Source organism: Bufo bufo, chromosome 2 (assembly GCF_905171765.1).
Source record: "Bufo bufo chromosome 2, aBufBuf1.1, whole genome shotgun sequence".
Classification (NCBI taxonomy): Eukaryota; Metazoa; Chordata; class Amphibia; order Anura; family Bufonidae; genus Bufo; species Bufo bufo.
This window is the reverse complement of record NC_053390.1, coordinates 463,390,978-463,463,066: the sequence shown is the minus strand read 5'-3', so window position 1 is coordinate 463,463,066 and position 72,089 is coordinate 463,390,978. Positions and strand designations below refer to the sequence as shown.

The 72,089-nt window shown below is 42.3% G+C and overlaps 1 protein-coding gene across 1 annotated transcript; it reads left to right on the top strand.

Moving 5' to 3' along the window:
* The first annotated feature begins 32,196 nt into the window (after positions 1–32,196).
* On the top strand, positions 32,197–34,014 carry LINGO3 (leucine rich repeat and Ig domain containing 3). Its single transcript, XM_040420420.1, has one exon. The coding sequence runs from the start codon at positions 32,197–32,199 to the stop codon at positions 34,012–34,014; it is 1,818 nt and encodes a 605-aa protein (XP_040276354.1).
* The last annotated feature ends 38,075 nt before the right edge of the window (positions 34,015–72,089 follow it).

The following is a 72,089-nucleotide window of genomic DNA, read 5'->3' as shown; positions in this document are numbered from 1 at the left end:
AGGTCGTGATAAACTATGTATGCTGCGCCTGTAGTCGTGATAGGACTTGTCGTGTTAGAAGACATGACAGACTTCGTAAACTGCGCCTTATTACTGTACCTCCTACTGTAAGATGGACCGATACCCAGGACTTAGGCCGGACACCAACACCCTCAGCCCGAGTTTGTAGACTGCTTATAAAGAAAACAATGAAAACCCAACAACCTAGAAAATAAAAGTCAGGGAAAACAATAACGTGAGTGAGACTCTAATGGCACAAGTCACACGTGCGAGCCACCACAAGAAAATTGTATTGCGAGCCACAGATGACCGAGCCATGCGAGCGGGTCTGAAGGCAGAAAAAGACATGGAACTTACTTGTTGTGGGACCACGCAGCCGGCCTCGACTGGCATTGTTGTGTGTAAAATTTAAACGGAGAAGCCATACGCGAGAGACTCTAATGGCGGAGCCATGCGTAAGAGACTCTAATGGCAGAGACATGTGTAAAACTAAAAGGGAGAAGCCATGCGGGAGAGACTAATGGCGGAGTCATATGTGTAAAACTAAAACGGAGAAGCCATGCGAGAGAGACTAATGGCGGAGTCATATGTAACACTAAAAGGGGTAAGCCATACGTGAGAGACTCTAATGGCGGAGCCATGCGTGAGAGACTCTAATGGCGGAGCCATGCGTGAGAGACTCTAATGGCGGAGTCATATGTGTAACACTAAAAGGGAGAAGCCATACGTGAGAGACTAATGGCGGAGTCATATGTGCAACACTAAAACGGAGAAGCCATGCATGAGAGACTAATGGCGGAGTCATACGTGTAATACTAAAACGGAGAAGCCATGCGTGAGAGACTCTAATGGCAAAGCCATGCGTGAGAGACTCTAATGGCGGAGTCATATGTAACATTAAAAGGGGTAAGCCATACGTGAGAGACTCTAATGGCGGAGCCATGCGTGAGAGACTCTAATGGCGGAGTCATATGTGTAACACTAAAAGGGAGAAGCCATACGTGAGAGACTCTAATGGCTAAGCCATGCGTGAGAGACTCTAATGGCGGAGTCATATGTGACACTAAAAGGGAGAAGCCATACGTGAGAGACTCTAATGGCGGAGCCATGCGTGAGAGACTCTAATGGCGGAGTCATGTGACAGTAAAAGGGAGAAGCCATGCGTGAGAGACTCTAATGGCAAAGCCATGCGTGAGGGACTCTAATGGCGGAGTCATATGTAACACTAAAAGGGGTAAGCCATACGTGAGAGACTCTAATGGCGGAGCCATGCGTAAAGACTCTAATGGCGGAGTCATATGTGTAACACTAAAAGGGAGAAGCCATACGTGAGAGACTCTAATGGCTAAGCCATGCGTGAGAGACTCTAATGGCTAAGCCATGCGTGAGAGACTCTAATGGCTAAGCCATGCGTGAGAGACTCTAATGGCTAAGCCATGCGTGAGAGACTCTAATGGCAGAGTCATATGTAACACTAAAAGGGAGAAGCCATACGTGAGAGACTCTAATGGCTAAGCCATGCGTGAGAGACTCAAATGGCGGAGTCATATGTAACACTAAAAGGGGTAAGCCATACGTGAGAGACTCTAATGGCGGAGCCATGCGTGAGAGACTCTAATGGTGGAGTCATATGTGTAACACTAAAACAGAGAAGCCGTGCGTGAGAGACTAATGGCGGAGTCATATGTGTACAACTAAAACAGAGAAGCCATGCGTGAGAGACTAATGGCGGAGTCATATGTGTAAACCGAAAAACGGAGAAGCCATGCGTGAGAGACTCTAATGGCGGAGCCATGCGTGAGAGGCTCTAATGGCGGAGTCATGTGTGTAAAACTAAAATGGAGAAGTCATACGTGAGAGACTAATGCCGGAGTCATGTGTGTAAAACTAAAACGGAGAAGCCATGCGTGAGAGACTCTAATGGCGGAGCCATGCGTGAGAGGCTCTAATGGCGGAGTCATGTGTGTAAAACTAAAACGGAGAAGCCATACGTGAGAGACTAATGCCGGAGTCATGTGTGTGAAACTAAAACGGAGAAGCCATGCGTGAGAGACTCTAATGGCGGAGTCATGTGTGTAAAACTAAAACGGAGAAGCCATGCGTGAGAGACTCTAATGGCGGAGCCATATGTGTAAAACTAAAACGGAGAAGCCATGCGTGAGAGACTCTAATGGCGGATTTTTTTATTTTATTTTTATTTATTTATTTATAAACCACTTATGCAGCACCAGTATGACTCGCATAACCATGACCCTCTCCGACAATAAACCTAGGACGCTAGAACAACATGAAAAACGGTCATCGGGCCCCCGAAGCCATGAGGCCCCCTGAAGCCAAGAGATTGACCTGGATGACCTTACAGTGACGATAAGTAATTAAAATGTGAGCCAGACCTAATGGCAAATGCATAGACATTAGTGATCCGAACCACTTGAATGAATGAAACATTAACTAACCGCAAAATTGAAACAGATGGGAGAAAAACAAGAGCCAGAGGCATTGCAGTTCGCTAAGAAAAGACCCTTGTCGTGACAAACGAATGAACAACTGTGAAAACATAGTAGGAACTTACTCCTATTGGCCCACTGTCCGCTAGGGAGCTATTTGGTTAACTGGGGCGGGAGATCAATCTGTGTGAATGCGGACCAGAAGTAAAAGGAGACCAGTCTGAGTGAAGTAAACAGAAAAAGGTAGGCCTAAGGAATGTAACAAACCACCGAGGAAAGAAACGTAAGCCTGAAAAGAAAGCAGCTATGTTTATCGGAAGAGCAGTATCAGAGCGGTGTGCTGATAGCCCTAGTACGAATACTGAGTAACCATTATGTAGCAATGAAAAGAAATGCAGCTTTAAGTGGAAGCAGAGTATAACACATGATGTAAGAACAAGTGAGTAAATGCAGCTCTGGATTTGAGTGGTGCCTAAAACATGGTATGGGCACAGCTCTGAGTATGAGCATGAAGAGCATGGTATAAAGCAGCTGTATGAATGCAATCTGAAAGTGAGCAGAGTATTAATGTAATGCAACAGCGAACGCTGCTCTAGTAGTGAATGGCGTATAGGACAAAATGTAAATGCAGACACACGGATGTAGCTTTGAAGGTAACTATCCTAACCACGATCATTTGACCATGGAGCCCAACCCCCTTCGCCCCAGAGCGCTACAAGTCACGGACCGTGTAACCAAGTCCGATCCTACCGTGAATGCAAGCACTCGCTTGGCACCTTCTGCCATTGCCCAGGCGCAACCGAACCTCCACATGATGCTGCAGGAGTTTTTTTTTTCTTTGTTTTTTTTTCTTTTAATCTACCATTGATCCACATTTACCATCACTTAAACCCAGCACGCGTAGCTCGAGCCAACTGCAGACACGCGTCCCGCATGTAAACCAGGTATCAGAAAACATACCACCATGCCCACTCTAAGCACATGCTACCCCAATAACTGTATGCAATGGCCCCACCAGGCCTCTGAATAGCCAAACAAACAATACAAACAACCATGGTTCGACCATTAGTGCCCAAACTCTGCTTCATCCCAGAGCGCTACATGTCGCGGACCGCAGCGTGGGTCCCGTACAAACAACTCCGATCCTACCATGAATACCAGCGCCCTCCTGAGACATTCTGCCGTCGCCCAGCCATAAGGAGCCTCCACACCATGCTGCTGTATCCTAGAGCTGACTCAGAGGTAGTGAAATCAGCTGAATCATCGTCAGCATGGGCCCACAGGTGCCTATAAATAGCCTAGTAATCAGCCAGCCTGGGCCCACAGGTGCGTATAATCAGCTTAGTAATCAGCCAGCCTGGGCCCACAGGTGCGTGTAATTAGCCTTGTAATCAGCCTCCCCTCCCACAAATGCAGCAATATATTTGCTTAATACTTGTCTTTGTGTGGTGCAGTTATATGTTCTAAAACATTTTTTGGCTTGTATTAGTGGGAAAAAATGGCCTTATTAGCCGTTGTGTGGTGAAGTGCTAAAATGACAGCCCTTTTTGTCATGTATTAGTGGCAAAAGTAAAATATATTTGCCGCTCAGCGGTGCAGTTATATGTTCTAAAACCTTTTTGTGGTGTGTATTAGTGGAAAAAGAAAAATATATTTGCCGTTTAGCGGTGCAGTTATATGTTCTAAAGCCTTTTATGGCGTTTATTAGTGGAAAAAGAAAAAATATATTTGCCATTCAGCGGTGCAGTTATATGCTCTAAAGCCTTTTGTGGCGTGTATTAGTGGAAAAAGAAAAAATATATTTGCCGTTCAGCGGTGCAGTTATATGTTCTAAAGCCTTTTGTGGCATGTATTAGTGGCAAAAGAAAAAAATATTTGCCGTTCAGTGGTGCAGTTATATGATCTAAAGCCTTTTGTGGCGTGTAATACTGGAAAAAAAATATATATATTTGCCGTTCAGCGGTGCAGTTATATGTTATAAAAGCCCATTGTGTTGTTTATTAGCAGAAAAATATATATATATATTTGCCGTTAAGCGGTGCAGTTATATGTTCTAAAGCCTCTTTCTGTCGTGTAATAGTGGCAAAATAAAAATATATTTGCCGTTCAGCAGTGCAGTTATATGTTGTAAAGCCCTTTTTTGCATGTATTAGTGGCACAAAAAAGTATTTGCCGTTCAGCAGTGCAGGTATATGTTCTAAAGCCTTTTTGGCGTGTATTAGTGGGGGAAAAGAAAAAGGGCTCATTAGCCGTTGTGTGGTGAATTGAGAAAATGACAGCCCTTTGTGGTGTGTATTAGTGGCAAAAAAAAATATTTGCCGTTCAGTGGTGAAGTTTCATTGTACTACAGCCATTTACAGGGTGTATTAATAGGATAGATACGTACGTCCTATTAGCCGTTATGTGGTGAATTGTGATTGCTGTATTATTTTTTTTGGGGTGTGTTAATTGGAGAAAGAATACGGGAAAATTGATGGGTGATTGTAGACTTCTTTTTGCTGTATGGACCGAATTATGTTGATTAGCCATTCAGTTGTGACATATTTTTGCAATACAGCCTTTTTTGGGAAAATTGATGGGTGATTGTAGACTGCTTTTTGCTGTACAGACCGAATTATGTTGATTAGCCATTCAGTGGTGAAATTTGTTTGTGATACACCCTTTATTAGGAAAATTGATGGGTGATTGTAGACTTCCTTTTGCTGTATTGACCGAATTACGTCGATTAGCCATTCAGTGGTGAAATTTGTTTGTGATACAGCCTTTTTGGAGAAAATTGATGGGTGATTGTAGACTTCGTTTTGCTGTACGGACCGAAATGCGTCGATTAGCCATTCAGTGGTGAAATGTGGTTCCTGGCCAGCCACACCAGCAACTTGGCCAGGTGACAGCGCTTCCGCCTCCACATTCTCACGCTGTTTGTCCTGCGACAATGTCTGCCTCCTCATCCTCCACCGTGTACTCAGCCTCCACTGCAGGGACAATTCTCAGTGTCCCTCTAGCATACCACATGTGCAGGGCATGGCAGTGTCAGGCTTTTCTACATCTCGTTTGCCTGGGCGAATGGAGTAACACAGGGGAGGAACTGCTCCGTGTCCTTCATCAAGAAATCAAATACTGGCTTTCTCTGCGACAACACAAAATTAGAACCATGGTGACCAACAATGGGAAGAACATGGTGTCAGCGCTGCGTCAAGGAGGGCTGAGCCATGCGCTCTGCATGGCACACGTGTTCAATATGGTTGTCAATCGGTTCCTGAAGTCTTCCACCCATCTTTAAAAATGGCCAGGAAACTTTGCATGCACTTCAGCCACTTGTAAACCGCCAAACACATGCTCCTTGAGCTGCAGCCGCAGAACAGCATCTCCCAACAAAGGCTGATATGCAACGTTTCCACCCGTTGGAATTCCACCCTCTATATGTTGGACCAACTATAAAAACAGAGAAAGGCCATAAACAATTTCTTGATGATCCAAGCAGACAGGAGTACTCCCCTGTGTAACTTTGATGTCAGCCAGTGGCAGCTCATGCGTGACACCTGCCATTTGCTCAGGCCCTTTGAGAAGACTACGTTATTTGTCAGTCGCCAGGACTACGGGATGAACAATGTCATTCCACTTCTTCATGTCATGGAACAGATGCTGGTAAATCTGGCTGGTCAGGGGACTGGAGACGTGGCTCCAAGATCTCACAGCCACATGAGCCCTGTGGGGGCTGAACTAGAGGAGGAGGAGCACATTGGAGCACAAGCAATGTGTAGCGAAATGGGTGACTTTTACACACAGGTGACAAGAGAGGAGGAGCAGGAGCAGCCAGAGGAGCTACAGGATGATGAAAAGGAGGTAGAGGACCCAGACACACCATGGCAGTATGCAGTGGAGATGGAGGGAGTCTCTCCGAGTCACTTGCACAAATGGCCCGATGCATGCTCACTTGCTTGCGTAGTGGCAGCTGAATTGTCACCATTCAGCAGAGGGATGACTTCTGGCTCTCCATCTTGTTGGACCCTTACTACCAATCCAAAATGGGGGCCTTTTTTACACCCGCTAAGAGGGAGGACAAATTGAACTACTATAGACACATCCTATGTAGTCAGCTGCCTATCTGCGCCATTTGCCATCCTCTCGCAGGTCGGACCAGGGGGGCCCTCTGCGCTTACGTACCACTGCCATTGCTGCTGGGGTGGGTTGGCAGGAGCAGCACCAGCTCTATCAACAGCGGCCTGAGTCTAGAGTAGCTGATGAGAAGCTTTCTTCACCTGCCTCGTGAATAAACTACTCACCAGCAGCATCCTGACCTGGAGCAGAATCTGAACCAGCAGGTGGTGGCATACTTGGACAGCACCCAGCCAGCCGACATTGAAGATCCGCTGGACTACTGGGCAGACAAACTGGATTTGTGGCCGCAACTGGCAGAGTTTGCCATGGAAAAGCTGTCCTGCCTGGCCAGTAGTGTGGCATCAGAGTGGGTGTTTAGTGCGGCGGGGGCCATAGTTACCCCAAGGAGACTGACCTTTGTCAAGATGAATCAGGCTTGGATCAGCCAGGATTTCCACCCACCAATTCCTGATGCATCAGATTAGATTATCCATGCTTCCTCACCCAAACCTTGACAAAAGAGACCGGTTTCTTCTGGCTACCTGCCTCAGCTACTATTTTGATGCTGCCACCCGCCTGATGCCACACATCTAATGCCAAGTGCTCCTTCTTTCACCCACCATCTTCAGCTGGTACTGGTATTTCCACCCACCTCCACACTGTCATCTTGCCACTCTGTGGCCTCCTCATGCTGCTGCAACCTTCACACGATGTCACCTTTCCACTCTGTGGTCTCTTGATGCTGCAGTCACCTCCACACTATGTCACCTTGCCACTCTGTGGCCTCCTCATTCTGTAGCCACCTCCACACTGTCATTGTGCCACTCTGTGGCCTCCTGATGCTGCTGCTGCCACCTCCACACTGTCATTGTGCCACTCTGTGGCCTCTTTATGTTGCTTCCACCTCACCACTATGTCATATGGCCACTCTGTGGACTTCTCATGCTGTTCCCACCCTCCCCACTTTATGACTGGGCTGCTATTTTGCCTTACGGTCTGGCTGACATCATCATTTATTTGACCCTTACTCTAATCTGTCAAAAGGAAGGAAAAATTAGACACACTACGGATCCTGTCTGTATAGCAGCTGTAAGGCCTGTATGCTCCCATCAGAATTGGCTCGTGATTTCGTAGCCAAAACAGGAGTGGGTACAAAACACAGAAGACATGCAAATATTCCAATCACGTTTCATCTCTGTTTTGTATACACTCCTGTTTTTTGTTTTTTTTGCATTAGCAATGCTGATTGATAGATTACTGACCAAATGCTGACCGAGTAAAGGCTCAACAGACAGGATACGTTTTTCAGTTTTTGGGAGTTATTGTTCGGACGGATCAGAGGAAGGGCAAAATAATCAGTGACATCAATACAAACTTACTGCTGATACCCTCTCCACTCTATCGAGGGGCTCTACTTGTATAAGCTTTTAATAGAACAGGTTCTGTAGGCATCTACAGTCAGGTCCATAAATATTGGGACATCAACACAATTCTAACATTTTTGGCTCTATACACCACCACAATGGATTTGAAATGAAACAAACAAGATGTGCTTTAACTGCAGACTGTCAGCTTTAATATGAGGGTATTTACATCCAAATCAGGTGAATGGTGCAGGAAGTACAACAGTTTGCATATGTGCCTCCCACTTGTTAAGGGACCAAAAATAATGGGACAATTTGCTTCTCAGCTGTTCCATGGCCAGGTGTGTGTTATTCCCTCATTATCCCAATTACAATGAGCAGATAAAAGGTCCAGAGTTCATTTCAAGTGTGCTATTTGCATTTGGAATCTGTTGCTGTCAACTATCAAGATGAGATCCAAAGAGCTGTCACTATCAGTGAAGCAAGCCATCATTAGGCTGAAAAAACAAAACAAACCCATCAGAGAGATAGCAAAATTATTAGGCGTGGCCAAAACAACTGTTTGGAACATTTTTAAAAAGAAGGAACGCACTGGTGAGCTCAGCAACACCAAAAGACCCGGAAGACCACGGAAAACAACTGTGGTGAATGACCGAATAATTATTTTCCTGGTGAAGAAAACACCCTTCACAACAGTTGGCCAGATCAAGAACACTCTCCAGGAGGTAGGTGTATGTGTGTCAAAGTCAACAATCAAGAGAAGACTTCACCAGAGAATACAGAGGGTTTACCACAAGATGTAAACCATTGGTAAGCCTTCAAAAACAGGAAGGCCAGATTAGAGTTTACCAAACGACATCTAAAAAAGCCTTCACAGTTCTGGAACAACATCCTATGGACAGATGAGACCAAGATCAACTTGTACCAGAGTGATGGGAAGAGAAGAGTATAGATAAAGAAAGGAACTGCCCATGATCCTAAGCATACCACCTCATCAGTGAAGCATGGTGGTGGTAGTGTCATAGCCTGGCATCTTGTATTTATTGATTATGTGACTGCTGACAAAAGCAGCAGGATGAATTCTTAAGTGTTTCGGGCAATATTATCTGCTCATATTCAGCCAAATACTTCAGAACTCATTGGACAGGGCTTCACAGTGCAGATGGACAATGACCCAAAGCATACTGCAAAAGCAACCAAAGAGTTTTTTAAGGGAAAGAAGTGGAATGTTATGCAATGGCCAAGTCAATCACCTGACCTGAATCCGATTGAGCATGCATTTCACTTGCTGAAGACAAAACTGAAGGGAAAATGCCCCAAGAACAAGCAGGAACTGAAGACAGTTGCAGTAGAGGCCTGGCAGAGCATCACCAGGGATGAAACCCAGCGTCTGGTGATGTCTATGCGTTCCAGACTTCATGCTGTAATTGACTGCAAAGGATTTGCAACCAAGTATTAAAAAGTGAAAGTTTGATTTATGATTAGTATTGTGTCCCATTACTTTTGGTCCCTTAACAAGTGGGAGGCACATATGCAAACTGTTGTAATTCCTACACCGTTCACCTGATTTGTATATAAATACCCTCAAATTAAAGCTGACAGTCTGCAGGTAAAGCACATCTTGTTTGTTTCATTTGAAATCTATTGTGGTGGTGTATAGAGCCAAAAATGTTAGAATTGTGTCGATGTCCCAATATTTATGGACCTGACTTTATGTGGAATCAGCTGATGACGGTGTAAAATAAGTGCGCTTCTTCTTGACGCTAACATCGACCTGTAAGGCTGAGTTCATAGTAATTTGGTCAGTTTTGGCCCCATGACTACCCAAATAAGTGAAGTGTGCAATGATGCTAAGAGTGACGCCTGTCATCTGCATGTCATACTGACTCACACTATTATTTCACTACCACAGCAGACTCCCTATGTGTGTTACTGCAAGGCACAGTGTTCTACACAACTATAAAGTGTCTCTGCAGCCAGGAAATAGCAGTTTTTTAACGCTATACGGCGCAAATAAATTTGGATCTAACCAATTTTTTTTTGAAAATTCAGCGAACCGGCCGAATCTAATTTTAAAAAAATTCGCTCATCTCTAATGACAACTCTCCCAGCACAGCCATGAAGAAAATCTAAGGCTACTTTCACACCTGTGTTTAGGTGCGGATCCGTCTGGTATCTGCACAGACGGATCCGCACCTATAATGCAAACGTTTGTATCCGTTCACATTACCATGCAAACGGATCCGTTTTGACTTACATTGAAAGTCAATCAGAGGCGGATCCGTTTTCAATTGCACCATATTGTGTCAGTAAAAATGGATCCGTCCCCATTGCCGTTTGGCTCAGTTTCGTCAGACGGACATAAAAACGCTGCAAGCAGCGTTTTGGTGTGCGCCTCCAGAGCGGAATGGAGGCTGAACGGAGCCAAACTGATGCATTCTGAGTGGATCCTTATCCATTCAGAATGCATTGGGGCTGAACTGATCCGTTTTGGGCCGCTTGTGAGAGCCTTGAAACGGATCTCACAGGCGGACCCAGAAACGGCAGTGTGAAAGTAGCCTTAGCTGGTTAAGCTCCTGATAGCTATCCTGCAAATAGGTCATCAATATCTGGAGCCCGGACAACCCTTTTAAGACACTGGAAATGTATTTTATAGGATTTTTTACTGTCATTATTCAGAAATGTATTGTGTAGAAAGTCAAAGAATATCATGGAATATAATCCAGTGGCTGCATATATGCCATTTAAGATGGAAGGGAGTTTCACTGGAAACATCATGACTTGAAGCTCTTTTAGACTTTCCTTTCAAAGGCTACTGAATGCATATCATCATATCATCATATCATTCTGCAACCTTTCATTTAATTCCTTAGTAGGACAACGTAGCGTGTACCTTAGATTATCTGCACAGATTCACTTGCCAACAGTAATGATGCATATCGTGCAGCGTATTACGTAACACTGAAATGTATCCACAACCATATTACGCTAATATTACTAATATATGGATCAACTTTATGGTTCAACTAGACCTTATTCTGTAGCAGTCTCTTAGTGACTGGTATAACTCTTTCATCTAGGTTACGCAATCTCCATCCCCCTTAAATCCATTTGTGCATCATGATATTGCATATTCTAATGCATAATAAATCCTGCTGTACTTTGTAGGATTTAGTTGTGGGTAATACTAGAAGCCAAAGGCATGAAGCAAATAAACTGTCATTTTATAATCCTTTACTGAAAGACTGGGAAATGTTATCTTGGCAGCAGCAGCATCGTGGAATGCAATCATTTATGGTGAGATTATAATTCATATTCAAGATCAAGAAGTCACATGTGCATGATGTGATTTTATGCGGCACATGTAATTTTCCCTGTGATTATGTTATCTCTATATTATCTTAGAACATTATTTAGCATTCCAATGTACAGAGCTGTGCATAATGGTTTGGTTTGCTCTTTAACCCCTTAAGGCCCTATTTCACCTTAAGGACCAGGCCATTTTTTGCAAATCTCACCAGTGTCACTTTAAGTGCTGATAACTTTAAAACGCTTTGACTTATCCAGGCCATTCTGAGATAGTTTTTTCGTCACATATTGTACTTCATGACACTGGTAAAATGAAGTAAAAAAAATTCATTTTTCTTTATAAAAAAAAATACAAAATTTACCAAAAATTTATAAAAAATTGCAAATTTCCAAGTTTCAATTTCTCTACTTCTATAATACATAGTAATATCTCCAAAAATAGTTATTACTTTACATTCCCCATATGTCTACTTCATGTTTGGATCATTTTGGGAATGATATTTTATTTTTTGGGGATGTTACAAGGCTTAGAAGTTTAGAAGCAAATCTTGAAATATTTCAGAAATTTTCAAAAAAACAATTCTTAGGGACCAGTTCAGGTCTGAAGTCACTTTGCGAGGCTTACATAATAGTAACCACCCAAAAATGACCCCATTCTATAAACTACACCACTCAAGGTATTTAAAACTGATTTTACAAACTTTGTTAACCCTTTAGGTGTTCCACAAGAATTAATGGGAAATAGAGATACAATTTCAAAATTTCGCTTTTTTGGCAGATTTTCCATTTTAATAATTTTTTCCAGTTACAAAGCAAGGGTTAACAGCCAAACCAAACTCAATATTTATGGCCCTAATTCTGTAGTTTACAGAAACACTCCATATGTGGTCGTAAACCGCTGTACGGGCACACGGCAGGGCGCAGAAGGAAAGGAATGCCATACAGTTTTTGGAAGGCAGATTTTGCTGGACTGTTTTTTTTTTGACACCATGTCCCATTTGAAGCCCCCTGATGCACCCCTAGAGTAGAAACTCCATAAAAGTGACCCCACTTTTTGTTTCCGTTTCTGTTCCGTTTTTCCGTTCCGTTTTTCCGTATGGCATATACAGTATACAGTAATTACATAGATAAAATTGGGCTGGGCATAACATTTTCAATAGATGGTTCAGCAAAAAACGGAACGGAAACGGAAGACATACAGTTGCATTTCCGTATGTGTTCCGTTTTTTTTGCGGACCCATTGACTTGAATGGAGCCACGGACCATGATTTGCGGGCAATAATAGGACATGTTCTATGTTAAAACGGAACGGAAAAACGGAAATACGGAAACAGAATGCATACAGAGTACATTCCGTTTTTTTGGCGGAACCATTGAAATGAATGGTTCCGTATACGGACCGTACACGAAACGCAAAAAACGGCCAGTAAACGGGGGGAAAAAAGGCCGTGTGCAGGAGGCCTTATTTACACAATAATATAATTTTTGAAAATAATCATGTTTTAGTGTCTCCATATTCTGAGAGCCATAGTTTTTTCAGTTTTTGGGCGATTATCTTAGGTAGGGTCTAATTTTTTGCAGGATGAGGTGATGGTTTGATTGACACTATTTTGGGGTGCATATGACTTTTTGATCGCTTGCTATTACACTTTTTGTGATGTAAGGTGACAAAAAATGGTTTATTTATCACAGTTTTTATTTTTTACGGTGTTCATCTGAGAGGTTAGGTCATGTGATATTTTTATAGAGCCGGTCGATACGAACGTGGCGATACCAAATATGTATACTTTTTTTTATTTATGTAAGTTTTACACAATAACAGCTTTTTTCTAACAAAAAAAATGATGTTTTAGTGTCTCCATATTCTGAGCCATAGTTTTTTTTTTTTTTTTGGGCGATTGTCTCAGGTAGGGGCTCATTTTTTTGCGGGATGAGGTGACGGTTAGATTGCTACTATTTTGGTGGGCAAACGCCTTTTTGATCGCTTGCTGTTGTACTTTTTGTGGTGTAAGGTGACAAAAAAATAGTTTATTTAGCACAGTTTTTATTTTTTATTTTTTACGGTGTTCATCTGAGGGGTTAGGTCATGTGATATGTTTATAGAGCCGGTCGATACGGACGCGGCGATACCTAATATGTATACTTTTTTTCCCCCCTATTTTTTACCAATTTTTTTTAACTTTATTTGGGGAAAATGACGTTTTTGTTTATTTTTACTTGAAACTTAATTTTTGGGGGGAAAACTTTATTTTTACTTTTTTATTTTTTACTTTTTTATTTTTACTTTTTTTATTTTAACTTTTTTTTATTTTTATTCTTAAATTTTTTTTTTCAACTTTGGGGGGTATATTCTTTTACAATACATTCCAATACTTCTGTATTGGAATGCATTAGCTGTATGAGTAATACTGTGTGTATTACTCATACAGCTTCCGGGGCCTGTGAGATCCAGGGGGCTGGATCTCACAGGCTCGTCACCGGAAGGCAGCGCAATGCCTCAGGAAGGCATCGCGCTGCCTTCCATGCCATCGGGTCCCCCCTACAGCCGCATGGGGACCTGATGGCACCGCCGCACAGCCGCCGCAACCGCAGGTAAAGCCACAAACCGCAGGTCTGAATTGACCTGTGGTTTGCGGCGATCGTCGATACGGGGGGGTCACATGACAGGATGCCCGCGTTGTGACAGGATGCCCGCTGAATGATTTCAGCAGGCATCCTGTTCCGATTAACCCCCGCCGCAATCGCATACTAAACCCATGACGTACCGGTACGTCATGGGTCCTTAAGGACTCGGGAAACATGCCGTACCAATACGTCATGCGTCCCTAAGGGGTTAAACTTTCTGAGATGGCAGATGGTCTAATAAGAACTCCATGATAACACAAATTTTCTATGAGTAGCTTCTCACTTCTTTATTTTTTATTGTTAAAGAAAATAGCACTAACCTTGTGATTTCACAGCTGAAAACAAACAATTGTGGGTGTACGGGATTGGAGAAGCTTTCCTATCAAAAGGGCAGGTTTGGATATTTACAACCCCAGTTCCAAAAAAGTTGGGGTGCTGTGTAAAAGGTAAATAAATATGAATAAAAAAAATTGTAAATCTAAAAATCCTACATTTTTTCACCATAAAACATAGAACACATATCAGATGTTGAAAGTGAGACATTTTACCAGTTCATAAACACAATTAAAGAGGTTGTCCAGGTTCAGAGCTGAACCCAGACATATCGCCTTCGTCACCCAGGCAGCCCCTCTGGAAAGATCATTTCGAAAATTGCACAGGGTACAGGCTTTTTCAGCAGATCTAGTGATGTACCGGGTTTCTGCTAGGCAGAGGCTTCCACCTAGCAGTTTTACCGGTGACATCACCAGCAGTTTTGGGATAGGAATGTTGTCCCATTCTAGTTGCTCAACAGTCCTGGGTCTTCCTTGCTGTATTCTTTGTTTCTTGATGCATCAAATGCTTTATACACTGCGTGCAGAATTATTAGGCAAATGAGTATTTTGACCACATCATCCTCTTTATGCATGTTGTCTTACTCCAAGCTGCATAGGCTCGAAAGCCTACTACCAATTAAGCATATTAGGTGATGTGCATCTCTGTAATGAGAAGGGGTGTGGTCTAATGACATCAACACCCTATATTAGGTGTGCATAATTATTAGGCAACTTCCTTTCCTTTGGCAAAATGGGTCAAAAGAAGGACTTGACAGGCTCAGAAAAGTCAAAAATAGTGAGATATCTTGCAGAGGGATGCAGCACTCTTAAAATTGCAAAGCTTCTGAAGCGTGATCATCGAACAATCAAGCGTTTCATTCAAAATAGTCAACAGGGTCGCAAGAAGCGTGTGGAAAAACCAAGGCGCAAAATAACTGCCCATGAACTGAGAAAAGTCAAGCGTGCAGCTGCCAAGATGCCACTTGCCACCAGTTTGGCCATATTTCAGAGCTGCAACATCACTGGAGTGCCCAAAAGCACAAGGTGTGCAATACTCAGAGACATGGCCAAGGTAATAAAGGCTGAAAGACGACCACCACTGAACAAGACACACAGGCTGAAACGTCAAGACTGGGCCAAGAAATATCTCAAGACTGATTTTTCTAAGGTTTTATGGACTGATGAAATGAGAGTGAGTCTTGATGGGCCAGATGGATGGGCCCGTGGCTGGATTGGTAAAGGGCAGAGAGCTCCAGTCCGACTCAGACGCCAGCAAGGTGGAGGTGGAGTACTGGTTTGGGCTGGTATCATCAAAGATGAGCTTGTGGGGCCTTTTCGGGTTGAGGATGGAGTCAAGCTCAACTCCCAGTCCTACTGCCAGTTTCTGGAAGACACCTTCTTCAAGCAGTGGTACAGGAAGAAGTCTGCATCCTTCAAGAAAAACATGATTTTCATGCAGGACAATGCTCCATCACACGCGTCCAAGTACTCCACAGCGTGGCTGGCAAGAAAGGGTATAAAAGAAGAAAATCTAATGACATGGCCTCCTTGTTCACCTGATCTGAACCCCATTGAGAACCTGTGGTCCATCATCAAATGTGAGATTTACAAGGAGGGAAAACAGTACACCTCTCTGAACAGTGTCTGGGAGGCTGTGGTTGCTGCTGCACGCAATGTTGATGGTGAACAGATCAAAATACTGACAGAATCCATGGATGGCAGGCTTCTGAGTGTCCTTGCAAAGAAAGGTGGCTATATTGGTCACTGATTTGTTTTTGTTTTGTTTTTGAATGTCAGAAATGTATATTTGTGAATGTTGAGATGTTATATTGGTTTCACTGGTAAAAATAAATAATTGAAATGGGTATATATTTGTTTTTTGTTAAGTTGCCTAATAATTATGCACAGTAATAGTCACCTGCACACACAGATATCCCCCTAAAATAGCTAAAACTAAAAACAAACTAAAAACTACTTCCAAAAATATTCAGCTTTGATATTAATGAGTTTTTTGGGTTCATTGAGAACATGGTTGTTGTTCAATAATAAAATTAATCCTCAAAAATACAACTTGCCTAATAATTCTGCACTCCCTGTATTTGTGAAAGGTCTCAACTGCAGCCAGTCAGTTCAGCACCCAGACTCTTCTTCTGCAAAGCCAATCTGTTTTGATGGATGCAGTATGTGGTTTAGTATTGACTTGCTGCAATATGCAAGGCCTTCCCGGAAAGAGATGTCTCGATCAGAGCATATGTTATTCTAAAGCCTCTGCATGCTGTTCATCATTGATAGGGTCTTTCCAGGTGTGTAAGCTGCCCATGCCATAGACCGTAATGAAACCCCATACCATCAGAGATGCAGGTTTTTGAACCCTGATCTGATAACAATCTCTCCTCTTGAGTCCACAGAACACAGAGTCCGTGGTTTCCAAAAATAATTTCAAATGTTGAATAATCTGACCACAGAACAGATTTTTTCCATTTTGCCTCAGTCCATTTGAAATTAGCTTTGGTGCACAAAAAGAAAAATTTGCATTTCTGGGTTCTAGGTTGTGTTGACATATGGCTTCTTCTTAGCATGATACAGGTCATTTGCATTTGTGGATTGCATGGTGAAAAGTGTTCTCAGACAATGATTTCTGGAACTGTTCCTGAGCCCCATGCACTGATTTCCAATACCGAATTATGCAGTGCTACCTGAGAGCCCATACATCACAAGCATCCAATACTGATAGTTGCACGTGGATTTCTCAAGATTCTCAGAATTTTTAGATGATATTATGTAATAGATGGAGGGTAGGGATGAGCAAATCGAAGTTGACAAAGTGGAATTTGATCCGAATTTCAGGAAAAATTAGATTCGCACTGAATCCTAATTTCCTCACGCTTCGTGGTAACAAATCGCATTTTAAGATGGATGCACGTGTTAGGACATGGAACAAGGGACTCTGGGAATGAGGGATCACACACAATGCCATGCATGCAGCCAGCCAGCCCTGTGATGTCACAGCCCTATAAATAGCCTCAGCCATCTTGGATTCAGCCGTTTTCCTGTGTACTTAGTGTAGGGAGAGACATTAGCAGGCGCAACGGATAGTGGTAGAAAATACTTTAAAATTTTTATTTTGCTGTATAGAAGTTCAGGGAAAGGATAGGGAGGAATCATTCCACAGTATTGAAGCAGAACAAGGTTCAGTAGGGGAGTTTACATCCTGGGTTAATAAGAACAATCCTATTACACCTTGCTGCACTGACTGCAGATCTAAATTGCCATTATACAGCTCTGTAACTCCAGAAACCGTTCTTGTTATTGGGATGCAAGTGCTGTTTGATACAGCCATTAACAGGGTTTATTACAAGGAAATATCTTGTCTTATTTGCCCTTGTGCGGTGCAATTATATGTTCTAAAGCATTTTTTGGCTTTTATTGGGAAAAAACTGGCTTATTAGGGTACTTTCACACTAGCGTTAAAGTTTTCTATTATTGAGTTCCGTCACAGGGGCTAAATACCGGAAAAAAACTGATCTGTTTTATCCTAATGTATTCTGAATGGAGAGCAATCCATTCAGTATGCACTAGGATGTCTTCAGTTCAGTCACTCTTATGGTATTTAGCCTGAGAAAATACCTCAGCATGCTGCAGTATTTTCTCCGTCCAAAATTCCAGGACACTTGCCGGAATACCGGCTCCGGCATTATTTTCCATTGAGATGCATTAATGCTGGATTCGGCACCAATTGTTCCGTCAAAACGGATCCGGATGCGCAGACCTTTAAAAATGCAAAAAAATATATACCGGATCCTTTTTCCGGATGACGGATCCGGTGTTTCAATGCATTTGTTAGACGGATCCGCATCCATAACCGTCTACAAATGCTATCCGTTTGCACACGGATTTACAGATCCAGCAGGCAGTTCCGGCGACGGAACTGCCTACCGGATCTTCACAACGCAAGTGTGAAAGTATCCTTAGCCGTTTTGTGGTGAAGTGAGAAAATTATAGCCATTTTTGGCGTGTATTAGTGGCGCAAAAATATATATTATTTGCCGTTCAGTGGTGCAGTTATATGTTCTAAAGCCTTTTTTGGCGTGTATAGGTGGAAAAAAATAAGGGCCTATTTGCAGTTCAGCGGTGCAGTTATATGTTCTAAAGCCCTTTTTGGAGTGTATTAGCTGTCTTGCCCGGCCAGTAGTGTGGCATCAGAGCGGGTGTTTAGTGCAGCGGGGGCCATAGTTACCCCAAGAAGAACTCGCCTGTCCACTAAAAATGTCAAGAGACTGACCTTTGTGAAGATGAATCAGATGTGGATCAGCCAGAATTTCTACCCACCAATTCCTGATGCATCAGACTAGATCATCCATAGTGCCACACCAACACTTTGACAAAAGAGACTGGTTTCTTCTGGCTACTATTCTGATGCTGCCACCAGCCTGATGCCACACATCTGTTGCCAAGTGCTCCTTCTTTCACCCACCATCTTCAGAGGGTACTGGTATTGCCACCCACCTCCACACTATGTCACCTTGTAACTCTGTGGCCTCCTGATGCTGCTGCCACCTCCACACTATTTCACCTTCCAAGTCTGTGGCCTCCTGATGCTGCCGCCACCTCCACACTATGTCATTGTGCCACTCTGTGGCCTGCTGATGCTGCCACCACCTACAGACTCTGTGATTGGGCCACTCTGTGGTCTCCTCATGCTGCTTCCACCTCACCACTGTTACCTTGCCACTCTGTGGTCTCCTCATGCTGCTGCCACCTCCACACTGTCACCTTGCCACTCTGTGGCTTCCTGATGCTGCCGCCACCTCCACACTCTGTCATTGGGCCACTCTGTGGTCTCTTCATGCTGCTTTCACCTCACCACTATGTCATAGGGCCACTCTGTGGACCTCTCATGCGGTTCCCACGCTCTCTACTTCATGACTGGGCCACTATTTTGCCTTTTTGGCTTTGCTGACATCATTTATTTGACCCTTCCTCTGATCTGTCAGAAGGAAGGAAGATAAAATATGATGCACAACGGATCCTGTCTGTGTAACAGCTGTAAGGCCTGTATGGTCCCATCAGAATTGGCTTGTTATTTGGTAGCCAAAAGCAAGTGGCAAGTGGGTACAAAACACAGAAGACTTGCAATTATTCCGTTCACGTGTCATCTCTGTTTTGGATCCACTTCAGTTTTTTTTTTTGCATTAGCAATTCTGATGGATTACTGACCAAATGCTGGCAGATGCTCCACAGACAGGATCCGTTTTTTGCGGGTTATTGTTGTGACGGATCAGAGGAAGGGCAAAATAATCAGTGACGTCAACACAAACTTACTGCTGACATCCTCATTACTCTGTCGGGGGGCTCTACTTGTATAAGCGTTTAATAGAACGGGTTCTGTAGACATCTATGTGGAATCCGCTGACGACGGTGTAAAAGGAGTGCACTTCTTCTTGACGCTAACATCGACCTGTAAGGCCTCCTGCACACGGCCGTTTTTTTTTCCCGTTTACTGGCCGTTTTTTGCGTTCCGTATACGGTCCGTATATGGAACCATTCATTTCAATGGTTCCGCAAAAAAACGGAATGTACTCCGTATGCATTCCGTTTCGTATTTCCGTTTTTCCGTTCCGTTTTAACATAGAACATGTCCTATTATTGCCCGCAAATCACGTTCCGTGGCTCCATTCAAGTCAATGGGTCTGCAAAAAAAACGGAACACATACGGAAATGCATCTGTATGTCTTCCGTTTCTGTTCCGTTTTTTGCTGAACCATCTATTGAAAATGTTATGCCCAGCCCAATTTTATCTATGTAATTACTGTATACTGTATATGCCATACGGAAAAACGGAAACACAACGGAAACAAAAAACGGAACAACGGATCCGTGAAAAACAGACCGCAAAACACTGAAAAAGCCATACGGTCGTGTGCAATAGGCCTAAGGCTGAGTTGATACTTGAGTTATTTGGTCAGTTTTGGCCCCGTAACTGCCCAAATAAGTGAAGTGTGCAGTGATTCTAAGAGTGACACCTCTCATCTGCGAGTCATACTGACTCACAGTATTGTTTCACTACCACAGCGGACTCCCCATGTGTGTTACTGCAAGGCACAGTGTTCTACACCACTATAAAGGCTCTCTGCAGCCAGGAAATAGACGTTTTTTAACACTATTTTCCACAAACAAATTTGGATTGAACCAAATATTTTTTTAACATTCGCTCATCTATAATGAGAAATTCGCTCATCTATAAGGGACAGACATTCAAAGTCTTTACAATTTTACATGAAGGAACATTTTTCTGAACAGATTGGTAAACCTCTGCCTATCTATGATCCTAAGGCTGCGTTCACACGGGCGAGATTTCCGCGCGGGTGCAATGCGGTAGGTGAACACATTGCACCCGCACTGAATCCGGACCCATTCATTTCAATAGGGCTGTTCAGATGAGCGATGATTTTCACGCATCACTTGTGCGTTGCGTGAAAATCGCAGCATGCTCTATATTCTGCGTTTTTCACGCAACGCAGGCCCCATAGAATGAATAGGGTTGCGTGAAAATCGCAAGCATCCGCAAGCAAGTGCGGATGCGGTGCGATTTTCACGCATGGTTGCTAGGTGACAGTCTATTCACTGTATTATTTTCCCTTATAACGTGGTTATAAGGGAAAATAATAGCATTCTGAATACAGAATGCATAGTAAAACATCGCTGGAGGGGTTAAAAAAAAATAAACAAATTAACTCACCTTCTCCTCTTGATCGCGTAGTTCTCGTCTCTTCTGATGAGCTGTCGGCTAAGGGACCTTTGGTGACGTCAGATCACATGCTCCAATCACATGGTCCATCACCGTGGTGATGTACCATGTGATTGGAGCATGTGATCTGACGTCACCAAAGGTCCTTTAGCCGACAGACAGCTCATCATTAAAGAAGTAAAGAAGAGACCGGGAACTACGCGGAGGAGGTGAGTTAATTTTTTTATTATTTTTTTAACACTCAATTGATCACCTACTATGCATTCTGTATTCAGAATGCTATTATTTTCCCTTATAACCATGTTATAAGGGAAAATAATACAATCTACAGAACACCGATGCCAAGCCCGAACTTCTGTGAAGAAGTCCGGGTTCGGGTCTGGGTACCCCAGTCGGTTTTTTATCACGCGCGTGCAAAAAACATTGCACCCGCGCGATAAAAACTGAACATCGGAACGCAATCGCAGTCAAAACTGACTGCAATTGCATTCCTACTCGCGCGGGTTTGCCGCAACACACCGGGACGCATCCGGACCTAATCCGGACACGCTCGTGTGAACCCAGCCTAAGAGTCTCTGCCTCTCTAGCACACTCCTCCAGCTGTATTTATTAGTACTACTTACTTTTCCAGCCTTTTGTTGCCTCTGTCCCAATTTTTTTGAGATTTGTTGTTGCCATCAAGTCTTAATTTTTCTCATAAAATGATAAAATGTTTTATGTTCAACATCTGATCTGTTCTATGTTCTATTGGGAATAAAATATGGGTCTATGCTATATGAAAGGCTACTTTCACACTAGCATTTCCATCTTCAGTTTTGTCCCCATTCATTGTCAATGGGTAAAAAACTGTACTGAACTAAACGGAATGCCCCAAAATGCATTCCGTTCCATTTGGTTGCGTCCCCATTGCAGACAGAATAATGCTGCAAGCAGCAATTTTCTGTCCGCGATGTGGTGGGGAACAAGACGGATCTGCCTTGACACACAATGTAAGTCAATGTGGACGGATCCGTTTTCTCTGACACAATAGAAAACGGATCCGTCCCCCATGGACTTTCAATGGTGTTCCTCCGTCTTGGCTATACAAGACATAATACAACCAGATCCGTTCATGACGGAAGCGTTTTTGAAGATCCATGACGTAACCGCAAAAAACGCTAGTGTGAAAGTAGCCTAAATTGTTGCATTCTGTTTTTATTTCCATTTTTTTACATTTTACAGTGTACCAACTATTTTGGAATTGGGGTTGCAATTAGAACAAGGATGTTTTATGAATGAACTCAGAATAACTCCAATATTGTCATTTTGTTAACCTTGATTGCTGTCATTTTATATCTGTGACTGGCTAATATCAATGATATAAATATAACATTATAAATATGATGGTGCGGCCATTCCCTTTTTCACCTTTCAATCCTACATATAATGCAAAGAGGTATTATGCAAGTAAAGAGAATTATTCATATTAATACATGCACAGTCTATATCACACTTTTATAGTACCAGTGTCTTCATAAGTGAAAGATTGAGCAGATTAAAGACACAGAAAGCAAATCTTCAGAGTTTGAGAGACACTCAGACATCAGCCTGATGAAGTCACTCCAGCAGATTACTGTATATCTCTCGGATTTATATGTAACATAATATTGCAGGTTTTCAGACATTAGACAGGATTAGGCAGAAGCAACAGATGTCATTATTGGTAGCTGGAAAACTCCAACTTCTTCTTGCTAAAAGAATCAACCCTTTCAAATGCTACCCACGTTTGCTTATAGAAAATAAATTATGTAAGTGCTAAATAAATGGTCAATGATAGAAGATGGCAAGTAGAAGGTGGAATACAAAACTATTTTGCCATGCAAAAAACCTTTAGGATGAAGCAAAGCCTGGACAGACATTTTAAAGTGGGTTTCTGGCTGGTCAGCTTTTGGAAGGCCTTTGCTCAACTCAGTCTCATTTAAGTTTATGGGATTGCGCTGCAATCCCAAGCAGTGCTTGGTATATTATGAGTATATTATATCGTGTGAGTGATGCAATCCCTTCAAACAGCTAATTAAGGAGATATCGGGAGTTTGACCCATACTGATCAGATATAATACCAGTGACCCATTCTGAAGCTATCATTTTAATAGCATTAGTTTAGTGTGCAAAAATGCGCAAAAAACATAGGGGGGCGATTGATCATCTGCCTACACCATGGTTTTGGAATTAAAAAGTTCTGAAATTACTGCATAGATTCTGGTACTAATCTTGTACTTCTAGCTCATTTTTGACTCACAATTTGACAAGGAACATAATCCTAAAACCTAGAGACTGCCCCCCGACATGTTTCGCCAGCAAAACTGGCTTCATCAGGGGTATTGGGCAGCATGCTGTGTCATTTAAAAAAAAAAATTTATACCGTTTACTTGATGGGGTAGATCATGTGATGTTTTTATAGATCCGGTCATTACGGACGCAATGATACCAAATATGTCTAGTTTTTACGTTTTACACAATAAAAACATTTTTAGAAAAAAAAACATGTTTTTGTGTTGGTATTTTCTTAGTGCCATATGTTTTCATTTTTCTGGCTATAGTCTTGTGTGAGGGCTTGTTTTTTGCGGGACAAGGTGATGTTTTTATTGCTACCATTATGGGGTACATACGACTTTTTGATTGATTGATATTATGTTTTATGTGAGGGGAGGTGACTAAAAAAAGCTGTTTTGGCATAATTTTTATTAGTTTTTTTTACACCGTTCACTTGATGGGGTAGATATTTTTGTAGAGCCAATTGTTACAGAGACGGCGATACCAAATATGTCTATTTTTTTATTTATTTTTTAATGTTTTACACAATAAGAGCATTTCTAGAAAAAAAATTTTTTTCGTGTTGCAATTTTCTTAGAGCCATATTTTTTTTATTTTTCTGTCTATGGTCTTCTGTGGGGGCTCATTTTTGTGGGATGAGGTGACATTTTTATTGTTACCATTTTGGCGTATATACGACTTTTTGATTTAACTTTTTTGGGAGGTGAGCTAACTAAAAAATCAGTTTTGGATCAAGGTTTATTATTATTTTTTTTTATGGCATTCACCTGATGAGGTAGATCATATGATACTATTATAGAGCCGCTCATTGCAGACGCGGTGATACCAAATAGGTCTATTTTATATATATTTTTTTCTATTTTGAACATTTTTAAATTTACGGATTTGGGGGGAAAATTTTATTTGTATTTTATTTTGACATTTTTTATTTTGCACTTTGTGTCCCCCATTAGGTCAAACAAGACCTCTGGCGAACATTTACCATTTTTTTTTTACTATTGATCTCTCCTATTACTGGGGCTGACATAGTAGCCCCAGTTACAGTGGAAATACACGCGCCCCCATCAGAGAGGCTGTACAGCAGAATACTGTGCTGTACAGCCTCAGTGCATGGCTGATCGAGCTCTATGGACGACCCGACAGCTCCTGCACTCCCCCGGCCCCGTAGTCACATGACCACCAACCCGGGACAGGAAGCTGCAGATCACTTCCTCAGCTGTATACACAGTACTCGTTGAGCGCTGTGTATACATCGAGCTAGAAGGCAGGGACACCCAGAAAAGGTCCCTGCCTTCTCTCTGGAGTGCCCTGCTGTCACCGATTAGCGTGCAGCTGCCATCTCTGAAAGGACGTTCAGAAACGTCTGATCAGAGATAAACCAGACCGCCCAGGATGTTTATAGTCAATGGGTGGTCGGAAAGTGGTTAATATGGCATACAATGTAGTGGGAGGTGGGCAAAAAATTCCAAATAGGGTGGAATTGGCAAATGGGGGTGTGGCAGAGGAGGAGCCAGGGCAGGAGGTGGGATGGGCCAGAGGTGGGTAGTGGCAGCGTTAGGGGCTCAATTCAGATTCTTTCTATGGGACCCAATGATTTCTATGTATTCCCCTGTATGGGGGGACAGAATATGGCAATGAAAAGAAAAATAAATATCCAAAGTTTTTGGGGCACATTTATTAAGACTGTTGTTTTAGACGCCAGTCTTAATAAATCCCTATACCTGGTGGTGGATCCGCCAGAGTTATGAAGAGACGCCAGCCTCTTAACTTCGGCTGATCCTCCCCCAGTTCTAAATGTAAGACAGCTTCCTTGCTGTCTTACATTTAGACCTTTTTCTATGCCTAAAACAGGCATAGAAAATGGTAAATGAGACAGGCCAGGCGGCCCGTCCCCTTCTCCGCCCACAATTTTAGACCTGACGTGAGTGGGGAGAAGTCGCAGATTGTGGAGCAGCTAACCATTGCTCCACAATCTGCGTGTGAAATACGCCTAATGTAGGCGTATTTCAACTTAATAAATGATCCCCTTTAATTTTTTCAGTATTAAAACAGAAGAAAAATTATACAAATGTCGTATCGTTGACCCAGAAAATGAAGGGAACAGGTTAGTTTTGCCACATAGAGAATGCCGTAAAAACAAAACCCATAAAACTGTGGCAGAATTGCGTTATTTCCAATTCCTCCACATTTGGATTTTTTTTCCAGCTTCCCACTACATCATATGCAATATTAAATGGTGCCATTAGAAAGTACAACTTGTCCCACAAAAAACAAGCCCTCGGCTATGTGAACAGAAAAATAGAAAGTTCTGACTGGAAGGACGGGACTGTTACAAAGGGAGTAAAAAAAAAAGGAAATGCAAAAATGGAAAATTGCCCTGCAAGCATTAACCCCTTCCCGTCATGACGGCAGGTGCGTTCCCGCATTTTAACGTGCTATTACATCATGGTGATCCGTCGGGCATGGGAGCGGTGCGCGCCCGATCACTGCAGGGGTCCAGCAGTCCCTGATAGCCGGGCCCCTGCTGTATCCATTGGCATCGCTGTACAAGCCGATGCCGGCGGATTAACCCCTTCTATGCCGCGATCAGTGCTGACCAAGACTTAGAAGGCATTTGAGGCGGGTGAGGGAGCTCATCGAGTCCCTACACTTCTGTGGCAAGGACCTGACGGGTGAGAAGGCAGCCCGATGCCATGCAGTGGCTGCCAAATGCCCTGCACGGCATCGCGACCTGCCTTCTACAGGTGCCCAGGAGATCCAGCCTCAGGCAACCTGTTAGTCTATTACTGCGATGTATTGTAATGCATTGCAGAGGGGGACCCCCAAAAGTAAAGTCCCACAGTGGGACAGAAATAAAGTTTAAAAGAAAAGTTTAAAAAATAGTTTTAAATAAAAAAAATAGTTTCAAGTTAAAAAAGAAGAAAACGCCCCTTTCCTCTGATTTTATAGAAAAAAAAGAAAAAAAAAGAAAACACACACATATTTGGTATTGCTGCGTCCGTAACAACCGGCTCTATAAATATATCACATGATCCACCCCGTCAGATAAACACCATAAAAAATTACAAAGATAAACTGTTTTTAAAAAAAAGCAATTTTTGTCACCTTACATCACAAAAAGTGCAACACCAAGCGATCAAAAAGGCGTATGCTCCCCAAAATGGTACCAATCAAACCATAACCTCTTCCCACAAAAAATGAGACCCTACTAGTGTTGAGCGAGCATGCTCGGCCGAATAAGTGTTCGGCTCGAGCATCGCTATGCTCGGCACATGGCGGTACTCGGCCGAGTACCGCATGTGCTCGACCGCCATGCTCGAGTCTCCTCCCCGTATGTTTCACTGGTGCTAAGCAGCCAATAAACATGCAGGTAAGTACTGCCATCACTGTAATGCCAGTAGCCATGTTGGCTACTGACATTACAGTGATTGGCTGGCCGGAACGCGTTATTGGGTGCTATATAGTTCGGCTCATTATGGGTCAGGGAGAGCTGCGCTTAGGAAGAGATAGATAGTGTAGGGAGTGTGATCGCAATATAGTCAATAGAAAAACGTTTCAAAGATCTAAAAGTCCTTTTAAGGACTATTGTGTGTGGTGGCAGGCTGGCAGCAATATAATATAGCCAGCAATTTATTTTTTTCCATACTTTGCATTATTTTTTGGATAGAGGGTGTCTGGAGTGACATCTGTGCTGCAATACCTTCTGTGTGTCAGGGCCAGATATTGGGAAAAATATTACTGACAACAAATATATTTTTTCCATAATTTATCCACACTTTGCCTATAAATGGTGTCTGCAGTGATTTGTCACATCTGCGCTGCAATAGGCTAAACATCCAAATGGATCGTCGCCGTCACGGGATGTGCCTTCAGCCCCAGGTTAACTAGAGTCACCAAAGCGGCAGCAGGCCACCGCCCATAATGTTTTAGATGGTCAGATCAGCAGGCCCTTGCTCCTAATGTTTTTGAGGGTCACCAGCAGGCCATCAATCATAATTTTTAAAGGGTGTGTATGATGCCCTCCTTTATGTGTAACTAGGGGTGTATCGGAGTGCCTCTTCCTTGCAATTTTTGGTAGCACTTGCACTTTATATACAAGTAAATATTCAGGAAAGCATGTTTTCTATAAATTTTTCCTCTAAAATCAATATTTTTTTCCTTGGTATTGTGCGTATTATTGTCATTATGTAAAAGTGGCGTACTATTCGGACAACATAGTTCCCAGCAGCGACCAGCGAGTCAAAGATGCATCCATACATCCTCCCCATGCTGTTACAGAACCATTTTGGTGGTGCTACCAACAATTTCTGACATTTTGTTATGAACCAGGCACCCTCCCCTCTTCAGAGCAGGGAGTACCTGGTTTAATGCGCGGGTTCTCCCATTGACTTCCATTATACTCGGGTGCTCAGTCGAGCAACAAATGGGATCCTACCTAAGACAATCGCCCAAAAAATATAAAAAAATAGGACTCTCAGACAATTGAGACACAAAAATATGTTGTTTTTTTTTCAAAAATGCTATTATTGTGTTAAAGTGAAATAAATAAATAAAAAGTAGATATGTTAGATATCTCCGTGTCCGTAACAACCTGCTCTATAAAAATATCACATGACCTAACGCCTCAATTGAACACCGTAAAAAAAATAACATAAAACTAGTGCCAAAAAAGCCATTTTTGTCACCTAACATCATTTAAAGTGCAACACCAAGTGATCAAAAAGGCGTATGCCTGCCAAAATAGAGCCAATAAAACCATCATCTCTTCCCACAAAAAATGAGCCCCTAACTTATACAATCGGTCAACAAATAAAAAAGCTATGGCTCTCTGACTATTTCAAAAATGCTATTATTGTGTAAAACTTAAATAAATAAGAAAAAGTATACATATTAGGTATTTCCACGTCCGTAAAAACCTGCTCTATAAAAATATCACATGACCTAACCCCTCAGGTGAACGCTGTAAAAATAAATAAATAAATAAAAACTGTGCCAAAACAACCAATTTTTTTTGGTCACCTTGCCCCCATAAAGTGTAATAATGAATGATCAAAAAATCATATGTACCCAAAAATGATACCAATAAAAACGTCAACTCTTCCTGCAAAAAATGAGCCCCTGTACAAGACGATTGTCAGAAAAATAAAAAAATATGGCGTTCAGAAAATGGAGACACAAAAACATATTATTTTTTCAAAAATGCTTTATTATGTAAAACTGAAACAAACAAACAAAGAAAGTAGACATATTTGATATCACTGCGTCCGTAACAACCTGCTCTATAAAAATAGTGCATGATCTAACCTGTCAGATGAACGTTGCAAAAAAACAACTGTGCCAAAACAGCCATTTTTTGGTTACCTTGCCTCAAAAACTGGTTACCTTGTACCCAAAAATAGTACCAATAAAACAGTCACCTTATCCCCCAGTTTCCAAAATGGGGTCACTTTTGGGAGTTTCTACTGTAGGGGTGCATCGGGGGGCTTCAAAAGGGACATGGTGTCTAAAAACCAGCCCAGCAAAATCTGCCTTCCAAAAACCATGTGGCAGTCCTTTCCTTCTGCGCCCTGCCATGTGCCCTTACATCAGTTTACGACCACATGTGGGGTGTTTCTGTAAACCTCAGAATCAGGGTAATAAATGTTGAGTTTTGTTTGGCTGTTAACCCTCGATGTGTTAACAAAAAAAATAGATTAAAATGGAAAATCTTCCAAAAAAGTGAAATTTAGACATTTTATCTCCATTTTCCTTTTGTGGAACACCTAAAGGGTTAACAAAGTTTGTAAAATCAGTTTTGAGTAACTTGAGGGGTGTAGTTTCTACAATGGGGTCATTTATGGGGGGTTCTATTATAAAAGCCCCACAAAGGGACTTCAGACCTGAACTGGTCCTTAAAAAGCCTTCTAACGTCCCCCCCCCCCCCCAAAAAAAATGACATTTACAAAACGATGCAAACATAAAGTAGACATATGGGGAATGTTAAGTAATAAATATTTTATGAGGTATCACTTTCAGTTTTAAAAGCAGAGAAATTGAAATTTAGAAAATTGCACATTTTTGAAAATTTTTGGTAAATTTAGGATTTTTTCATAAATAAAGGTGAACTATATTGACTCAAATTTATGACTGTCATGACGTACAATGTGTCACTACAAAACAATCTCAGAATTGCAGCGTGGTGGTCCGATGGATGCCATGGTGGCTACTCACCCCGACACCTAAGGGGTTAAACAGCCAGGCTCCGTTCCAGCACTAATCTCGTCCTTCACCTGCTGCATTTCCAAAGCCACTGCCATCAAGTTTTTAAAGTGCGGGGGCACAGATGGTGGACGGGAAGGGGGGTATAGATGGTGTCAGGGGGCGCACAGATAGCGGATGGTGGCACAGATAGTCTAATGAGGGTACAGGGGGCTCAGAGCATCACTTTATTGCAGGCTGTGATCTCCATCGACATGATCTGTGGAGATTAGAGCCTGCAAACAGCATTTACACTCTGATTGGTTAGTCTGTCCCTCGCTGACAAGGGACCACTCTGATTGTTCCCTTGCCAGCAGCTCCCGTGTTTTCATTATGAGGGAAAATGGAGACTCCTTGGCTGTAACACTGTATAATGTCACAGCTTCCAGTTTGAGTTCAGGTTTAACTGTACACCCGATTGCAGAAACTATCATGCAATCTGGATGTATAGTTACACCCATATGCGGGAAGGGGTTAATACATCTTAGGCTACTTTAACATCAACGTTTTCCTTTCCGGTATTGATATCCATCATAGGAGGAAAACACTTAAATTTTGTCCACATTCTTTGTCAATAGGGACAAAACGGAACAGAGTGCACCAGAATGCATTCCTTTCCGTTTGGTTGCCTCGGTGGATTTTTTTCAGACACTAAAGAAAATGTATCGGCGCCCATTGACTTACAATGGTTTTGGTGCCGTATCTGTCGTGTTCATTTTGGAGATAATACAACCAGATCCGTTCAGAACGGATGCAGCCGGTTACATTATCATGGTGGAAGCATTTTTGCTGATTCCTGCTGGATCCAGCAAAAAAGCAAATGTGAAAATAGCCTTACTTGACTACCACATATTTGGTATCCCAAGGTTAACACCATATTCTGTGTTGCTGTGGAAATGAAAAGTACGCAACTACAAACCGGATTCCAAAAAAGTTGGGACACTATACAAATCGTGAATAAAAACTGAATGCAATGATGTGGAGGTGCCAACTTCTAATATTTTATTCAGAATAGAACATAAATCACGGAACAAAAGTTTTAACTGAGAAAATGTACCATTTTAAGGGAAAAATATGTTGAATCAGAATTTCATGGTGTCAACAAATCCCCAAAAAGTTGGGACAAGGCCATTTTCACCACTGTGTGGCATCTCCCCTTCTTCTTACAACACTCAACAGACGTCTGGGGACCGAGGAGACCAGTTTCTCAAGTTTAGAAATAGGAATGCTCTCCCATTCTTGTCTAATACAGGCCTCTAACTGTTCAATCGTCTTGGGCCTTCTTTGTTGCACCTTCCTCTTTATGATGCGCCAAATGTTCTCTATAGGTGAAAGATCTGGACTGCAGACTGGCCATTTCAGTACCCGGATCCTTCTCCTACGCAGCCATGATGTTGTGATTGATGCAGAATGTGGTCTGGCATTATCTTGTTAAAAATATATTTTTCTGCATTGATGGTGCCTTTCCAGACATGCAAGCTGCCCATGCCACACGCACTCATGCAACCCCATACCATCAGAGATGCAGGCTTCTGAACTGAGCGTTGATAACAACTTGGGTTGTCCTTGTCCTCTTTGGTCCAGATGACATGGCGTCCCAGATTTCCAAAAAGAACTTCGAATCGTGACTCGTCTGACCACAGAACAGTCTTCCATTTTGCCACACTCCATTTTAATTGATCCCTGGCCCAGTGAAAACGCCTGAGCTTGTGGATCTTGCTTAGAAATGGCTTCTTCTTTGCACTGTAGAGTTTCAGCTGGCAACGGTGGATGGCACGGTGGATTGTGTTCACTGACAATGGTTTCTGGAAGTATTCCTGAGCCCATTCTGTGATTTCCTTTACAGTAGCATTCCTGTTTGTGGTGCAGTGTCGTTTAAGGGCCCGGAGATCACGGGCATCCAGTATGGTTTTACGGCCTTGACCCTTACGCACAGAGATTGTTCCAGATTCTCTGAATCTTCGGATGATGTTATGCACAGTTGATGATGATAGATGCAAAGTCTTTGCAATTTTTTGCTGGGTAACACCTTTCTGATATTGCTCCATTATCTTTCTGCGCTACATTGTGGGAATTGGTGATCCTCTACCCATCTTGGCTTCTGAGAGACACTGCCACTCTGAGAAGCTCTTTTTATACCCAATCATGTTGCCAATTGACCTAATTAGTGTTAATTGGTCTTCCAGCTCTTCGTTATGCTCAAATTTACTTTTTCCAGCCTCTTATTGCTACTTGTCCCAACTTTTTGGGGATTTGTTGACACCGTGAAATTTTGAATCAACGTATTTTTCCTTTAAAATGATACATTTACTCGGATTAAACGTTTGAGCTGTCATCTACGTTCTATTACAAATAAAATATTGACATTTGCCATCTCCACATCATTGCATTCAGTTTTTATTCACAATTTGTTTAGTGTCCCAACTTTTTTGGAATCCGGTTTGTAGAAAAAGCTGAGATTAAGTAAATTGAGAAACATGGTGTGAGCTCCTGAATCCTAGAAATGGCTTTGTTCTATAGGTTAGGTTGAACGCAGTTGCTGAATTGTGATACTTACGGGGCTTTTTAAAAAAAAAACATATTAAGTCAAAAATATTATGTGCCTGTGCTGAAAAGATACATAGTTTAAAATGTAGTATGTTTTAGGACAATAGTTAATGTAACTTATAGTTTGTTAATGTAACACTTATTTCTATTTCTAATTTCTAGGTGCCTGACAAAATGGTAGCCCCTCTGGTTATATGATGCCTAGTAAAATGGCATCATGTTGGCCCTCCATCTTAGTTTTCCACCTACTGCTACTCTACTCAGAAAGAAAGACTTTAGGATGCCCTGCCCGTTGTGATTGTGCGCCTCAGATCCGGTCAGTCATCTGTCACCGCAAGCGACTCACTTCAATCCCGGAAGGGATTCCATCTGAAACAAAACTCTTAGACCTAAGCAAGAACCGCATACGCTGCCTGAATCCTGGTGAACTGTCCTCATACCCACAACTTGAAGAGGTAGATCTAAGTGAAAATATTATCTCAGTAATAGAGCCAGGAGCCTTTGCCAATCTCTTTTATCTTCAAACCCTTAAATTGAGAGGCAACCAACTGAAGCTTATTCCAACTGGAGTGTTTAGCAAACTTAGCAATCTAACATTACTTGATATCAGTGAAAATAAAATTGTCATTCTCCTAGACTTTATGTTTCAAGACCTTCGCAATTTGAAAAGCCTTGAAGTTGGGGACAATGAATTGTTGTATATTTCACAGAAAGCCTTTTCCGGGTTGACTGGCCTAGAGCAACTGACTATTGAAAAATGCAATCTAACCTCTATATCGCCTGACTCACTTTCGTACTTGCAAGGCCTTGATGTTCTGAAACTGCGTCACTTGGGCATCAGTTCATTGGAGGAACAGAATTTTCAGAAGCTTTATAACCTCAAAGAACTAGATATTGATTGCTGGCCTTTTTTAGAAGAAGTCTGCCCAACTGCTTTCCAGGGACTAAATCTTACTTCCCTTTCCATCACCTATACCAATATCACCTCAGTGCCAGCAGCTGCTCTAAGGAGCCTTACATATCTAGAATATCTAAATCTTTCCTACAATCCTATTCGAGTCATCCAGCGAGGCTCCTTCAAAGACCTTATCAGGCTAAGGGAGCTGCTCATGGTTGGGGCATCTCTCACTGTTGTGGAATCCCAATCATTTTATGGCTTGAGACAGATTCGTCTGCTGAATGTCTCCAACAATCAGCTTTCAACTCTGGAAGAGAGTACTTTCCAGTCAGTGAATACCCTAGAGACACTGCGAGTAGATGCCAACCCCCTTGCCTGTGACTGCCGTTTACTATGGATTTTGCAAAGAAGGAAAACACTCAATTTTGATGGCCACCAGCCTGTTTGCGCTTCCCCTGCTGAAATCCAAGGCAATGCATTATGCGACTTCCCAGATTCAATACTTTTTGAATACTTTACATGCCAAAAGCCCAAAATAAGGGACAGGAAGCTCCAGCATATCACAGCTCATGAAGGACAACCTGTATCATTTCACTGTCGGGCTGATGGGGAGCCTGTTCCTCTCATTGTCTGGGTCTCGCCGCAGAGAAGGATGATTACTAGTAGGAGTGTAGGAAGATCTACAGTGCTACCAGAGGGTACCCTTGAGATAAGATATGCTCAGGTTCAAGACAGTGGTACATATATATGTATTGCCACCAATGCAGGAGGAAATGACACCTACTTTGCTACACTGACTGTAAAAGGTGATAACTCACCATACGCTAACCGAACACTATATCTTGCAGAGTACAATGACACCTACCACAATGACACACATGTTTTTTTGAAGTTTACTTTGGACCTGAAAACAATCTTAGTATCAACAGCTATGGGCTGCATTACTTTTCTGGGAGTGGTTCTATTCTGCTTTCTCCTGCTGTTTGTATGGAGCAGAGGAAGAGGACAGCACAAAAATAATTTCTCAGTTGAGTACTCTTTCCGTAAAGTTGATGCACCTGCCTCTGTTGCAGGACAAGGTGGAGCTAGAAAGTTTAATATGAAAATGATATGAAATGACATTAATGAGTTATATCTGATGTGATAGACACTGTGATATATTGGACATTACATGTAGAGATTTGAATGGAGCGCCTCGTTAATGGGTTTAAACAGCATTTTTACGGATGCCATCATTATTCTTCCAGTAAAGTAAACAACAAGGGCTATTTGCTGGCTCTTGCCAAGTGAGTTGCCCTGACCAGCTATTTTTTGTAAAATATAGCAGGGCTGGTTTAATATTCAAATCTTAGTATTCCAGAAGCCGGGTGCCTCTCCCATAAGATTTGATAAATGAGCAATGACTTTCAATCAATTTAAAATACATAGTTATATGATGCCAAGGTCAGGAAATGTGCAAATTAAAAAGAATTTGGATAGGAAGTCTACATTTTTGAAAAAATATTCAATAAAGCAGGGTCAATATAAATAGCCTTACGAATGAAAAGTGATTTAGTAATACTGACTCCATCCCAGTGAATAAAGGTAGATACAATTTAAAACATGTAACGGTATAGCCCAATGATGAACACAAGGGATTTCTCAGGAATTATTATACATCATAGTGGAACATCGGAGAACAAATAACATTATTGACGGAATGTACTAATATAAAAAAATATCTTAATTATACAAACATAAAACACATATGCCATACCTTGCTGCACCAGATGCACACAGAACCACAGTTTGTTTACTTTCATTCACCAATTCAATATCAAAGTACACAGGTAATTTGAGGCTTGAGTGTTACATTGTTACACTTAGGTACATGACACATTTAGTTGAACTATGGAAAAATACTCAAGCACAAACTTGTTTAATATCTGAAATCTTAAAGAGGTTGGCCACATTTTGTGACAGACCTGCAAAGGGAAAGCAAATTTACCTGCTCCCCACCTTCATGTCAATTTGTCATGTGACCCAAGGTGAGCAGGTCACTGCTACGGCCAGCGATTGGCTGCAGTGGCGTCAAAACAGATGTTGACAGCAAGTGAGGTATCTGAGGCCACAGAGAGAAGGAGCTGGGACCCAGCGGCAGGAAGCAGGTAAGTATGCTTCCCTTTGCAGTTCTGCCCAGGAGGGAGGGGGTTGCCTAATCCCCCCCCCCCCCCCTCAAAAGGTGGCCAACCCATTTAATGCCAGATCATGTGGTTAATCAAATCATCTGGTAACAATTTTTAGGATTAAAAAATCATACTTCCTGCAAATGCACACGTATTGTGCTGCATTAAATGATGTCAACATTGGATGAAAAGTTTATTTTGTACTAAATAAACTGAATTTAAAAATGTAATACATAGAATATACACATAACTCAATTTTCCCTATGTAATCTAACCTTTTAAAACAGTGCTGAAACACAGCAAGACCTGCTCAATACAGAAGAGATTTACATATCTTGTGTACATCACATATCCAAAGAATCCATGCAGTCAAGCCTCATTCTGGGATACTGGTCGGAGGCATGTTTTTTGCATGTCCCTGTGCATCCAGAAAAATAGATGTGCAGCTCAGATATTGCTTTAAGGTACAGGACATCAATTCCCATGTTTTAAGATTATACAGTATGACATGACAAGAACTATGTAACTACCCTCTTTGTTAAGAAGATTTGGTCTGTTTGGAAGAATTTGATACTGTAATCTCTTACAGAGGAACAAGGTTTAAGATTTCAAATGCCCAAAATATCACTTCTGGCCTGAGTATTCCAGTACTTTTTCTGGAGACTGTGGGTCGCCAAGAGTGTGACCACAAGAAGCCTTCACTTGAGGTGGAGTCATCTTCACTGCCCAGATGCTGTCCAGTCAGTCCAGACAATATCAGAGTGGCATGTCTTTTTGCTCCTCCAGGCTGTGAAGCCCAGCTGAGGTAAGCACACAGTGTGGTCTGATGAGATAAACTATATTGCAGGATCATGCTGAACTTAAAGGGGTTATCCAACCCCTATAATACCCACAAAATGCCCAGGCCCCTTATACTGGTCATACTTACCCCGCTCTCCGGCACCAGCGTCGCTTTTGATGTCCACATGGCCGTTGCTGCATCTCCCTACCGCACGGATCAAAACATCCGGCAACAGGGGGTTTGGAGTCAGCCAATAGCAGGCCATGGTGGGGACGAGCCTCCCTAGCATCGTGGGTGACACGACAGGGAGATGTAGTGGCGGCCGTGCGGGCATCAGAAGTGACGCGGGTGCTGGAGAGCGGTTGGATAACCCCTTTAATGTTCTGATGCTACCCTGCTGACTGAACAGTGTAAGGCCTCTTTCACACGGGCGTTGCGGGAAAATGTGCAGGTGCGTTACGGGAACACCCGCGATTTTTCCGCGCGAGTGAAAAACATTGTAATGTGTTTTGCACTCGCGTGAGAAAAATCGCGCATGTTTGGTACCCAAACCCGAACTTCTTCACAGAAGTTCGGGCTTGGGTTAGGTGTTCTGTAGATTGTATTATTTCCCCTTACAGAATGCATAGTAAACTAGTGCTGGAGGGGTTAAAAATATATATATATTATTTAACTCACCTTAGTCCACTTGATCGCGATGCCCAGCATCTCCTTCTGTCTCCTTTACTGAACAGGACCTGTGGTGAGCATTCATTACAGGTCAAGGACCTGTGGTGATGTCACTCCGGTCATCACATGATCCATCACCATGGTAAAAGATCATGTGATGGATCATGTGATGACCGGAGTGACGTCACCACAGGTCCTTGACCTATAATGAATGCTCACCACAGGTCCTGTTCAGTAAAGGAGACAGAAGGAGATGCCGGGCATCGTGATCAAGTGGACTAAGGTGAGTGAAATTATTTTTAATTTTTTTTTAACCCCTCCAGCGCTATTTTACTATGCATTCTGTATTCAGAATGCTATTATTTTCCCTTATAACCATGTTATAAGGGAAAATAATAATGATCGGGTCTCCATCCCGATCATCTCCTAGCAACCATGCGTGAAAATCGCACCGCATCCGCACTTGCTTGCGGATGCTTGCGATTTTCACGCAACCCCATTCACTTCTATGGGGCCTGCGTTGCGTGAAAAACGTAGAATATAGAGCATGCTGAGATTTTCACGCAACGCACAAGTGATGCGCGAAAATCACCGCTCATGTGAACAGCCCCATAGAAATGAATGGGTCGGTATTCAGTGCGGGTGCAATGCGTTCAACTCACGCATCGCATCCGCGCGGAATACTCGCCCGTGTGAAAGGGGCCTAAGGGCTTATGCACACAGTCGTTGCCCTGCCTTGGCCATATTGTAGCCCACATACAGTGGGTCCGCAATACACGAGCACTGGCCGTGTGCACCCCGTGTGCTCCACACATCACGGATGCAGATCCATAAATTTGAATGGGTCTGCAATCCAGGCGATGCGGTGCTGTGTGTAACGGAGGCACGGATCGGAAGCCCACGGAAGTACTACTATTTTGCGTTGCGGACCATTGGATGTGGATCCAAGTGAATGGGTCCGCGATCCGTATGCGGCGGCCCCATGGTCGGTGCCTGTGCATTGAGCCCTAAGAGTGATGAGGATGACTCCAACTCAGGAGAGGACTCCTGGTGGCTGTCCCCTTGGACAATCACAGACATATAAAATAATGCACACCAGAAATATTAGTGGTTGTATCTTGGTAGCAGGGGGACCTAGGAAGAAAATAGAAAAACATTATTAACCTGATGTCAGGTCCTCTTTAAACAGTATTCATACCTCTGAACACCATTTTACAAGTTACATTATAGTATAGTCCACATCTGAATTCAAAGTTCTTCTTCTTGTAATTGGAAACAGTCAACAAGCTTGCTGTCAGAGCTTAGCTGCTCTGCTATGATGCAATAGGAGTGTTGGTTTTAAATACATCTGTTTACTGTACCATGCCTGGTATAAACTCTATACTGCCTAGAATGCAAATACAGGAGCAAGCAAGGAATGGTGGGACATTTCAGCTCTAAAGCCTACAGAAACATGAACCTAGGCTATAATACAGACTGTAACTCAGAATAATTGCAAGATAAGTAATGTATATGCAAATCAAATGTTTGTGTAGAGTAATTCTAAATATGAACTGTAATACAGAGTTGGATGGGTTCATATACTTTAGGTCCTACTCACTAATTCATACTTTAGGTCCTACTCACTCACTCACACGCTCACATCCATAGGGTCCTATTTACTTAAAGTATAACTGTCGTATTATTATTTTTTTGGAGTATTGGATTGTGGTGATTAATATCTCCTTGGTGGCTCTATTTCAACTTTTCACTGTGTATTCAATTACCCCTTAATTCCACATTTTTGTTCCCTGTACTGCCTACTTTTACCTGTGCTTAAAGGGCTTCTGTCACGATGACGTCACCAAAAGAGAAGACGTCATCGGCGCAGGTGCACTGAGGGAATGCTGAGGAGGCGAGCCTCCTTCTCTCAGAGCGCCTGCGCCGAATCAAGACAGGCACGCAATTTTTGAAATGCAGACATAGCCAGCTGGAGGAGGAGATCGCTGCTGGCCCTGTCAAATAACAGGAGGAGGGGGCGGTTTTTTGCGGCTGCTACCAGCAAGTAGCCGTCCTACTTGCTGGTAGACAGGTAATTTGCATATTATAAAAGTATGTTTTTTTGCATTATCTACTGAACGAAAATGATTAATAACATAATGTATAGATATATCGCAGTATAGGGATTATAAGTACCCCAAAAAAAAAAAAAATTTGTTTAGTGGGGTGACAGAAGCCCTTTAAAATAGGGTTGCTAGGCATGTTCCGTCTATCTGTTGAAGGACGGAGCACGCAGAAGCAGGCTGCGTGCAGGGTCACATTACTGACAGCCAGAGACTGTAAGTAAATGATTAAAGCCAGGTCCTCCCCAGCAGCTGATAACAGTGCCTGGGCTGTGTGCACTTCTCCCTGTCCCTGCGCTTGGCAGACGCTCCCTCACTCAGCAGAGCTGGAGAATGCAGAGTGGAAGCAGCGCACAACAGGGATGGGAGATCTGCCATCTGCTCAGTGTATAAATGAAAGCAACATGTGGTAAGAGGACCCCTTTGTGCTGCAGGAGATTAACCCTTGAGGGGGAGGGCTCTGGTTACTGACACTTTTGGGGGGCTATTGTTACTGGCTAGTGAGGGCAGGCGGGATTAGCCTCAGGGTGAGGGCAGTGGCGGCCATCTTAACTGAATAGTGAAATTGCAGTTTTATGCAGACTGGTTGCTAAGGGCTGAATCTTATTAAATATGGGGTAAGTCGGTCTAATAGTAACTGATTCTGGAATATCATGTTATTAGTAACTACATATATGAAAATTGAAATTAGGGTCTAAATGTGACAGTTATTCTTTAAAGTATGCCAAGAGAGAGTTCTTTCCGCATGCGTTTGGGAACTATGCATCGGCATATATTCGATCAATTGTACTGAAAAGCGTAGATGACTACGTGATATACATTTTGTTTTGCACAAGATCCTTCCACTAAAATCAATGAGAGCAGTGCTGCAGCGACAAGCTCAGTCTACTACTAAGTGGACAGAGCTGTCTACTTCTGGTGGTGGAGCTATTGCCAAACGGCTGATCGGTGAGGTTGTGGAAAGTTGGATGCCCAGTAGTCAACTAGTGATTGTCTATCCTGAGGATCATTGGATTTAATGCTTCCACACTGTATGATCAAACTGTTTACTGACTCTATGGGTACCTTACACACATTTGTAGCTGAGGACTGAGCCATTAAACTGGAGGGACAAATGAGGATGAGCACGAGTATTTTTAACCCTCTTTTTAAAAATTGATTGCATTATTTTTCATAAAATTATCTGTTTTATGGCAGCAGAGTATAAGCCAGGCCACTTCTGCGCGTCACAAATTGCTACTCTGTGACTATGCAGTCATACATTTGTAGTTTTGTGCAAGAGTTACATGACACACATTTTAATTTAAAGGAAAAATGATCTTTTCATGCAGCTATGCTTAATATTTCCTGAATAATTTATCCTTCTTAAACAACATTTCAATTTAGGGGTCACAGAGCCATGCACGATCCAATGTTAGGAATGGACAGACTTCCTCACCTAATAAGCTTAGTAGATTAATTTGTCTTCATGGTATGAAATACATATATTACATAACGGAAGCCTGTATGTGGGCAACTCAGCAATGCTTTCATAAATCTCTATCTGCAACCCAGCATATCTTAGCTTCTAGCATGTTTTATTCCATTTTGTCTGATGTTTTTGATACCTTCAGGCTATTGTCATGTTGCTGTCTGTTTTCATTTTTAGTATAGACTTTTATTACATTTTATATGATTGTTGCTCTTCAATTTTAGAAAAGGTTTAAACAGAGAACTGGATACTGGTATAATGGGTTTGAAAAATCATATTATCATTTGAATACACATAACATTTGGGTAAAATATGGTATGTTTTTGTGTCAAAGTGGTGCACACTAGAAACACTGTGGCAATATGTCGAACCATGAGAGTAACGTGCCGCTATTGTTGCATTCATACATGGTGTCCTGACCCACCATAGAACCAGAGGACCCTTCCGTGGGGCTCATAATTAAAGTTTACAATGCAACTTAAGGAAATACTTTCTTGTTCTGTATAGCTAAACTGTGGGCTGTCAGCTGTTTCTGGCTGTATTTCTGAATCCATTCATTTTAGTGTGGTAAAAAATATTAAATGTTGTCCTGGGCAAGTAAGGTAGACTGCAAAAATAAGGTCTTTAGGATTCCTACACAACAAATGTAGTTTTTTTTAACCACTGTTTATTGTGGCATTTTTGGCATTCTTTGCACACTGTGGCCGAGATTTACTAATCCTACAGATGGTGTAAACTTAGACAAGCTGTCTAGACCTGCACCAGACTTTTCACAGTGGCTGATGCTGGATGATAAATGTGGTGCAGGGACAGACACTCTCTCTAACTCTGTACCAACTGTTTGTTGGCTTACTTTGAGACAGAATTTTTACACCAATTTTGGAGCAAAACTTTGCTTCGTAAGCCACACCCTTTCAGACAGAGTTCCACCCCATTCCCACAAAGTCCACCCCTTTTTAAGCAAGGCAGAAAAAGTGTAGAAACCCTAGCTTTGCCAAATTGCCACCTAATTAACAAAAACAACACTAGCAAAAAAGCGCTTATGTGTCCCATAGACCTTCAGGTACCCTCTGGAGCTGGTGTTTTTACCACAAACAACGCACCAAAAAATGCAGGGGGAAAAAATTCCATAAAAAATGCAGAAAAACATTATCAGAAACCTACGTGTGACCCCACCTCTACATGGGGCAATTTCAGGCCTGCACAAGCGCTTATCAGCGATATACAAGTCGATCGTCGCTTACAAGGCTAGATCCACACTGCTTAGGGGCCAAACGATCATTACTATGATAGTTCTTCCCTAATTCACTTTGTATATTGTTGGCAGCGCATCCACAGTTTACACAGGACGACATGCTGCTGACAAACAACTGTTCTGACGCTTTGTGAAAAATGGGATCACAGACAAGCTTTTGCTTATTTATCGAATGATTAGAGGCACATTTACATGGAACAATGATCAGGAATCAGTAGTTTTACTTTCTGTTTCTCTGCCTATGGAAAAAGACCATCAGTAATTTTAAATACATTTTCCATAGGTAAAATAGGATGTAAAAATTCAATTTATCTATGAGCCACAGAACATTTTATTGTTGCTGTCAGGGAATGATCTGACCTACCTAAAATCAATGCATATGTGTACTGTCGGTGGAGAATACAAATAGCTAGTCCTGGATTCGCAGACATGCCCATAAGCCCTCAAGAAATAATAAAGGATAATCAAGGCCTACTGTTGTATCCTTAACTCCTCAGGAGAAATATTTGTATCCTTTACAACATGAAACGAAACGGGCAAGAATAATTAGAGAATTAATTTGGCCCATTTCAAAAAGCTCAAAAAAATATGATCCAGTTTTGTGCATTGCAATAAATACAAACATGAACCATCTCCTTTTCTGTACTCTGCAGCTTCAGAGACTGTCCTTCTCTTTCCAGTTCACCCTTATAAACCTGTTCCTTTTTCCCCAAATATGTACTCTCTTAATGTTAGGGTACCGCGACTACTCCAGTATTGCTTGCATTCTGTTATTCTCTATGAGGAAGAAACTGCACATGACTTGAGGCTATTAAGAAATTTCCAGTACGTGAATTTTTCTACATTTTTGCTGTGACTGAACCACTTGCTCACAATAACCATACTTCTGCTTTCATTCTTTGTAACCACATTGAAAATTTAAAGCAGCTACACAATTGCTAGTATGGTCAACTTCTATAGATTTCACTTGCACTTATTTTTACAGATCCCTCATTTCGTGTTCTCAAGTAAATAATGGACTTGGACATTCCAACTAGTTATGTACTATGAATGGTCCATTTTGCTCCAATATTGCCAATGCTTTTGTTTCGAACCAGAAGTTTACATTTCCTGCATTGGAAATCTGCAGAAGAGGCTACAGATTATGTATATTCGCCTTGGTAACAGCAATGTCCACTGCCACTAGTAATTACAGGTATTCCTAAAGTGAACTTCCGTTTCAAGAAAAAAAAATCACATTACCGTAACTTGAGAATGAACAGTTCTTTTTCATCTTTTAAGCTGTATATTCAACAATTCCCAGGCTTCTCCTCTGTCTTCCAAGATGGCTGCACAGGTACTCCAAGACACATAAGAAGTGCTGACCAATCCAAGGGCAGCAAGAATTGTCTTGGGCTACCAAATGCACAGCATGCATCAGGTATTCTGAAAAGAGATCATCTTGGATAACAGAAGAGGAGCCAAAGAATCAGTGGATCTGCAGCTGAAAAGATGAAAAGGGGTCACCATCTAAGTGTTTATTCTTCAGTTAATGTGATTTTTTTCCCCTTAAATGGGGGGGGGGGTTGATTTAACTGATTATAGATTGATAAGGAGGTCTAAGGAAACAAGAAGTAATAACTATAGTTATCCCTGGATTTAGTTTTTGGATTAGGATATAGTTATTCACCTTGCTATACACAAAAACCCAACTAAATAGTGATTGACAACATTTTAAAGAAGCAAGCATTCAGCTTGGCATCATAAAAATAACTACATTTAAAAAATTTTTTAGTTTTCCCCTAAATGTTTCAAAACATCCTTGATCTCTTTAAAATGAAGTTATAGTAATTCAATTCCATAAATATGCTCATCAACAAAATGATATTAAGGGGCATTGTAAATAAATATCTGTAAGTCAACGATTAATTAAGGGTTAACTTCACATAGAAACGTGCAGAGTCAGCAGAGTAAACTGTGAATTCTTGAACTTTCACTGCCAATTCCACTGAGATTCATACTAATGAATGCGTTTTTTCAAAGCTATGCATTAGGAAATAAATGTTTGTATTTGAATGCATGTAATATTGTAACACAAATTGCAGTGTTGCTAGTAGGACTTCCATAGATTAGGACTTCCATACCTTTAATACTGGTGTGTGGTAAAATGTATTGTATCAATGCATGGCAGAGTAAGACAGAGAATATAGAAACTTGACATACAGGAAAAGGTTTCATTCTGATTCTGGATCAACAAAAAACGGGAATGAGAATTTAACAAATGTACACCTCTAAGATTTATTAGGTACTTAGCTATGTAGGATAACACATAGTCATTGGTTGATCTGCCATAAATAATGTCTTCTCAGATTACCTCATACAACTACATATGTCCTAAGTAGAACTAATTACAGCAGTAGCTCCCCAGGTTAGACTGAGACACAACCAAGCAATTTGTGTGTTGACTTTGTTAAAATACATTTCTCCTGTTGTGAACAATCTTTTTTTTTTCTTGTTGGATTTTTCTCTTTCTCTTCCTGAAATAAAGATGTGGTTAACAAAATGTATTCTGTGAGTGTAACACCTTGTGAACAATTCACAGTCAAAACTAAACTTAAAGGGGGTTGTCCAAATTGGGGAAATGTGATAAAACAAAAAAAAGAAGCAATTACTTATCCTTCCTGTCAGGCACTGTTTACTTGACTGCAGACGTATCTTGCCCATATATCCATGTGACCGCTGCAGGCAATCAATAGCCTCAGAGGTCTAATGCTGTATACCACTGAGGCCAGTGACTGGCTGCAGTGATCATGTGGGTATACAGGCAGGTTACCCCTGCAGCTAAGTAAACAGAGAGTGATTGGGAGAACCAGAGTGGTCTTAGTGGAACAACAGGGGAAGAAACGCTTATTTTATTCTATTATCACATCTTCCCCCTCTGGGATTGCCCAGCTCATAGTGCTGAGTTCTGAGTAAAAAGCAAAAAGCAAAGTACATTTCTTACAGGACTCCTGAGAGAAACAGTGAGAATCTGGATCACCCTGCCCATACACAGTGATTGACAGCTGTCCCCGTATCAGTTTGTACACAGAAGGTTGTCAATCACTGTGTGACTTCTTCAAAAAGTAAAAACATGTCAACTTTATGATGCCAACATAAAGTAGACATATTGAATATGCGAATCAATATATAATTTATTTGGCATGTCCATTTTTCTTACAAGCAGAGAGTTTCAAAGTTAGAAATATGCTAAATTTTGGAATTTTTCACAAACAGATTAGGTAAGTATCGGTGAAAATTTACCACTAACATAAAGTAGAATATGTCATGAAAAAACTATCTCGGAATCAGTATGATAGGTAAAAGCATACCAGAGTTATTAATGCATAAAATGACACTGGTCAGATTTGCAAAAAATTACCTGGTCCTTAAGGTGAAAATGAGCCCGGTCCTTAAGGGGTTAAGGAAACGGTCGAGGCAGATCTTCAGTCCGCTTCACTCGAGCCGCCGGCAGTTGGACCTAACATCAGGGGTGAGAATAACGGTCAAAACAGTGATAGTGGCACGCAGATGTTGCGCACATTTACTACTCAAATACCACAATTTACTCAGGATAAATTATATTTATTTAAAGAATTTTAAAATTTTATGTCAAATACAAATAAAGAGGATTCTCAATCCTTGACTGAGGTTTGGGTTGACAAGACATCTGTCAATCCTTAAAAAAGCACTGACAGAATTATAGGGCTGCCTAAGGATTCAGTATCAGTATTTAACCCTCAAATACAGAATATTGAGGGTGTAAATCAATCCTGCCTTAAAGAGGCTTTAATATGCCAAGTATCACCACTTGGATACAACCTGTCAGTCACTTTAAAAGACGAGATATGGAATAGGGAATTTATTGATTTATATTCCCTACTCCTGTCATCTGGTAATAAACCTTTAACCCCTTAATGACCACCCATACGTGTTTTTACGGCGGTCACTAAGGGGCCTTGGGCTGGAGCGCCGCCTTTTTACGGCGGCACTTCAGCCCAAGTTAGCGATAAAATCAAGCGCTGTAGCTCCATGCCCGCAGCTACCAGAGGTAGCTGAGGGCTCGGGGCAGTGATCAGAGACAGTGACAAGCGGTCTCTGATCACGTGATTGCCTTGATACACTTTATCACGGCGATCACAGAAAATGCCTGCAGCGGAGCTGCCAGCACTAAACTTTCTCCCTCCTCTCATGTAAGAGAGGAGGGAGAAAGTCTCCGATGCAGCGATTGGATCCCCCAGCACTTCTGGCCCTAAGCTGGGTCCCTATCCTCACCCCCCACCCCCCTTTACCCTCAAGAACGATGGCGGCGGCCCGGCGCATGCGCGGACTGAAAGCCGGCCGCCGCCGCTCACCGCTGCTCTCAGTAAGGTCTCTCTTCTCAGGAGAGGAGAGAGAAGTTCAAATTATGCCCTGATCAGGTCCCCAAGCACCCCAGATGTGTTAAATAACGTTATTAGGGCCCCCCCCCCCCCCCACATCTAATAAAAAAATAATATTAATGGCGCAGACATGCGCACTGGTTACTGTGCTGAAGATCTGCCTTCAGCACAGTAACCATCAGGGACCAATAATAATGTTCTCTGTAGGAAAAATATGTCTTTAAATTAATACTTTTGTGTAAAAAAATGAAAATTTTATTTTTGTTCACCTTTTTAGCATTAATTTCTTTAAAAAACTAGTGGGTCAAAAAACTCATTACACCCATAGATAAATACGTTAAGGGGGCTAGTTTTTAAAATGGGTTCTCTTTTGGGGAGTTCTATTATTCTGACACTTATAAGCCTCTGCAAACTTGGCTTGTTGCAGGAAAAAAAATGTTAAGTCTCCTAAATAAAATAAAAAAGTAAAAAAAAATTTGAAGTGCAGCCAAAATAAAGTAAAGATGTTACAAAGTTATTCTAAGCTAAAATGACACATGTCAGATTTCCAAAATTTAGCTTGGTCATTAAGGCCCAAACAGACTTGGTCACTAAGGGGTTAATAAAAGATAATAATGATGAGGACCCAAAAAACATAAAGAATAAATCAGTCCTAAATTGGTTACAAGTAGAGTTGAGCGAACCCGAACTGTAAAGTTCGGGTTCGTACCGAACTTTAGGGTTTTCGGCACCCGGACCCGAACATTTACGTAAATGTTCGGGTTCGGTGTCCGGCACTTTTTGTGGCGCTTTTTGAAAGGCTGCCAAGCAGCCAATCAACAAGCGTCATACTACTTGCCCCAAAAGACCATCACAGCCATGCCTACAATTGGCATGGCTGTGATTGGCCAACTGCAGCATGTGACCCAGCCTCTATTTAAGCTGGAGTCACGTAGCGCCGCCCGTCACTCTGCTCGGATTAGTGTAGGGAGAGGCTGCAGCTGCTGTGAGGGAGAGATCAGGGAGAAATCTCATCAAGAACTGGTTTATGTACTCAGCGATCTACCGAAAAAGTGTTTTGTGGGTGCAGTGCACAATTTTTTTAAGCCTGCCCTGAGCCAACTACTGCTGAAAACGAACTTTTTTTTCTTCAGTTAGTCAATATCAATACATGATCGGCAGCCATTTTATGCAACGATAGTGCACCAGCATAGGCTATCTGCAAGTCAAGAAATACAGCTTTGACATACTGTGGTGAAAAAACCCTCTAATATACTGCACATCTGGGATTACACGTGAATAAGTCACTGTCACATTTAGGACAGAAATACAGCTTTTTGGTTAGGGTGAAAACACCCTCTAATATACTGCACATCTGTGATTACACGTACATAAGTCACTGTCACATTTAGGACAGAAATACAGCTTTTTGGTTACTGGGGTGAAAAAACCCTCTAATATACTGCACATCTGGGATTACACGTGCATAAGTCACTGTCACATTTGGGACAGAAATACAGCTTTTTGGTTACTGGGGTGAAAAAAGCCTCTAATATACTGCACATCTGTGATTACACGTGCATAAGTCACTGTCACATTTAGGCCATAAATACGGCTTTGGCATACTGGGGTGAAAAAACCCTCTAATATACTGCACATCTGGGATTACACGTGCATAAGTCACTGTCACATTTAGGACAGAAATACAGCTTTTTGGTTACTGGGGTAAAAAAAAAACTCTAATATACTGCACATCTGGGATTACACGTGCATAAGTCACTGTCACATTTAGGACAGAAATACAGCTTTTTGGTTAGGGTGAAAAAACCCTCTAATATACTGACACATCTGTGATTACACGTGCATAAATCACTGTCACATTTAGGACAGAAATACAGTTTTTTGGTTACTGGGGTGAAAAAACCCTCTAATATACTGCACATCTGGGATTACACATGCATAAGTCACTGTCACATTTAGGACATAAATACAGCTTTTTGGTTAATGGGGTGAAAAAACCCTCTAATATACTGCACATCTGTGATTACACGTGCATAAGTCACTGTCATATATAGGACAGAAATACAGGTTTTTGGTTAGGGGGAAAAACCCTCTAATATACTGCACATCTGTGATTACACTTGGATAAGTCACTGTCACATTTAGGCCATAAATATGGCTTTGGCATACTGGGGTGAAAAAAGCCTCTAATATAATGCACATCTGTGATTACACGTGCATAAGTCACTGTCACATTTTGAACAGAAATACAGCTTTTTAGTTACTGGGGTGAAAAAACCCTCTAATATACTGCACAATGTGATTACACATGCATAAGTCACTGTCACATTTAGGACAGAAATAGTTTTTTGGTTATTGGGGTGAAAAAACCCTCTAATATACTGCACATCCGTGATTACACGTGCATAAGTCACTGTCACATTTAGGACAGAAATACAGCTTTTTGATTAGGGTGAAAAAACCCTCTAATATACTGCACAACTGGGATTACACATGCATAAGTCACTGTCACATTTAGGACAGAAATACAGCTTTGTGGTTACTGGGGTGAAAAAACCCTCTAATATACTGCACATCTGTGATTACACATGTATAAGTCACTGTCACATTTAGGACAGAAAAACAGCTTTTTGGTTAGGGTGAAAAAACCCTCTAATATACTGACCCATCTGTGATTACACGTGCATAAGTCACTGTCACATTTAGGACAGAAATACAGCTTTTTGGTTACTGGGGTGAAAAAACCCTCTAATATACTGCGCATCTGTGATTACACGTGCATAAGTCACTGTCACATTTAGGACAGAAATAAAGCTTTTTGGTTAGGGTGAAAAAACTCTCTAATATACTGACACATCTGTGATTACACGTGCATAAGTCACTGTCACATTTAGGCCATAAATACGGCTTTGGCATACTGGGGTGAAAAAAACCCTCTAATAAACTGCACATCTGTGATAACACGTGCATAAGTCACTGTCACATTTAGGACAGAAATACAGTTTTTTAGTTACTGGGGTGAAAAAACCCTCTAATATACTGCACATCTGTGATTACACGTGCATAAGTCACTGTCATATTTAGAACAGAAATACAGCTTTTTGGTTAGGGTAAAAAAAAACTCTAATATACTGCACATCTGTGATTACACTTGCATAAGTCACTGTCACATTTAAGCCATAAATACGGCTTTGGCATACTGGGGTGAAAAAAGCCTCTAATATACTGCACATCTGTGATTACACGTGCATAAGTCACTGTCACATTTAGGACAGAAATACAGTTTTTTGGTTACTGGGGTGAAAAAACCCTCTAATATACTGCACATATGTGATTACACTTGCATAAGTCACTGTCACATTTAGGACAGAAATACAGCTTTCTGATTAGGGTGAAAAAACCCTCTAATATACTGCACATCTGGGATTACACGTGCATAAGTCACTGTCACATTTAGGACAGAAATACAGATTTTTGGTTACTGGGGTGAAAAAACCCTCTAATATACTGCACATCTGGGATTACACGTGCATAAGTCACTGTCACATTTAGGACAGAAATACAGCTTTTTGGTTAGGGTGAAAAAACTCTCTAATATACTGACACATCTGTGATTACACGTGCATAAATCACTGTCACATGTAGGCCATAAATACGGTTTTTTGGTTACTGGGGTGAAAAAACCCTCTAATATACTGCACATCTGGGATTACACATGCATAATTCACTGTCACATTTAGGACAGAAATACAGTTTTTTGGTTACTGGGGTGAAAAAACCCTCTAATATACTGCACATCTGTGATTACACATGCATAATTCACTGTCACATTTAGGACAGAAATACAGTTTTTTGGTTACTGGGGTGAAAAAACCCTCTAATATACTGCACATCTGTGATTACACGGACATAAGTCACTGTCACATTTAGGACAGAAATACAGTTTTTTGGTTACTGGGGTGAAAAAACCCTCTAATATACTGCACATCTGGGATTACACATGCATAATTCACTGTCACATTTAGGACAGAAATACAGTTTTTTGGTTACTGGGGTGAAAAAACCCTCTAATATACTGCACATCTGTGATTACACGGACATAAGTCACTGTCATATTTAGGACAGAAATACAGCTTTTTGGTTAGGGTGAAAAAATCCTCTAATATACTGCACATCTGTGATTACACTTGCATAAGTCACTGCCACATTTAGGACAGAAATACAGCTTTTTGGTTACTGGGGTGAAAAAACCCTCTAATATACTGCACAATGTGATTACACGTGCATAAGTCACTGTCACATTTAGGACAGAGATATAGTTTTTTGGTTACTGGGGTGAAAAAACCCTCTAATATACTGCACATCTGTGATTACACGTGCATAAGTCACTGTCACATTTAGGACAGAAATACAACTTTTTGGTTACTGGGGTGAAAAAACCCTCTAATATACTGCACATCTGGGATTACACGTACATAAGTCACTGTCACATTTAGGACAGAAATACAGCTTTTTGGTTAGGGTGTAAAAACTCTCTAATATACTGACACATCTGTGATTACACGTGCATAAGTCACTGTCACATTTAGGCCATAAATACGGCTTTGGCATACTGGGGTGAAAAAAACCCTCTAATAAACTGCACATCTGTGATTACACGTGCATAAGTCACTGTCACATTTAGGACAGAAATACAGTTTTTTGGTTACTGGGGTGAAAAAACCCTCTAATATACTGCACATCTGTGATTACACGGGCATAAGTCACTGTCATATTTAGGACAGAAATACAGCTTTTTGGTTAGGGTGAAATATCCTCTAATATACTGCACATCTGTGATTAGACTTGCATAAGTCACTGTCACATTTAGGACAGAAATACAGCTTTTTGGTTACTGGGGTGAAAAAACCCTCTAATATACTGCACAATGTGATTACACGTGCAAAAGTCACTGTCACATTTAGGACAGAGATACAGTTTTTTGGTTTCTGGGATGAAAAAACCCTCTAATATACTGCACATCTGTGATTACACGTGCATAAGTCTCTGTCACATTTAGGACAGAAATACAGCTTTTTGGTTAGGGTGAAAAAAGCCTCTAATATACTGACACATCTGTGATTACACGTGCATAAGTCACTGTCACATTTAAGCCATAAATACGGCTTTGGCATACTGGGGTGAAAAAAGCCTCTAATATACTGCACATCTGTGATTACACGTGCATAAGTCACTGTCACATTTAGGACAGAAATACAGCTTTTTGGTTACTAGGGTGAAAAAACCCTCTAATATACTGCACAATGTGATTACACGTGCATAAGTCACTGTCACATTTAGGACAGAGATACAGTTTTTTGGTTACTGGGGTGAAAAAACCCTCTAATATACTGCACATCTATGATTACACGTGCATAAGTCACTGTCACATTTAGGACAGAAATACAGCTTTTTGGTTAGGGTGAAAAAACCCTCTAATATACTGACACATCTGTGATTACACGTGCATAAGTCACTGACACATTTAGGACAGAAATACAGCTTTGGCATACTGGGGTGAAAAAACCCTCTAATATACTGCACATCTGTGATTACACGTGCATAAGTCACTGTCACATTTAGGACAGAAATATAGCTTTTTGGTTAGGGTGAAAAAACCCTCTAATATACTGACACATCTGTGATTACACGTGCATAAGTCACTGTCACATTTAGGCCATAAATACAGCTTTGGCATACTGGGGTGAAAACACCCTCTAATATACTGCACATCTGTGATTACACATGCATAAGTCACTGTCACATTTAGGACAGAAATACAGCATTTTGGTTACTGGAGTGAAAAAGCCCTCTAATATACTGCACATCTGGGATTACACGTGCATAAGTCACTGTCACATTTAGGACAGAAATACAGCTTTTTGGTTACTGGGGTGAAAAAACCCTCTAATATACTGCACATCTGGGATTAAACGTGCATAAGTCACTGTCACATTTAGGACAGAAATACAGCTTTTTGGTTACTGGGGTGAAAAAACCATCTAATATACTAACACATCTGGGATTACACGTGCATAAGTCACAGTCACATTTAGGACAGAAATGCAGCTTTTGGTTACTGGGGTGAAAAAACCCTCTAATATACTGCACATCTGTGATTACACGTGCATAAGTCACTGTCACATTTAGGACAGAAATACAGCTTTTTGGTTACTGGGGTGAAAAAACCCTCTAATATACTGCACATCTGGGATTACACATGCATAAGTCACTGTCACATTTAAGCCATAAATACGGCTTTGGCATACTGGGGTGAAAAAAGCCTCTAATATACTGCACATCTGTGATTACATGTGCATAAGTCACTGTCACATTTAGGACAGAAATACAGCTTTTTGGTTACTGAGGTGAAAAAACCCTCTAATATACTGCACAATGTGATTACACGTGCATAAGTCACTGTCACATTTAGGACAGAGATACAGTTTTTTGGTTACTGGGGTGAAAAAACCCTCTAATATACTGCACATCTGTGATTACACGTGCATAAGTCACTGTCACATTTAGGACAGAAATACAGCTTTTTGGTTAGGGTGAAAAAACCCTCTAATATACTGACACATCTGTGATTACACGTGCATAAGTCACAGTCACATTTAGGACAGAAATACAGCTTTGGCATACTGGGGTGAAAAAACCCTCTAATATACTGCACATCTGTGATTACACATGCATAAGTCACTGTCACATTTAGGACAGAAATACAGCTTTTTGGTTAGGGTGAAAAAACCCTCTAATATACTGACACATCTGTGATTACACGTGCATAAGTCACTGTCACATTTAGGCCATAAATACGGCTTTGGCATACTGGGGTGAAAAAACCCTCTAATATACTGCACATTTGTGATTACACATGCATAAGTCACTGTCATATTTTGGACAGAAATACAGCTTTTTGGTTAGGGTGAAAACACCCTCTAATATACTGCACATCTGTGATTACACGTGCATAAGTCACTGTCACATTTAGGACAGAAATACAGCATTTTGGTTACTGGAGTAAAAAAGCCCTCTAATATACTGCACATCTGGGATTACACGTGCATAAGTCACTGTCACACTTAGGACAGAAATACAGCTTTTTGGTTACTGGGGTGAAAAAACCCTCTTATATACTGCACATCTGTGATTACACTTGCATAAGTCACTGTCACATTTAGACCATAAATACAGCTTTGGCATACTGGGGTGAAAAAAGCCTCTAATATACTGCACATCTGTGATTACACGTGCATAAGTCACTGTCACATTTAGGACAGAAATACAGCTTTTTGGTTACTGGGGTGAAAAAACCCTCTAATATACTGCACATCTGGGATTACACATGCATAAGTCACTGTCACATTTAGGACAGAAATACAGATTTTTGGTTACTGGGGTGAAAAAACCCTCTAATATACTGCACATCTGTGATTACACGTGCATAAGTCACTGTCACATTTAGCACAGAAATACAGCTTTTTGATTAGGGTGAAAAAACCCTCTAATATACTGCACATCTGGGATTACACATGCATAAGTCACTGTCACATTTAGGACAGAAATACAGCTTTTTGGTTACTGGGGTGAAAAAACCCTCTAATATACTGCACATCTGGGATTACACGTGCATAAGTCACTGTCACATTTAGTACAGAAATACAGCTTTTTTGTTAGGGTGAAAAAAAAATCGAATATACTGACACATCTGTGATTACACGTGCATAAGTCACTGTCACATTTAGGCCATAAATACGGCTTTGGCATACTGGGGTGAAAAAACCCTCTAATATACTGCATATCTGTGATTACACGTGCATAAGTCACTGTCACATTTAGGACAGAAATACGGCTTTGGGATAATGGGGTGAAAAAAGCCTCTAATATACTGCACATCTGTGATTACACGTGCATAAGTCACTGTCACATTTAGGACAGAAATACAGTTTTTTGGTTACTGGGGTGAAAAAACCCTCTAATATACTGCACATCTGTGATTACACATGCATAAGTCACTGTCACATTTAGGACAGAAATACAGCTTTTTGGTTTGGGTGAAAAAACCCTCTAATATACTGCACATCCGGGATTACACGTGCATAAGTCACTGTCACATTTAGGACAGAAATACAGCTTTTTGGTTACTGGGGTGAAAAAACCCTCTAATATACTGCACATCTGGGATTACACGTGCATAAGTCACTGTCACATTTAGGACAGAAATACAGGTTTTTTGTTACTGGGGTGAAAAAAGCCTCTAATATACTGCACATAAGTGATTACACGTGCATAAGTCACTGTCACATTTAGGACAGAAATACAGCTTTTTGGTTACTTGGGTGAAAAAAAGCCTCTAATATACTGCACATCTGTGATTACACGTGCATAAGTCACTGTCACATTTAGGACAGAAATACAGCTTTTTGGTTACTGGGGTGAAAAAACCCTCTAATATACTGCACATCTGTGAGTACACGTGAATAAGTCACTGTCACATTTAGGACAGAAATACAGCTTTTTGGTTAGGGTGAAAAAACCCTCTAATATTGCATATCTGGGATAAGACGTGCATAAGTGAGTGTCACATTTAGGCCACAAATAAAAAAAATAGAGTGCAATACCCTACATCAGGGTTTATATTGGCGGTTAATTATTTTTAACATACTTAACCACTTTTTACTTTGCTTTGTGAACGCTAACTATGAGGCAAATATCTAATAAGGGACGCGGTCATGGTCGTGGTGGTGGTGTTGGTGGAGCCTCTGGTGCAGGGAGAGGACGTGGCCGTTCTGCCACAGCTACCCGTCCTACTGAACCTACTACCTCAGGTCCCAGTAGCCGCCAGAATCTACAGCGATTTTTGGTCGGGCTTAATGCCGTTCTAAGGATGGTAAGGCCTGAGCAAGTATAGGCGCTAGTCAATTGGGTGGCCGACAGTGGATCCAGCACGTTCACATTATCTCCCACCCAGTCTTCTGCAGAAAGCACACAGGTGGCGCCTGAAACCCATGCCCATCAGTCTGTCACATCACCCCCGTGCATATCGGGGAACCTGTCTGAGCCTCAAGTCATGCAGCAGTCTCTTATGCTGTTTGAAGACTCTGCTGGCAGGGTTTCCCAAGGGCATCCATCTCGCCCTTCCCCAGGGGTGGAAGACATAGAATGCACTGACACACAACCACTTATGTTTCCTGATGAGGACATGGGAATACCACCTCAGCACGTCTCTGATGATGATGAAACACAGGTGCCAACTGCTGCGTCTTTCTGCAGTGTGCAGACCGAAAAGGAGGTCAGGGAGGAAGACTGGGTGGAAGTCGATGCAGGGGACGATGAGGTCCTAGACCCCACATGGAATGAAGGTCGTGCCACTGACTTTCAGAGTTCGGAGGAAGAGGCAGTGGTGAGACCGAGCCAACAGCGTAGCAAAAGCGGGAGCAGGGTGCAAAAGCAGAGCAGCCATCGCCAAAACAGTTTGCCTGCTACTGGCCATCGTCAACAGGGACCGAGCACACCAAAGGCAGCTTCAAGGAGTTCCCTTGCATGGCACTTCTTCACACAATGTGCGAGACATTAGAGCCTGAAGCGAGACATTAACGTTCTGAACCTTAGCACAACCTGCATGACCAGGTATCTACATGCGAGACACGGGCTGCAGTGGAGTAAGCACCTTCAAAACCAAGAAAGGGCTCAGGCCCCTCCTGCTCCCTCTTCTTCTGCTGCCTCAGCCTCTTTCTCCGCCTCTGGAACGTTGGCACCTGCCGCCCAGCAAACAAAGGATGTGCCACCAACAACACCACCTCCGTCACCAAGCATCTCCACCATGTCACACGGAAACGTTCAGCTATCCATCTCACAAACCTTTGAGAGAAAGCGTAAATTCCCACCTAGCCACCCTCGATCCCTTGCCCTGAATGCCAGCATTTCTAAACTGCTGGCCTTTGAAATGCTGTCATTCAGGCTGGTGGAGACGAACAGCTTCAAACAGCTCATGTCGCTTGCTGTCCCACAGTACGTCGTTGCCAGCCGCCACTACTTCTCCAGGAGAGCCGTGCCTTCCCTGCACAACCAAGTATCGGATAAAATCAAGTGTGCACTGTGCAACGCCATCTGTGGCAAGGTCCACCTAACCACAGATACGTGGACCAGTAAGCACGGCCAGGGACGCTATATCTCCCTAACTGCACACTGGGTAAATGTAGTGGCGGCTGGGCCCCAGGCGGAGAGCTGTTTTGGCGCACGTCCTTCCGCCGACAAGGATCGCAGGGCATCATTCTTTGCCTCCTGTTGCCTCCTCTTCCTACTCGGCTTCCTTCTCCTCTTCTACCACTTCCTCATCCGGTCAGTGACAGACCTTCACCACCAACTTCAGCACAGCCAGGGGTAAACGTCAGCAGGCCATTCGGAAACTGATGTGTTTGGGGGACAGGCCCCACACCGCGCAGGAGTTGTGGCAGGGTACAGAACAACAGACCAATGAGTGGTTGCTGCCAGTGGGCCTCAAGCCCGTCCTGGTGGTGTGCGATAATGGGCGAAATCACGTTGCAGCTCTGGGACTAGCCAGTTTGACACACATCCCTTGCCTAACGCATGTGCTGAATTTGGTGGTGCAGAAATTCATTCACAACTACCCCGACATGTCTGAGCTGCTGCATAAAGTTCGGGCTGTCTGTGCGCGCTTCCGGTGTTGTCATCCTGCCGCCGCTCGGCTGTCTGCTCTACAGCGTAACTTCGGCCTTACCACTCACCGCCTCATATGCGACGTGCCCACCAGGTGGAACTCCACCTTGCACATGCTGGAGAGACTGTGCGAGCAGCAGCAAGCCATAGTGGAGTTTCAGCTGCAGCACGCACGGGTGAGTCGCACTGCGGAACAGCACCACTTCACCACCAATGACTGGGCCTCCATGCGAAACCTGTGTGCCCTGTTGCGCTGTTTCGAGTACTCCACCAACATGGCCAGTGGCGATGACGCCGTTATCAGTGTTACAATACCACTTCTATGTCTCCTTGAGAAAACACTTAGGGCGATGATGGAAGAGGATGTGGCCCAGGACGAGGACGAGGAATAGGGGTCATCTCTAACACTTTCAGGCCAGTTTTTTAGAAGTGGCTCAGAAAGAGGATTTTTGCAACAGCAGAGACAGGTACAAACTTGGCCAGCCAGGGCCCACTACTGGAGGACGAGGAGGAGGAGGATGAGGAGGAGGAGGAGGATGGGGATGAAGCATGTTCACTGCGGGGTGGTATCCAAAGCAGCTCGGGCCCATCACTGGTGCGTAGCTGGGGGATATGGAGGACGCAGACGATACGCCTCCCACAGAGGACAACTTGTCCTTACCTCTGGGCAGCCTGGCACACATGAGCGATTACATGCTGCAGTGCCTGCGCAACGATTGCAGAGTTGCCCACATTTTAACGTGTGCTGACTACTGGGTGGCCACCCTGTTGGATCCCCGTTACAAAGACAATAAGCCGTCCTTAATTCCCTCACTGGAGCGTGATCAGAAGATGTGCGACTACAGGCGCACGCTGGTAGACACGCTCCTGAGAGCATTCCCGACTGACGCCGGGGGACAAGTGGAAGCACAAGGCGAAGGCAGGGGAGGAGGAAGAGGTCACCAATGCAGCTGTGTCAGCGCCAGCACCTCAGAAGGCACGGTTAGCATGGCCGACATGTGGAAAAGCTCTGTCACCTCGCCGCAACAACCGGCCCCAACTGCTGATATGGAGCGTGTTAGCAGGAGGCAGCATTCGAACAACATGGTGGAACAGTACCTGTGCACACGACTACACGTACTGACTGATGGTTCTGCCCCATTCAACTTCTGGGTCTCCAAATTGTTCACATGGCCAGAGCTTGCCCTGTATGCCTTGGAGGTGCTGGCCTGCCCTGCAGCCAGTGTAGTCTCTGAACGTGTATTTAGCACGGCAGGAGGCGTCATTACAGACAGACGCAGCCACCTGTCCACAGCCAACGTGGACAAGCTTACGTTCATTAAAATGAACCAGGCTTGGATCCCACAAGACTTGTCTGTACCTTGTGCAGAATAGACATTTATACCACCATCAAACATACATTCTTGTACTCAAGTCAAGTGCAATGATTCTTTGTTTTCTTTTTTTTTATTTGTCCCAATATTTTGGGGGCGACCTACCCCAATAAAAAAAAATAAAAAAACATTGTTGGCTACCTGTTCCTCTTCCATTGCTGCCTCCACCTACAACACCACATTTACCGCCTCCTCAACCTCCGACTCCATATCCACCTCATTCTCTGAGTGGCAGGTTAATAATTTTGAATTTTTTGTTATTTTATTTTATTTTAAGTTATTTCCCTATCCACATTTGTTTGCAGAGCAGTTGCCATGCTCTTAAGCACATTTTACTGCCTTTTACATCCCTCTAGCCTTTTCAAGGACTATTTTAGAGCCATTTTAATTAAAAAAAAAAGCCAATTTTAGTGCCCTAAATCTCTCAAATACCTCTGTTGTATTGCTGGGTGACATGATCCCCCTTTTGCCGTGAATCAACCCCTGCTCTGCATTGCTGACAAGGGCCTAAATCTCTCAAAATCCTCTGTTGTATTGCTGGGTGACATGATCCCCCTTTTGCCGTGAATCAACCCCTGCTCTGCATTGCTGACAAGGGCCTAAATCTCTAAAAATCCTCTGTTGTATTGCTGGGTGACATGAACCCCCTTTTGCCGTGAATGAACCCCTGCTCTGCATTGCTGACAGGGGCCTAAATCTCTCAAAATCCTCTGTTCTATTGCTAGGTGACATGAACCCCCTTTTGCCGTGAATGAACCCCTGCTCTGCATTGCTGACAGGGGCCTAAATCTCTCAAAATCCTCTGTTGTATTACTGGGTGACATGAACCCCCTTTTGCCGTGAATGAACCCCTGCTCTGCATTGCTGACAGGGGCCTAAATCTCTCAAAATCCTCTGTTCTATTGCTAGGTGACATGAACCCCCTTTTGCCGTGAATGAACCCCTGCTCTGCATTGCTGACAGGGGCCTAAATCTCTCAAAATCCTCTGTTGTATTACTGGGTGACATGAACCCCCTTTTGCCGTGAATGAACCCCTGCTGTGCCTGGGTGACTGGGGCCTAAATCTCTCAAAATCCTCTGTTGAATTGCTGGGTGACATGGACCCCCTTTTGCCGTGAATGAACCCCTGCTGTGCCTGGGTGACTGTGGCCTAAATCTCTCAAAATCCTCAGTTGTATTGCTGGGTGACATGAACCCGCTTTTGCCGTGAATGAACCCCTGCTCTGCATTGCTGACTGGGGCCTAAATCTCTCAAAATCCTCTGTTGTATTGCTGGGTGACATGAACCCCCTTTTGCTGTGAATGAACCCCTGCTCTGCATTGCTGACAGGGGCCTAAATCTCTCAAAATCCTCTGTTGTATTACTGGGTGACATGAACCCCCTTTTGCCGTGAATGAACCCCTGCTGTGCCTGGGTGACTGGGGCCTAAATCTCTCAAAATCCTCTGTTGAATTGCTGGGTGACATGGACCCCCTTTTGCCGTGAATGAACCCCTGCTGTGCCTGGGTGACTGTGGCCTAAATCTCTCAAAATCCTCAGTTGTATTGCTGGGTGACATGAACCCGCTTTTGCCGTGAATGAACCCCTGCTCTGCATTGCTGACTGGGGCCTAAATCTCTCAAAATCCTCTGTTGTATTGCTGGGTGACATGAACCCCCTTTCGCTGTGAATGAACCCCTGCTCTGCATTGCTGACAGGGGCCTAAATCTCTCAAAATCCTCTGTTCTATTGCTGGGTGACATGAGCCCCCTTTTGCCATGAATGAACCCCTGCTGTGCCTGGGTGACTGGGGCCTAAATCTCTAAAAATTTTCAGTTGTATTGCTGGGTGACATGAACCCCCTTTTGCCGTGAATGAACCCCTGCTCTGCATTGCTGACTGGGGTCTAAATCTCTCAAAATCCTCTGTTGTATTGCTAGGTGACATGATCCCCCTTTTGCCGTGAATGAACCTCTGCTCTGCATTGCTGACAGGGGCCTAAATCTCTCAAAATCCTCTGTTCTATTGCTAGGTGACATGAACCCCCTTTTGCCGTGAATGAACTCCTGCTCTGCGTTGCTGACAAGGAACTAAATTTAGTGAAAACATCTGCTACTGATCAGAAGATGCGCGACTACAAGCGCACGCTGATGATAGCATTCCCACCTGACAGCGGGGGCACAGTGGAAGCACAAGGCAAAGGCAGAGGAGGAGGAAGAGGTCTCCAATGCAGCTGGGGCACCACCAGCACCTGAGAAGGCAGGGTTAGCATGGCCAAAATGTGGAAAAGCTTTGTCAGCCTTGGAGGTGCTGACCTGCCCTGCAGCCAGTGTATAGTGTGAACGTGTGTTTAGCACAGCAGAGAGCATTATCACAGGCCGCACCCCATGTGGACAAGCTTACGTTTATTAAAATGATGAAACAAATGTAAGGCTGGCACTCAAATATGCGGGATCAATAGAGGTAACAATTTATTCAAATGTAAAATACAGACATCAAATAAGACCATATAATAAATGTAAAAACAATGATGATAAAAATATATGAAATATGGGTATAATAATATATATGAAAACAGTATATAAGAAACCGCAATTGCATAAATAAATAAGCACTGGGGGCAGTGGACTGTGGGTAGTTGTCAATAACCCCTGAGATCTGAAAATAGATCTTGATATGAAGTGCTGACCTTCTATCTAAAGTCCTCTGAATCAGGTATGCACTAATCTGAAGATGGCCTCTGGCCAAATGTAGATAACAGTCCAGGGATATGAATATTAGTCCAGGGAGAAAGTATATAATTCTGACTGCTCACACTGTGTCACAGGATAAATGCCGAAGTAGATACACTGTTGCAGGTCGTGGTTAGAGCGGGACCGGTTTAATCTTACCCTCTAGTTCGGGTCCGGACGCTGGGGAGTCTCTCCCTCTCACCGCTACTCACCACGCTGTATCAGCTTCCGTTCGTGTTCTATGGCGTCCTCGCTCGAGACTATAGTCACGTGATATTAGTCTCGCGGGTTTTGCCTGTTAAAGTGTCCGGTCTGTTTTCTCCTCAAGATAATTAGAGGTAGGATTTCCGTGGAGCGCTCCAATATTCAGAAACCTTCCTTATTGACTCCGGATCCTTGTTGATGGGGGTGAACTCGCCAGACGCGTTTCGGGGACGTCTCTCCCCTTCCTCAGGAGAGACGTCCCCACTGAGGAAGGGGAGAGACGTCCCCGAAACGCGTCTGGCGAGTTCACCCCCATCAACAAGGATCCGGAGTCAATAAGGAAGGTTTCTGAATATTGGAGCGCTCCACGGAAATCCTACCTCTAATTATCTTGAGGAGAAAACAGACCGGACACTTTAACAGGCAAAACCCGCGAGACTAATATCACGTGACTATAGTCTCGAGCGAGGACGCCATAGAACACGAACGGAAGCTGATACAGCGTGGTGAGTAGCGGTGAGAGGGAGAGACTCCCCAGCGTCCGGACCCGAACTAGAGGGTAAGATTAAACCGGTCCCGCTCTAACCACGACCTGCAACAGTGTATCTACTTCGGCATTTATCCTGTGACACAGTGTGAGCAGTCAGAATTATATACTTTCTCCCTGGACTAATATTCATATCCCTGGACTGTTATCTACATTTGGCCAGAGGCCATCTTCAGATTAGTGCATACCTGATTCAGAGGACTTTAGATAGAAGGTCAGCACTTCATATCAAGATCTATTTTCAGATCTCAGGGGTTATTGACAACTACCCACAGTCCACTGCCCCCAGTGCTTATTTATTTATGCAATTGCGGTTTCTTATATACTGTTTTCATATATATTATTATACCCATATTTCATATATTTTTATCATCATTGTTTTTACATTTATTATATGGTCTTATTTGATGTCTGTATTTTACATTTGAATAAATTGTTACCTCTATTGATCCCGCATATTTGAGTGCCAGCCTTACATTTGTTTCATCGATTAACCCTTTTGACTGATTGGGTGTTCAGTCTTTAGGCTAGAGCACCAGTTCCATACGAAAGAGGTGGTGAGCTATCCACTATCTGTATCACAGTTTATTAAAATGAACCAGGCATGGATCCCAAAGGACTTGTCCGTACCTTGTGCAGAATAGACATTTATACCAGCCTCAACCATCCATTCTTGTACTCAAGTGCACTTATTCTTTGTTTTATTTTGTCCCAATATTTTTGGGGATACCCCAATTAAAAAAAAAAAAAAAACACAAATCAGTGTTGGCTACCTATTCCTCCTTCACCGCCGCTTCCACCTACACCGCCACGTCAACCTTCACTGCCACATCCACCCATCCACCGCCTCCTACTCCTAGATCCAGATTGTTATTTTTTATTTTTCTGTATTTTATGTTATTTTAACCACCTCCGGACCGCCTAACGCAGGATCGCGTTCCGGAGGTGGCAGCGCTGCGCACAGTCACGCATATACGCGTCATCTCGCGAGACGCGAGACTTCCTGTGAACGCGCGCACACAGGCGCGCGCGCTCACAGGAACGGAAGGTAAGAGAGTTGATCTCCAGCCTGCCAGCGGCGATCGTTCGCTGGCAGGCTGGAGATGTGTTTTTTTTAACCCCTAACAGGTATATTAGACGCTGTTTTGATAACAGCGTCTAATATACCTGCTACCTGGTCCTCTGGTGGTCCCCTTTGTTTGGATCGACCACCAGAGGACACAGGTAGCTCAGTAAAGTAGCACCAAGCACCACTACACTACAGTACACCCCCCCCCCCCCGTCACTTATTAACCCCTTATTAGCCCCTGATCACCCCTAATCACCCCTGATCACCCCTGATCACCCCATATAGACTCCCTGATCACCCCCCTGTCATTGATTACCCCCCTGTCATTGATCAACCCCCTGTAAAGCTCCATTCAGACGTCCGCATGATTTTTACGGATCCACTGATAGATGGATCGGATCCGCAAAACGCATCCGGACGTCTGAATGAAGCCTTACAGGGGCGTGATCAATGACTGTGGTGATCACCCCATATAGACTCCCTGATCACCCCCCTGTCATTGATTACCCCCCTGTAAAGCTCCATTCAGATGTCCGCATGATTTTTACGGATGCACTGATACATGGATCGGATCCGCAAAACGCATCCGGTCGTCTGAATGAAGCCTTACAGGGGCATGATCAATGACTGTGGTGATCACCCCCCTGTCATTGATTACCCCCCTGTAAAGCTCCATTCAGATGTCCGCATGATTTTTACGGATGCACTGATAGATGGATCGGATCCGCAAAACGCATCCAGACGTCTGAATGAAGCCTTACAGGGGCATGATCAATGACTGTGGTGATCACCCCATATAGACTCCCTGATCACCCCCCTGTCATTGATTACCCCCCTGTCATTGATTACCCCCCTGTAAAGCTCCATTCAGATGTCCGCATGATTTTTACGGATGCACTGATAGATGGATCGGATCCGCAAAACGCATCCGGACGTCTGAATGAAGCCTTACAGGGGCATGATCAATGACTGTGGTGATCACCCCATATAGACTCCCTGATCACCCCCCTGTAAAGCTCCATTCAGATGTCCGCATGATTTTTACGGATGCACTGATACATGGATCGGATCCGCAAAACGCATCCGGTCGTCTGAATGAAGCCTTACAGGGGCATGATCAATGACTGTGGTGATCACCCCCCTGTCATTGATTACCCCCCTGTAAAGCTCCATTCAGATGTCCGCATGATTTTTACGGATGCACTGATAGATGGATCGGATCCGCAAAACGCATCCGGACGTCTGAATGAAGCCTTACAGGGGCATGATCAATGACTGTGGTGATCACCCCATATAGACTCCCTGATCACCCCCCTGTCATTGATTACCCCCCTGTCATTGATTACCCCCCTGTAAAGCTCCATTCAGATGTCCGCATGATTTTTACGGATGCACTGATAGATGGATCGGATCCGCAAAACGCATCCGGACGTCTGAATGAAGCCTTACAGGGGCATGATCAATGACTGTGGTGATCACCCCATATAGACTCCCTGATTACCCCCCTGTCATTGATTACCCCCCTGTAAAGCTCCATTCAGATGTCCGCATGATTTTTACGGATGCACTGATAGATGGATCGGATCCGCAAAACGCATCCGGACGTCTGAATGAAGCCTTACACGGGCGTGATCAATGACTGTGGTTATCACCCCATATAGACTCCCTGATCACCCCTCTGTCATTGATCACCCCCCTGTCATTGATCACCCCCCTGTCATTGATCACCCCCCTGTCATTGATCACCCCTCTGTAAGGCTCCATTCAGATATTTTTTTGGCCCAAGTTAGCGGAATTTATTTATTTTTTTCTTACAAAGTCTCATATTCCACTAACTTGTGTCAAAAAATAAAATCTCACATGAACTCACCATACCCCTCACGGAATCCAAATGCGTAAAATTTTTTAGACATTTATATTCCAGACTTCTTCTCACGCTTTAGGGCCCCTAGAATGCCAGGGCAGTATAAATACCCCACATGTGACCCCATTTCGGAAAGAAGACACCCCCAGGTATTCCGTGAGGGGCATATTGAGTCCATGAAAGATTGAAATTTTTGTCCCAAGTTAGCGGAACGGGAGACTTTGTGAGAAAAAAATTAAAAATATCAATTTCCGCTAACTTGTGCCAAAAAAAAAAAAATTCTATGAACTCGCCATGCCCCTCATTGAATACCTTGGGGTGTCTTCTTTCCAAAATGGGGTCACATGTGGGGTATTTATACTGCCCTGGCATTCTAGGGGCCCCAAAGCGTGAGAAGAAGTCTGGTATCCAAATGTCTAAAAATGCCCTCCTAAAAGGAATTTGGGCACCTTTGCGCATCTAGGCTGCAAAAAAGTGTCACACATCTGGTATCGCCGTACTCAGGAGAAGTTGGGGAATGTGTTTTGGGGTGTCATTTTACATATACCCATGCTGGGTGAGAGAAATATCTTGGTCAAATGCCAACTTTGTATAAAAAAAATGGGAAAAGTTGTCTTTTGCCAAGATATTTCTCTCACCCAGCATGGGTATATGTAAAATGACACCCCAAAACACATTCCCCAACTTCTCCTGAATACGGCGATACCACATGTGTGACACTTTTTTGCAGCCTAGGTGGGCAAAGGGGCCCATATTCCAAAGAGCACCTTTAGGATTTCACAGGTCATTTACCTACTTACCACACATTAGGGCCCCTGGAAAATGCCAGGGCAGTATAACTACCCCACAAGTGACCCCATTTTGGAAAGAAGACACCCCAAGGTATTCCGTGAGGGGCATGGCGAGTTCCTAGAATTTTTTATTTTTTGTCACAAGTTAGTGGAAAATGCTTATTTTTTTTTTTTATTTTTTTTTCATACAAAGTCTCATATTCCACTAACTTGTGACAAAAAATAAAAACTTCCATGAACTCACTATGCCCATCAGCGAATACCTTGGGGTCTCTTCTTTCCAAAATGGGGTCACTTGTGGGGTAGTTATACTGCCCTGGCATTCTAGGGGCCCAAATGTGTGGTAAGGAGTTTGAAATCAAATTCTGTAAAAAATGACCTGTGAAATCCGAAAGGTGCTCTTTTGAATATGGGCCCCTTTGCCCACCTCGGCTGCAAAAAAGTGTCACACATCTGGTATCTCCGTAATCGGGAGAAGTTGGGGAATGTGTTTTGGGGTGTCATTTTACATATACCCATGCTGGGTGAGAGAAATATCTTGGCAAAAGACAACTTTTCCCATTTTTTTATACAAAGTTGGCATTTGACCAAGATATTTATCTCACCCAGCATGGGTATATGTAAAAAGACACCCCAAAACACATTCCTCAACTTCTCCTGAATACAGAGATACCAGATGTGTGACACTTTTTTGCAGCCTAGGTGGGCAAAGGGGCCCACATTCCAAAGAGCACCTTTCGGATTTCACAGGTCATTTACCTACTTACCACACATTTGGGCCCCTAGAATGCCAGGGCAGTATAACTACCCCACAAGTGACCCCATTTTGGAAAGAAGAGACCCCAAGGTATTCGCTGATGGGCATAGTGAGTTCATGGAAGTTTTTATTTTTTGTCACAAGTTTGTGGAATATGAGACTTTGTATGAAAAAAAAAAAAAAAAAAATCATCATTTTCCACTAACTTGTGACAAAAAATAAAAAATTCTAGGAACTCGCCATGCCCCTCACGGAATACCTTGGGGTGTCTTCTTTCCAAAATGGGGTCACTTGTGGGGTAGTTATACTGCCCTGGTATTCTAGGGGCCCAAATGTGTGGTAAGGAGTTTGAAATCAAATTCAGGAAAAAATGAGGAGTGAAATCCGAAAGGTGCTCTTTGGAATATGGGCCCCTTTGCCCACCTAGGCTGCAAAAAAGTGTCACACATCTGGTATCCCCGTACTCAGGAGAAGTTGAGGAATGTGTTTTGGGGTGTCTTTTTACATATACCCATGCTGGGTGAGATAAATATCTTGGTCAAATGACAACTTTGTATAAAAAAATGGGAAAAGTTGTCTTTTGCCAAGATATTTCTCTCACCCAGCATGGGTATATATAAAATGACACCCCAAAACACATTCCCCACCTTCTCCTGAGTACGGAGATACCAGATGTGTGACACTTTTTTGCAGCCTAGGTGGGCAAAGGGGCCCATATTCCAAAGAGCACCTTTCGGATTTCACAGGTCATTTTTTACAGAATTTGATTTCAAACTCCTTACCACACATTTGGGCCCCTAGAATGCCAGGGCAGTATAACTACCCCACAAGTGACCCCATTTTGGAAAGAAGAGACCCCAAGGTATTCGCTGATGGGCATAGTGAGTTCATAGAACTTTTTATTTTTTGTCACAAGTTAGTGGAATATGAGACTTTGTAAGAAAAAAAAAAAAAAATCATCATTTTCCGCTAACTTGTGACAAAAAATAAAAAGTTCTATGAACTCACTATGCCCATCAGCGAATACCTTAGGGTGTGTACTTTCAGAAATGGGGTCATTTGTGGGGTGTTTGTACTGTCTGGGCATTGTAGAACCTCAGGAAACATGACAGGTGCTCAGAAAGTCAGAGCTGCTTCAAAAAGCGGAAATTCACATTTTTGTACCATAGTTTGTAAACGCTATAACTTTTACCCAAACCATTTTTTTTTTACCCAAACATTTTTTTTTTATCAAAGACATGTAGAACTATAAATTTAGAGCAAAATTTCTATATGGATGTCGTTTTTTTTTGCAAAATTTTACAACTGAAAGTGAAAAATGTCATTTTTTTGCAAAAAAAATCGTTAAATTTCGATTAATAACAAAAAAAGTAAAAATGTCAGCAGCAATGAAATACCACCAAATGAAAGCTCTATTAGTGAGAAGAAAAGGAGGTAAAATTCATTTGGGTGGTAAGTTGCATGACCGAGCAATAAACGGTGAAAGTAGTGTAGGTCAGAAGTGTAAAAAGTGGCCTGGTCTTTCAGGGTGTTTAAGCACTGGGGGCTGAGGTGGTTAAGTCATTTCCCTATCCACATTTGTTTGCAGAACAGTTGTCATGCTCTTAAGCACATTTTGATGCCTTTTGCAGCACTTTCCAGGACTATTTTAGAGCCATTTTAGTGCCCAAAAGTTCGGGTCCCCATTGACTTCAATGTGGTTCGGGGTCAAGTTCGGGTCCCGAACCCGAACTTTTTTTTCCAAGTTCGGCCGAACCTGCCGAACCCGAACATCCAGGTGTCCGCTCAACTCTAGTTACAAGCTTTCACTATTTATGCGGCAGTGCTGGGAGAATGTAAACCCGAGCTCTGCTGTGGATTATTTTATCATATGGATTCAATTTTGGAAGCCTATCGCAGTTTTGGTGGATTGGCTTGGAATTCTTATGATGAGTCTTTCAGACAGAAACTGTCGGTTTATCCGAACATGCAATGGGGAGCCAAGGAAGTAGGCCTCTGGCTAAATCTCACGTTGCCACAAAAGAATGCCAATTTCTAAGTCAGGTTCTAAGAGGTTCTAAGTCAGCTGTCTAAAATTAATACAAATAAGTCAAAGGGGCCTGATGGGATACACCCAAAACTATTAAAAGAGCTTAGCAGTGAACTAGCAAAACCATTAACTGATTTATTTAACCAATCACTGGTAACATGAGTCGTCCCAAAAGATTGGAAATTAGCAAATGTTGTGCCCATTCACAAGAAAGGTAGTAGGGAGGAATCGGGCAACTATAAGCCAGTAAGCCTGACATCAATAGTGGGGAAATTAATGGAAATACTTAAGGAGAGGATTGTGGAACATCTAAAATCCCATGGATTGAAAGATGAAAAACAGCATGGGTTTACTTCAGGGAGATCATGTCAAACTAATCTTATAGATTTTTTTGATTGGGTGACTAAAATAATAGATGGCGGAGGTGCAGTAGACATTGCTTATCTAGACTTTAGTAAGGCTTTTGATACTGTCCCACATAGAAGGCTTATCAATAAATTGCAGCCTTTGTGCTTGGACTCCCATATTGTCGAATGGATTAGGCAGTGGCTGATGGACAGACAACAGAAGGCTGTAGTCAATGGAGTATATTCAGACCATGGTCTTGTTACCAGTGGGGTACCTCAGGCATCTGTTCTGGGACCTATATTGTTTAATATCTTTATCAGCGAAATTGCAGAAGGCCTCTATGGTAAGGTGGGTCTTTTTACTGATGACACAAAGATTTGTAAAAGGGTTGGTGTTCCTGTAGGGATACACCAAATGGAAAAGGATTTAGGAAAACTAGAGGAATGGTCAAAAATCGGGCAACTAAAATTTAATGTTGATAAGTGCAAGATAATGAACTTGGGGCGTAAAAACCCAAGAGCAGAATATAAAATCAGTGATACAGTCCTAACCTCAGTATCTGAGGAAAGGGATTTAGGGGTCATCATTTCAGAAGACTTAAAGGTAGGCAGACAATGTCATAGAGCAACAGGAAATACTAGCAGAATGCTTGGGTGTATAGGGAGAGGCATTACCAGTAGAAAAAGGGAGGTGCTCATGCCGCTCTACAGAGCACTAGTGAGACCTCATTTGGAGTATTGTGCGCAGTACTGGAGACCATATTATCAGAAGGATATTGATACTTTGGAGAGAGTTCAGAGAAGAGCTATTAAACTAGTACATGGATTGCAGGATAAAACTTACCAGAAGATAATCTTACCAAAGATTAAAGGACCTTAACATGTATAGCTTGGAAGAAAGACGAGACAGAGGGCATATGATAGAAACTTTTAAATACATAAAGGGAAGCAACAAGGTAAAAGAGGAGAGAATATTTAAAATAAGAAAAACTGCTACAAGAGGACATAGTTTTAAATTAGAGGGGCAAAGGTTTAAAAGTAATATCAGGAAATATTACTTTACTGAGAGAGTAGTGGATGCATGGAATAGCCTTCCTGCAGAAGTGGTAGCTGCAAATACAGTGAAGGAGTTTAAGCATGCATGGGATAGGCATAAGGCCATACTTTATATAAGATAGGGCCAGGGGCTATTCATAGTATTCAGTATATTGGGCAGACTAGATGGGCCAAATGGTTCTACCGAGCCTCAAGTTGCAAATATCGGCACGAGTGTTCCTATTGTAGCGGAAGCCACCCGGTGTTCAAGTGTTTCAAAAAGCTTGGTTCAACTGGAGCCTCAGCTACAAAAGACACTGCAGGAAAAAAAAACAACTCCAGTGAGGCTAACAAGGCTAATCCCCTGGTTAAAATGTTATCTAAACAAAGTGATGGCTAGGTTGTTATTGTCTGGCTTTTCATTTGGTTTCTACGTCCCCAAATTTAAAGGGACTGGTTGCTTTTGGGTCGAGAACCTTAAATCAGTCACGTTAAATCCTTCTATTGTTAAAGAAAAAATATTTAAAGAAATTGAACTAGGCCGTGTTGCTAGCCCATTCTCGGCCGTACCATTTGAAAATTTTTGTTTGTCCCTGTTAGTTCTAGTCCCTAAAAAAGAATCTAACTCTTTCCGTTTAATTCATACCCTTTCTTTTTCTACTGATCATTTATTAAACGATGAAATAGACAAAAGTGTTGCTTCCGTTTCTTATTCTTCTTTTGATTTAGCTATTGTTAAGTTTAGGGAATTGGGTAGAAAAGCTCTTTTAGCCAAAACGGATATTAAATCAGCATTCAAACTCCTTCCTATTCACCCTAAAGGTTTCAACTCTCTTGGATTTCAATTTGAGGGCCAATATTTCTTTGACAGAGCTCTACCGATGGGTTTTACCCTTTTGTGTTTTTACTTCGAAGCCTTCTCTTCTTTTCTGTAATGGGTTATAGAACAATTTCACATTGATGGTCACATAATGCATTATTTAGACGATTTCCTTTTCATGGGAAGAGGGGATACTAACAACTGCCAATTATTACTTAAAAGATTTTTCCAAATAACTAGTGACTTGAATATTCCGTTAGCGGTAGACAAAACAGTGTTCCCAACTAACAGGTTAACTTTTTTGGGAATAACGATCGATACTTCCAAAATGGAATTAAGTATTCCCGTTGAAAAAAAATTGATAATATCAAAATTTCCATCAATGTATTGTTGACTAAAATTCAATGTACTTTAAAAGAACTACAATCATTATTGGGTTCTTAAAATTTTATTTCCCAGGTTATTCCAATGGGTAGAGTTTTCTCAAAAAGGTTATATAATGCTACAAAAAGTATTTCTTCTCCATTTTTGCATATTAGAATAACTAAGAGTTAAAAGATGATTTACGAGTTTGGTTATTATTTCTGACTAATGTCAATGGTAGGACAATCTAGCAGCAAGAATTTATCGATTCTGAAGCATTGCAATTGCACACAGACACAGCAGGCCCAATCGGATATGGCACGTTTTTTTATTAATTTTGGTCTGAGGAGATTCGGCCTCAAAAATGGAAGGATTCTGGTTTAGTAAGAAATGTAGTCTTTATTGAATTGTTTCCTGTCTTGGTTGCCTTACATATTTGGAGACCAAATTTTGCTAACAAAAGAATTGTGTTATTGTCCAACAACAAGGGTGTCGTTTTTGCTATTAATTGTCTTGCGTCAAAATCGATCCCGGTTACTATCTTACTTCGTCAGCTAGTTCTTTTCTGTCTGATTAATAACATTTGGCTAAAGGCAAAATTTGTTCCTGGAAAGTGTAATTTAATAGCAGATGCTTTATCCGGCCAGAATATCACTCTCTTCAAAGAACTAGTTCCAGAAGCGGCAACCTTTAACTCTCCTTGCCCAAATCATCTATGGGGATTAATTTATGAGTTCTGTGAGATTTAATTTGGAAATCACTAGCCCCAAACCCGTGGTCCGCTTACTCATCTGTTTGGACGTTATGGACTTCTGTTTGTGACTCAAAAAACTTAGATACGTTTTCCAATGATTCTCTTATATTAATAGAATTTTTTTATCATTTATTGGAAAATAAAATTCTATAAACACAATTTTTATTGGCATTTATTTCTTTTTCAAGATTTTAGGTATCCAAACAGTTAAGAATAATTTCCTTTTGAACCAGGCGTTAAAAGGTCTGAACAAAAGTACAGTCGAGAAGGAAAGAACTAGACCAATATCTAAGAAGATTTTATTCCAATTATATGATATTTTACCCTCTATATGTTCTTCGGCTCTGGAAACACATCTTATCCGATCAGTTTTTCTTCTGGCCTTCTTCGCTGCTCTCCGCATCAGCGAATTCATGGCTGTTAATAGACATAGTACATCATCTATTTTTATTTCTGACTTGGTTTTCCACATTAAATTTCTGAGACTTTGTATATGAAAGTCAAAAACTGAACGAGTCCAAAAATGTCATTGGATAACTTTACACTCTCTTGGTAACTCTCGACTATGCCCTGTTCTGGCAATGCAAAATTGGTTGAATAAAAGCCTTAGGTAAATGGTCCGTTATTCCTACACCTGGACCATTCTCCTCTTACAAAATTTCAATTTAATGCCGTTCTAAAGAAATTTCTCGGTCTATTAGGTTATCACAACTGTAATATTTCTGCCCATTCATTCAGAATAGGAGCAGCCACTTTGGCTGCTCAACAAGGTTTGAGTACGTCTTTAATAAAAAAAAAATTGGGTAGATGGAAATTTTATAGGTTCAAGATATATTAGACCTGAATTGTTGTTAGAGTAGTTTTTATTTTTATCTTGCAGGTTTTCACAAGATTTGGATTGTTGGAAACCACGTTGTTACTGGAGCATTAAATCGAGCTTCTGAAAGAAAAATTATGC

Excerpts from the sequence above, each read along its gene's own strand:
- LINGO3 (XM_040420420.1), top strand. The coding sequence starts at position 32,197 with ATGATGCCTAGTAAAATGGCATCATGTTGGCCCTCCATCTTAGTTTTC.